The sequence below is a fragment of the Ovis aries genome, chromosome 18 (genome assembly GCF_016772045.2).
Source record: "Ovis aries strain OAR_USU_Benz2616 breed Rambouillet chromosome 18, ARS-UI_Ramb_v3.0, whole genome shotgun sequence".
NCBI lineage: Eukaryota > Metazoa > Chordata > Mammalia > Artiodactyla > Bovidae > Ovis > Ovis aries.
Window position 1 is genome coordinate 8139073 of NC_056071.1, and position 72089 is coordinate 8211161.

The window sequence follows — 72089 nt, forward strand, 5'->3', positions numbered from 1 at the left end:
AAAGGGGAGGACTGTCTCCAGGATTCTGGGTGGGGGCCAGTGGAGACAATGGACTCAAAGGGCTTTGTCACCATCCATGTGAAGGAGTATCATGTGTTTCCTCTGCTCAAATACTTCCAGTTCTCTGCTCTTCGTGACACCATCATCACCCCTTAGTTTCATCTTCCACAGGAGGATCTTTGGAAAGAGTCAGGGCCCAAGATCTGGGAGACACTGGTATATATTTGCTTCTTTTTCTCAGCATATGAACAGTCAATATATCTCAAGTCTATAAAACTAAAGATAAACTCCAGTATTAGCAGTAGAGGGTGGCCAGAGAGGAGGATGTGCCCTGTAACAAATTCTCTTTGGGCCTTAGTACCGTCCCATAGAGACTAAAGTAGCTGTTTCTGCCGTCTATGTGGTCCCTGCTGTGTCGGCGGGGAAGCCTCCTGCCAGGAGCTGAAGGGTTGTTCCGTGCTCTGAGGATACATGTGAAGAGGCTAATATATGTAATAATAATAGAAGGAAAATAAAGGTTACGTCCCCTTCACCCCTTTCCACATTGCAAATACGGAAAGGTAAATATTCCTGAGACAGAAACGCACGATTTGAAAGAAAACAGCAGCGGCCTGATCTGTTTCTCCTCTGTGCTGAAGTGCCCTTCCTCGGGCTGCTTCTCCCAGTTGTGAGCCCATTTTTATTTTTGCCCTCCTGAATTTATGTGCTGTGTGCTTAGTCGCTCAGTTGTGTCCATCTCTTTGCAACCCTATGGACTGTAGCCCACCGGGCTCCTCTGTCCGTGGGATTCTCCAGCGAGAATCCTGGAGTGGGTTGCCATGCCCTCCTCCAGGGGATCTTCCCAACCCAGGTCTCCCACATTGTAGGCAGATTCTTTACCAGCTGAGCCACCAGGGAAGCCTTTAGTTTATACACTCTTTATTTATACACTCATTCAAAAGACATTGGTTGATAAAGTACAATTTTATTGGCTCTCTTATCTGTGCAATCATGGACCCAGGCTTTGTGTTTCCTTGCTGCTAAGTTTTCATTTTCTCGGGTGAAAGAGCCAGTGTTCTGGTTTCTCTGCTTGGCGTCTCACAAGGACTGACTGTGATACTCTCTCAGGCGATACGGCCCTGCCCAGCCTTTGTTCTCCAGGAGGCTGAGGAATAGCTCCTTGGAGGCCATCAGTCCATGTGTCTGGGGTGGTGGGAGCCCTTTGCTATCTGATCTACTCCCCCTGGCTAGTGCCCAGGCAGCAAGTGACCCCTGGACTCTACAAGCTGGCTTGCTGCCCCTTGAGTGTAGCTGGGTGGCAAGAGTGAAGGCTGTGAAGTCAAGGAAACCTGGGTTTTGCATGAAATTCCAAAATGTCTGGTTTTGAGGACTTTGCCAAATTTCCTCCCCAAGCTCTCTGAAACTCAGGCTTCTCATACATGAAAAGACAACAATCATAACTACTTTACAGAATTGCCTTGAAGCTAAAATGAGCTAAGATACAAAAGTTGTTCAAAGAATGGATTGATATTCACTCATGAAATCTCTTCCAGCTCCATGTCCTGAACCCTGTCCTTGCATGGTTAATTTCTGCCCAACTTTCAAAGTCAAATTCTTTTGCCAGTTTTACTGTGAAATATCCAGAAGTACCTTTGCTTTCAGCTGGGCTCTCTTATGGCCCAAATTACATCTTACCATGTATTTTAGGTATTTGTGTTGTTACCATATCCCCAAATAGAAAATAAACATCTTATTTGTCCTTATTCTGCCCCAAAGCTGGCACAGGTGATTGCCCATGAGATATAGTACAAAACATTTGTAAAATGTTTTACAAAAAACATTTGTAAAATGAATTAATGAGGGAACATGCAATGAATTATTACCTGAATAGGTAGGAAGAGAAATTTTTACCTGTAAGAGCCCAGAGGGTTTTGAAAATGATCTTTCAGTAAGATGTTTGAGCCCATATAACTGATAAGTTTAGGATATAAAATACATGAAGAATTCTATGATTCAGTAAGAAAGAAGAACTAATTATAAAAATGGGTAAAGAATAGGAACAGAAAATGTCAGAGAAGATAAAACACCGGATGGGCAGTAGATATATGAAATGTTGTTGGACCTTATGAGTAATTATAAAAATGAAAATTAAAATAATGAGGGGCCATTTCGTAAAGTGGAAACTTTGGGAATACTATTAATGAAGCTGAGGAAACAGCTCAAAAAATGCACATTTTATCTCAATGTTCATAGCAGCACTATTTATAACAGCCAAGACATAGATGCTACCTAAATGTCCATCAACAGATTATGTATATATATATATACATAATATATATATAGATAATGTATATATATGCTAAGTTACCTCAGTCAAGTCTAACTCTTTGCAAGCCCAGGCTCCTCTGTCTGTGGGATTCTCCAGGCAAGAATACTAGAGTGGGTTGCCGTGTCCCCCTCCATGGGATGTTCTCGACTCAGGAATTGAATCCAGGTCTCTTGCATCTCCTGCATTGGCAGGCAGGTTCTTTACCACTAGTGCCACTTGGGAAGCTCACACGCGCGCACACACACACACACACACACACACACACACACACACGTATTAGCCACACACAAAACATGAAATAATGCTATTTGTAGCAACATGCTGCTGCTGCTGCTAAGTCGCTTCAGTTGTGCCCGACTCTGTGTGACCCCAGAGATGGCAGCCCACCAGGCTCCCCCGTCCCTGGGATTCTCCAGGCAAGAACACTGGAGTGGGCTGCCATTTCTTTCTCCAGCAACATGGGATGGACCTAAAGATTATCATAATACGTGAAGTAAGTCAGACAAAGACAAATATCATATGATGTCACTTATATATGGAATCTGAAATGAGTAATATAAATGAACTCATTTACAAAACAAAAATAGACTTTCAGACAGAAAACAAGCTTATGGTTATCAAAGGGGAAAGATTGGAGAGAGGGATAAATTAGGAGCTTGGGATTAAAATGTACACTCTACTATATATAAAATAAATAACCAACAGGGATCTACTATATAACACGGGGAACTATACTCAACAGCTTGCAATAACCTATAATGGAAAAGATCCCTTGAAAGAATGTATATGCACATTGAGTGTAACGGAATCGCTTTGCTGTGTACCGAAAACTAACACAACACTATAAATCAAATCTATTGCAATAATTTTTTTAAAAAAATGCACATTTCAACTTGATCGTGCATATTCCCTACAGTGAAATACAGAAAACAGTGAGCCTGGTCCTCATGTGTCATCAAGCACAGACACTGAAAACAGAACAGACAATGATGGAGAGCGACAAAGGCCACTTGCAGAGGTCTGGAATAGTATGACCGCAGTTATGCATAAGGTACACACACACACACACACACACACACACACACACACACACACACACACACACAGAAATTCCCTGTGTTATTTTTGGAGGGGGAGACTTAGTGAGATTATGAAAATACAGGCAAGATAGTCACACAATACTGGTGGCCTGGTTGACTCTAGGATGGAGGGAGGGAGGAAGTCATCAGGAGACCTACACCAGAATCTTTATAAGCAAAATAAGGGTGGAGAAAAACTGGGCGTTGACTAGGAGCGATTTTATTTTAGTCTTGTTTTCTCAACTAGAAAGTTCTAATAGTTGAAAATATGAAATATATGATATAACTTTGGGGGACACAATGGGTCACTCAGTGAAATTCAGGTTTACCAAGCACTAACCTGTCTCAAGGACTGGCTAACTCCCAAATGTTTATTTCCAGAATGTTCCAGCAATAAGCTCAAAAGAAATGATCAGGGGTTTTATCGTATCTAACATGATTCTGAAAATCCAGATGCATTATTAAAAACATAATTTAGGCTCAGCTCTCCCTTGCGCTGGCCTGCTGTCTCCCACTCTAATAAACTTCAGCCTCTTCTCATTCTTCCTCCTGTCTGGAAATTCTTTTCCAACTCACACACAGACTGCGACATTTTGGTGGCACATACGGGGATTCTCAGGGGTTTTCTCCTCCTTAATTCTCTTGTTTATTTTTCCTCAAACCCCCTGCGAACAGTGAATAGCTGTGGAAGCAACTGAGGAACTCCGGCCAGGGTTACTCTCTAGTGTGTTCCAAAAGGCCACGCAGCCTACTGTGCCCCAGTAGCTGCCACCCAAACAGGTGAGGGCTTTCCTTTCCCCTTTCTTCCTTAGGCTGAGGACCAGGCCATTTACAACCGAGTGACACTTAAAATCCACTAGGACACCTGCCACTTGAAGACCCTTCTGGCAGGATAAGGGGATGATGGAACGGACCAGACAGTTAGGGGTCTGCCCCAACAACAACAAAAATGATATGCAAAAAGCTTCAATTTTTGCTGCAGAAATAGCTTTGCCTATAGGTTGACCGTTGTGTTATTTATTTATTTTTTCTTCTTTCAAACCAGGGCTGATAGCCTGGCAACTACTGATAATTCAGTGCTGCATGCTGAGTTCGATATAGACATTTCAGTTCAGCTCAGTTGCTCAGTCGTGTGTGACTCTTTGTAACTCCATGGACTGCAGCACACCAGGCTTCCCTGTCCATCACCAACTCCCAGAGTTTACTCAAACTCATGTCCATTGAGTCAGTGATGCCATCCAACCATCTCATCTCTGTCATCCCCTTCTTCTCCCACCTTCAATCTTTCCCAGCATCAGGATATTTCCCAATGAATCAGTTCTTCACATCAGGTGGCCAAAGTATTGGAGTTTCAGCTTCAGCATCAGTCCTTCCAATGAATATTCAGGACTGATTTCCTTTAGGATGGACTGGTTGGATCTCCTTGCTGTCCAAGGGACTCTCAAGAGTCTTCTCCAACACCACAGTTCAAAAGCATCAGTTCTTCAGTGCTCAGCTTTGTTTATAGTTCAACTCTCACATCCATACATGACTACTGGAAAACCCATAGGTTTGACTAGATAGACCTTTGTTGGCAAAGTAATGTCTTGCTTTTTAATATGCTGTCTAGGTTGGTCATAGCTTTTCTTCCAAGGAGCAAGCCTCTTTTAATTTCATGGCTGCACTCACCGTCTGCAGTGACTTTGGAGCCCCCCCCCAAAATAGTCTGTCACTGTTTCAACTGTTTCCCCATGTATTTGTCATGAAGAGATGCCATAATCTTAGTTTTCTGAATGTGGAGTTTTAAGCCAACTTTTTCATTCTCCTCTTTCACTTTCATCAAGAGGCTCTTTAGTTCTTTGCTTTCTGCCATAAGGGTGGTGTCATATGCATATCTGAGGTTATTGATATCCTCCCAGCAATCTTGATTCCAGCTTGTGCTTCATCCAGCCCAGCATTTCTCATGGTGTAGTCTGCATATAAGTTAAATAAGCAGGGTGACAATATACAGACTCGATGTACTCCTTTCCCCATTTGGAACCAGTCTGTTGTTCCATGTCCAGTTCTAACTGTTGCTTCTTGACCTGCATACAGATTTCTCAGGAGGCAGGTAAGGTGATCTGGTATTCCCATCTCTTGAAGATTTTTCCACAGTTTGTTGTGATGCACACAGTCAAAGTCTTTGGCGTAGTCAATAAAGCAGAAGCAGGAGAAGGCAACGGCATCCCACTCCAGTGCTCTTGCCTGGAAAATCCTATGGATGGAGGAGCCTGGTGGGCTACAGTCCAATGGGGTCACTAAGAGCTGGATATGACTGAGTGACTTCACTTTCACTTTACACTTTTATGCAGTGGAGAAGGAAATGGCAACCCACTCCAGTGTTCTTGCCTGGAGAACCCCAGGGACAGCAGAGCCTGCTGGGCTGCTGTCTATGGGGTCGCAGAGAGTCAGACATGACTGAAGTGACTTAGCAGCAGCAGCAGCAGCAGATGTTTTTTAGGAACTCTCTTGATTTTTTATGATCTAACATAGGTTGACTATTAGATCTCTGGTTCCTCTGCCTTTTCTAAATCCAGCTTGAACATCTGGAAGTTCACAGTTCACGTACTGTTGAAGCCTGGCTTGAAAAATTTTGAGCATTACTTTGCTAGGGTGTGAGATGAGTGCAATAGTGTGGTAGTTTGAACATTCTTTGGCATTGCTTTTTTTGGGGGATTGGAATGAAAACTGACCTTTCTCAGTCCTGTGGCTTCTGCTGAGTTTTCAAAATTTGCTGGCATATTAGGCACAGCACTTTCACAGCATCATCTTTCAGGACTTGAAATAGCTCCACTGGAATTCCATCACCTCCACTAGCTTATTCTTAGTGATGCTTCCTAAGGCCCACTTGAGTTTGCATTCCAGGATGTCTGGCTCTAGGTGAGTGATCATACCATCATGGTTATCTGGGTCATGAAGATCTTTTTGTACAGTTCTTCTGTGTATTCTTACCACCTCTTCTTAATATCTTCTGCTTCTGTTAGGTCCATACCATTTCTGTCCTTTATTGTACCCATCTTTGCATGAAATGTTCCTTTGGTGTCTCTCATTTTCTGGAAGAGATCTCTAGTCTTTCCCATCCTATTGTTTTCCTCTCTTTCTTTGCATTGATCCCTGAGGAAGGCTGTCTTGTCTCTCCTTTCTATTCTTTGGAAATCTGCATTCAAATAGATATATCTTTCCTTTTCTCCTTTGTCTTTCACATCTTTTTTAAAGATGGGTATTAAAAAAAAATCTTCCCAAGGTCCCATCACCACCTTCTTCTGCCTGAATGGCACAGCCAAGGGGGCTTGGTAGAAGTTGACCACCAGAGTCCTAAGTGGTGGCTACATTGGTCACCCCAGAACTGCTGTAGGAGAGGGGAGGAGGGTTTGTTTTAGAATTACAAGGTAGGGGGTACAGTTCAGGGAGGGGCAGAGGAGGAGCCTAGATGTTCAGCCTCCTTGGAATCAAATTTAACTCATCTCACCATTGAACCTGGATTCAATGCCTGGGTTGGCAAGATCCCCTGGAGGAGGGCATGGCAACCCACTCCAGTATTCTTGCCTGGAGAATCCCATGGACAAGAGGAGCCTGGCGGGCCACAGTCCACGGGGTTGCAGAGAGTCAGACGCGACTGTGTGACAGAGCACATCACTGAAGTGAATGAAAAATGTTAACGTTTTTGGATTCATGGCCCGTTTCTTTAACATCCATTTTGACTTCATATTTGATGGAATCTATGCTCTGCAGATGTTACCCTGTTATTTCTCTAAATGACCACTGAGGTTGTACTACGATTTCCTTGTCTTCAGAGGAGACTGAGGCCCACAGAAACTGAGTGACTTGCCTGAGGGTGCATGCTTATGGAGCCAGAAGTTGAAGCCTGCAGCCTCTCTTAGATAACCCTCTGACTTGACCCGTTACACTCTCTTGTCTGTTTCTCTCTCTGAAAGCATGCCCTCTTATCTCTACCAGGACGAGTTCTTCAGCCACCTGTAAACACACATTTCAAGAATAGCATCTCACGTTTTCCTGCAGTATCCCACTTGATAACCTCCCTGGACACAAACATAGAGAGAATCTCTTTTGTTAACTTCGCAAACCTTTGTAACCTACCCTAAGTCAGAGTTGAGGTTGATGTTACCCTCAGTTCAGTTCAGTTCAGTTCAGTCGCTCAGTCATGTCCGACTCTTTGAGACCCCTTGAATTGCAGCACGCCACGCCTCCCTGTCCATCACCAACTCCCGGAGTTCACTCAGACTCACGTCCATCGAGTTGCTGATGCCATCCAGCCATCTCATCCTCTGTCGTCCCCTTCTCCTCCTGCCCCCAATCCCTCCCAGCATCACAGTCTTTTCCAATGAGTCAGCTCTTCGCATGAGGTGGCCAAAGTACTGGAGTTTCAGCTTTAGCATCATTCCTTCCAAAGAACACCCAGGACTGATCTCCTTTAGAATGGAACCCTCAATGAGTGTTTATTCAAGGGCTACCTAATGCGAAGAGATGACTCATTGGAAAAGACTCTGATGCTGGGAGAGATTAGGGGCAGGAGGAAGAAGGGACGACAGAGGATGAGATGGCTGGATGGCATCACTGACTCGATGGATGTGATTCTGAGTGAACTCCAGGAGATGGTGATGGACAGGCAGGCCTGGCGTGCTGTGATTCATGGAGTTGCAAAGAGTTGGACACGACTGAGCAACTGAAATGAACTGAACTGAGCAGAACAGAAGAGAGCCTTTAGAAGAAAACTTTAAAGGAGAATAACAAGTTTATCTTTCTTTAAAGTGTGTGGCAACTTGTGATGGCTTGCAAAATGGATTGTGATCTTTCCCCGGGGTCTCAGAAAAAATACTTCTTTTCAATGTTTTCTTTCACTATCTGTTCATTTATAGCTGAGTAGCTTCTTCTCCAAGTCTTGTCTCTTGAAGGCATTAGTCATCAGAGTTGAGACAAGCTATGTCCAGTCACAGAGTCCTTCTTTGTCTTCTGGGGTTGGACCCACAGGAGGCAAGTTGAGGGTTTCTCGTTTCTGACATTGTTTAAGAGGTTCATGGGGTTTTGTGGGAGTTTATGGAATTGGGGTTCCAAGTTTTTGGAAACTACCTGAAATTCCTCCAGTAGCCCTCTTTACATGTTTTAGGGATGAGAAGTTCCTGCCCAATCGTGCTTTCAAAGGAGAGAACCAGGGATGACGTGAGGGAGTCATGAGGCCGGATACCTTTGAAGGTATTTCTCGGTGTGGACTTCAGCATCGCGGCTCTAGCTCAGCATCTACCCACCCCCACCAGATCTGATGTCTCATTGCCTCTTGTGCTGTAAAACCCAAATGAGAGGCTTTTAAATTATTTCTGTTGCCTAGAAAAGAGAAATATTATCCCTGGTGACAAAATCATCAAATTTTATTATGTGCAAACCAGTGCTATATATTTCAGAGTTTTGCTTTCAAGGATATCATTTAGAAAAATGGCACGGCTTTTCATGGGCTTGGAAGTTTCTATTGTCAAAACATATTACCAGGGAAGTACAATACATTGTAAAATTACAAAGAATCGCAATTCAGTCCTGTTTTGACTTTATTTATAAAAAACAGATTAATAGCAAATGAATAAAACTTTTAAACCATTCTCCGGGTAATAATACTAAACAAAACAGCTAATAAAACAGCCGCATTCAAACAGCTGTTTAAGAAACCCCGATGATATTTCATCCATTGTCAAACTTGGCATTTGGGCAGAATAAAGACCAAAGTAAATATTTATTGATTCATGGGAGAACACTGAAAATCCCTCCTTTATAAGTAGAATAAGCAAATAAACCATGATTTATAAAAACCCTGGCTAACTAAATCAGCTAATGGGTCTATTCAAAAAATTCTTATCATGTAAACTGTGAACTGACAATTATAATTGAAAATTACCAGTTTCTCTATGAATTTAATATACATATAGTTAACCACCTGCTTAACTGTTATACAGAGCCATTTAAACGTGCAAATGGAAGTACAAATGTTTGAAGGCTTTTGAACCAAACACATTAATTGCCAGTGTGTGTTAATGGAAGCAGGCAGAATGGATGCTTACTTCTCTCTGTAATAAACATGAAATTTCCCTGGGCTTCTGAGCCTGTGCTGGGCACAAATGGAGGCCTTTTATAAGAGACGCTCGTCGGGGAAATTGAGGCCTGCAACCCCAACAAAACAGGTGAAAAGGAGACAGGGTGGAAGCTGTAGCAGCAAGATTCACGACAAGCGCCACACTCCTCTCACAGCTCTGTCCAAGCGGGGAGTCGGGGGGCTCCCTGTGAGCCCAGAGCACTGAGGAATCGGCAGTGAGGACTGGGACGAAGAGTGAAGCAGGCCCGGGGCCCATCTGTGCCTGGCTCACTCCTGCCGACCACCTGTCAGCACGTGGCCCTGGGCTCTTCCTCAGCGGCCCTGTTTCCAGCTGGACCTGCCCTCACTGGGGTAGGGGAAGCATGAGTAATGTACCACATTTGAACATTTTTTCAGAGCCAGCTGGTCAACACCCAGGAGGGCACCCTGCTGACTGCTGTCCCCCACCTCTGCTCTGGCCAGTTTAATCAGTGCCCCCTGAGTCCATCACTCAGCTTTACACTCCAGGCTAGTTTCTGGATGGTCTTTCAGTTCAGTGCAGTCGCTCAGTTGTGTCCAACTCTTTGTGACCCCATGACAGTCTCAAATATAAATTCCAGTCTCAGAAGATAAAGACTTTTCATTAGGGAGATGTTGAGAAGACTGTGCCATAGGCTCTAGGGGGCAAGTTGCAGAGAAGAAGACATCCTGTGGGCACAGCGATGCCACAGCACTTAATGATGGGTCCTCCTACGCAACAGCTTCCCAGCTCACCCCAGTAATTACCCAGCACATTGGCTACTCAGTGAGAAGGGCCAGCTTACCCTGGACCCAGGTCTCTGTTGGGATTGCTGCAAGAGGAAGAAAGGGACCCCAAAGCTCTTGGGAAATCAGGCTCTCCTTTCTTAGAAAAGAGAGACAGAAAAGGAGAAGTCAGCCTGAAGAGCACCACTGGCCTCTGACCATATGCGTCTATGCACAAAGCTCACAGCCTGGGAGGAAGTGGCTTGCAGAGACGTGACCCAAGGTCCAGACCCTGGTTCCGGGGAGCCCAGAGCCGGCTTGGACGGGCTGGGGCCTCTGCAGCAGAGGGAGGAGGAGATGGGGGAGGTGGAGTCTGGACCAGCTGTTGGGCTGGCCTCCAGGGGTGGGGTTCCCAGTCCCAAACCCAAAGGCTTAAGGGTCCTGAGCTGCTTTGCCCTGTCTGTGGAGGACCCTCTGTTGCAGGGAGCTGTTGGGTGACAGTTGGAGGGATTTGGTGCTGGAGGTGCACAGGCAGTGACTCACGAAGGGGTGCTGTGGTGTGTCCAGGAGCGCGGGGTTCGCCCCCCAATAGCCAGGCAAGGCTAGGTGACCCACTCGGCCCTGTGTCTGTGATTGAAGGGGTCCTGGCATGTGGGGAAAGTCCCGGGCCAACAGGACAAGTTGGTTTCCCTGGACAAGGATGAGCAACCATGGGGCAGGGCACTGAGGCTCTCGCAGGCAGGAGGGGCAGCATCTGAGATATAACCTTCTTTCACCAAATTCAGGGACAAATCTCATACCCCAAACCAAAACCACCACCCAAAGGAACAATTTCCTGTCAGCAAACTTATCTGATACAGGGAGCCCTCAGTTCTGCTGATGGCAACCACTTCTGATTTATCCCTGGATTGAAGGAATTTCTTGTACCTTCCTCTCCCTGGTGTTGGGATTGAGGTTCTGGGTCTCAGCTCTGCAGGCCGGGGAAGCCCTGCCTCCCAGCACAAATCCAGTTCTTAATGTGAGCCACACAGTCAGCAAGAGGCGATTGAAGAGCCAGGGGATAAACCAGGCTCAAGGCAAACTTTGGGCTGCGAGAGACATTCCACCCCAGTATCTGCCTCGGAGCCTACCGAGGGACAGTTTATCTTGGAACCAGCCAGGCAAGGCTGAGAGGTCAAAGGCCTGGTATCTATGACTGAGTGAGACTGCAAAAGAAGGTTAACATGTAGATTGCCCAGCTACCACCAGCTCAGTTTTCCCCGTGAGACCTCTGTATTGTAATCCGAAACAAATCTGAGACCATCAGAAATTCCTCTGATCAATGCAGATATCATTTAAAACATCTTCCTGTTGGCAGCAGGGGTCATTTTTATTTCTGGGAGGACAATTCTGAAGGTGGTTGTTTTAAGATGGTTTCAAGTACAACGCAACTCATTTTCTTAAAAATATCACATTTATTGGATGTGATCCTACAACTCTCTTAGAGGAACAGTTGTTGGGTTTGCATCCCTCTGTGTTTGAGATAAGCTATCTTTTGACAGCATTACTGGGGTTTTTTTGTTATGTCAGATAAGATAAAAGTAGGTGTTTGTTGCTAGAGTTTCCCTTAGTACCTAGAATTCTGCATTTATTAAAATCTAAATGTTCCATCTGTTGATTTGAGGATGGAATAACAAACATTGTGATTTGCTTTTAAAGACACAATTGTAGAAGTAGGCTGTCTTAAGGGATTTACAGGGAATCTTGGAGTTCATCCTTTCCTAAAGAAGATAAACTAGATTTTTGCTCAGTATTGTATTCCTGCTGTATTGGCCTTTTGGCTAAGATCAAGTGGTGGCTCAGACGGAAAGCGTCTGTCTACAGTGTGGGAGACCTGGGTTCGATCCCTGGGTTGGGAAGTTCCCTGGAGAAGCAAACGGCAACCCACTCCAGTATTCTTGCCTAGAAAATCCCATGGACGGAGGAGCCTGGTATCCATGGGGTTGCAAAGAGTTGGACACGACTGAGTGACTTCACTTTTCACTTACACATACATGTACTTGTGTTTTAATTTAGGAAAGAGAAACAATTGTAAAAGAACTTAGTTCCTAAGCTGTTTTTTCATGATCTCAGGTCTCTTGAAACTATTTAAACGAATCTGCATAAGGCAGATAGTGAATATTCGGTGTACACTTTCTTACATGTTCTCACGTGAGCTCCTGGATCCTTCTGAATTATGCCAGAGATTATTACAGTTTAGTATTAGGGTTTTGCTTTCAACTTTCCAAACTGTAGTGACACAGGCTGTGTATGAAATATGGAAGTGTTTCGTCGAAAGCTTCCTTCACTCTTATCTGTTTACTGCCCACCAGTGTATCAGCTACCAAAAATAAGGCTAACCCTTTGTCTTCTAGTAGAGGGACACTTGGTGATGGTAATGTGTCCTTTCTTGGCTTCCCAGATACATAAACAATATAATTCTTGAGAGCTATCTTGCCTGCAGAGGAAGTTTCCAGGTTAGAAATTGTGTGCACACGTGCACACACACACCCAATATATTTTGAAGTAAGCTAACTATATACCATAAACCTTTACACTTTATATACATGGGCATCCCTGGTGGCTCAGAAGGTGAAGAATCCGCCTGCAGTGCAGGAGACCTGGGTTCGATCTCTGTGTTGGGAGATCCCCCGGAGGAGGGCATGGCAAGCCACTCCAGTATTCTTGCCTGGAGAAGCCCATGGACAGAGGAGCCGGGCGGGCTACAGCCCATGGGGTCACAGAGTCGGACATGGCTGAGAGACTAAGCACAGCACTATAGACCAAAAACCTTTATACTTTATGTGCATTAACTCGATAAACCAGTCAAGACTGAATATTTGCAGTAAAAGATACTACAAATAAGATATCATATACCAAATGCTTATCATGTGGGCTCAGATGGATTCTGGTATCTAAAAGACCAAATTAAAAAACGGACATTTTTATGTTATGATGAGTGTCTATATGTAAAGTTAGCATTTTTAGAACAGTCTATATCTTTTAGTCACCAAATAGGTATGGGGCTGGGGTCCCAGTGGGGAAATGGCTGAAGTGTCAGGAAGTAAATTTTTAAAGAAGTCTTCCCCTAGATAGTACAAGACTAGTAGAGAGGTATTTGTTGTTGTTCAGCTGCTAAGTTGTGTCTGACCCTGTAGCCTACCAGGATCCTCTGTCCATGGGATTTCCCAGGCCATGGATACTAGAGTGGGTTGCCATTTCCTTCTCCAGGGGATCTTCCCGACCCAGGGATCGAACCTGTGTCTCCTGCATTGGCAGGTGGATTCTTTACCACTAATCCATCAGGGAAGCCCCAAGAGAGGTGCTGTGTGCTCAGATGTGTCTGACTCTTTGCGGACCCATGGGCTGTGTAACCTGCTGAGCTCCTCTGTCCACTGCCTTTTCTGGACAAGAACTTTGGAGTGGGTCGCCGTTTCCTCTTCAGGCATCTTCCCGACCCAGGGATTGAACCTACACCTCTTGAGCCTCCTGCATTGGCAGGCAGGTTTTTTATCATTAGTGCCTCCTGGAAAGCGCCAAGAGCAGTACTGGGGAAATATTGTTAAATGAATAATTCAAGGGCAGTTGATGCCCTTGTGTTTTTGTATTTATGTTCACAGACTTCATGGGTTTTGGCAAGCTGAGTACCAAAGGTTGTAGAAAGCTGCACTTCTGTATTTTCAGCATAAAAGGTAGTTTTCAAATGTTAAACCACAATATTTACAAAGGTAGCCTGTGCACATATGTGTTACATATTTTCTTTGAAAATTGCAAGATGACGTTTTAAGTAATAGCCAGTTTCTTTCGAAATTTTGTAGGTAGCTGAAACACAAAGGAAAAAACTTAACTTGTATGGGATCTTCAGGGTGTTAGGCTGAGTGGAAAAGGCAGTTGCAAAAGGTACGTATCTAAGCTCAGCATTCTCAAAATGGTAAGATTACAGAGATGAACAGTCAGGGAATAGGGTGTGAGTGCCTTAGGGCAGCCCAAGGGAGTTTCCTTGCGGTGATGTAGTTATCTTGATTTGTAATGGTAATATAAACCCCGACATAGAATTATATACAAAACCAAGAATATATATGCACATATACATGCATGAGAACAATGAGTACATTCAAAAACTGGTAAAATCTGAAAAAGGCCTGAACACTAATTGATCAATTACTGTCAATGTCAATTTCCTGATAGAGTCATAGCTATGATTGGGAGAGCCTGGGTGATGGGCACACAGGATCTCTCTATAGTGGTAATGCAACCTTTTGTTAAACTCAAATGCCTCTGCTGAAGAAAGGATTCCAGCTACCAATCAAAAGTACTTCAGAAGCAATTCAGTCAAAGACTGGTATCCTTTCAGGACAAAGGTTTTTAGATATAAATGCTGTGACTCCTCTTTTAGTATATGCTTAGTAGTACCCAGGTCTGTAAGTCTTAAACTGTGTAATTTAAAGCAATTGCTGTTTACATAACTTCTATTAAATTGATAGAATCAGGAACTTTTAGAGTGAGCAGCAATCTTACAGAGAATGTAGGCCAAATTTTCAGGTTACACCTCTGGGTTTTGGTATCCCCATTTTTAATCTGAAGGTTATGTCCTAGACTGCTATGCCCTGCCTAGTTCTAAATTTTATAACCCACAACTTTACAAAATAAACGACAGAAACTTTAATGGTGATCTTATAATTTTTTCCTTGCTATTTAGTGCATGAGACAAACTTAATTTATGGCTGACTGCAAATGTGGATGCAGAAGAGACTCATTTAACATCATCTCACACACCATACGGCTTCCCTGGTGGCTCAGACGGTAAAGCGTCTTCCTGCAATGCAGGAGACCAGGGTGCGATCCCTGGGTTGGGAAGATCCCCTGGGGAAGGAAATGGCAACCCACTCCAGTATTCTTGCCTGGAGAATCCCATGGGCGGAGGAGCCTTGTGGGCTACAGTTCACGGTGTCGCAAAGAGTCGGACACAACTGAGCAACTTCGTTTTCACACATTATAAACACTTGGAGAGTAAATTATCTGGGTTTATGTTTACCACGTAGCTAAGGTTTATAATTTTCCAGGACAGAGGGTCAAGGCAGTTTTCTGAGATGACATATTGTTACATATTTCCTGTACAAAATGTATGACTTCTGTCCATTTAGCCTCTCTCCTGGAGAGAGGCTAGTTAGACCTACCTAGGTCTGCCACCAGACCTACTAAATTAATCCTGGAAAGATTCTGGCCAAACAAACATGACAACTCAGGAAACTTTAAGAAGTAGTCACTATCATTTCAGAATAAATGGAGATAATGCTCTCTCAATGACCAATAGAGCTTTATCTTTCACATCAATTACTCTTTTTCCTGGAATGCTAATAACTGATTACCTTTTGGGGAAACTGAGGCCATCACAGAAACAGGCTCAGAATGCACCAGGGTTGTGTCTGGCCTGATGACAGCACACATCTACAGAAAGATCTTAGTAGTAACGTTCTGTATCATGGTGTTGATTTCCCTTAAATCTGTAACAATCTGAGTTATAGTCTTAACAAAAACAAAACACAACTAGTAACTCACAGCATCAGTGGAATCATTTTATTAACAAAAGGAACCCATGGGGTTCAGACAAGAGTACAAAATACAATTTTTTTTTTCCTTGTGGGTTAAATTGTTACATTTTTATAATAAAAATAAAAAGCTTTGATAGTTAACTTATCAAAAACATAACCCCTGCCTATTGAGTTTCTTATTGTGCAAAACAAAAACATCAAAGTTCTGCCCATGGAAGAACTGTGTGAGCCAAAAGATGCACATTCTCAATTTCAAAAAATTCTGCATCAAAAAGAAAATTCTAAGGCCACGGTTTCTTTGCAAACGAAACAAGAGGAGAATGGACAAGCAAATAGCAGCTAAATTTTTCTCGTCATTCCCAAGTATTCTCTATTCCAATGTAGAATCTTCTACATTCATCAAATAACTTCTTGATTATAAAAAGGTATACAGTTTCAACCTACTGCTTAAGGTCAGATATACCAATATCAATTCAATAAGGCAGATCATACCTTGTAGCTATTCTTGGTAAGTGCTAGAAAATCAGCTCTGTTTTACTTTGATGGGTGCACTTTATGATTTCTTTTAAAAAGGTGGCGAGACAATCCAAGTGAAGACCCTAGTAAGCAGCTGCCTGTCTACCTGCAGTCAGATAATTAAACTTGCTCTTCCTCCGTACAATTTTGTTGCTTCTTTCACTGTGTTTTGGTATCATGGAGATGGACAATGTCTTGACAAAACATGTAAACTGTAATTCAGAGGTCAAGAAATAGCTGGAGATGATCTTTTTTTAAAGTACAAATAAAACTGTTCAGACAACACATAGCTACTTAAACACAAAAACAAAGCTAAATAAAAGATCACCAAAAAGCCAAAGGCAGGAGTAACGATCCAGGACAATTTCAGTACCACACCTACTGGGAGAACAGTTTGCACTGCGATTTTCAACAGGGGCGTACAATGGAAGAACGGCTTAAGATGCTCACGTGATTACAGAGAGGAGAGGTATGCCCAGAAGGACTAAGCGTACATTTACCTAATGGTTGTATAAAAATCCCTGATCAAATGTCCATCTAATTTTTACATACAAAATTTAACCTTAGGACTTTTCTAACCGAGTATACTGATCGAAAGAAAAGCTAATCATTCAGTTGAGTGAAGTACAGTATTTGGCATGGGAAGCACCAGGGTTTCTAGAGCAAACCCTTAGGACGTGGAGAAAACCAAAGTACTGGGCTGGTCTAAAATCTCTATCGCGGGGATCCTGACCTCCCTTCCACTCAGCATCCAGAAATACTCTCAGCTCATGAAACTGACAGACTAAAGTAAAAACAAGCGGACGTTTGGCTCTGACTAGGAGGTGACAGAGGGACATAAAGACACTGCTCAGACTTTTAGCAGCAACACAATCTTGTTGGTCTGAATATCCTGAGGTTAAAGGATAGTAATATATTGCACCAAAATGATAAAAAAAAATCACAGTTTAAATAGAATTACTAAAGACGTGGAATAACAACGGACAACACAGTGACTGCCATCGTATTAGCACACTCATGTCTCTTGAGAGGAGCTAACTTTATGACTTTTAAAAAAATGGTATTTCTGCCTTCTTGATTTTACATTAACTTGAAATACCCTTTGGTATACACATACTAACCTTCATCTAATGCTAACCTTACCAGTTTTGCCTTTAGTCCAGTTTCAGCTTTGGGCATAGGAGAGATAAGACTGCTATAGACAAATGAGCAGAAAACTCCAGAGAAGACTTCTCAGGCCTGGAGCTTTAAACCAAATCTGATTCTGATAACACTGTTAGAGGTAGGTAAGAAAAGGCCTTTCCCCCCCACTGTGCAGTTATCAACGCATCCTAAGGATGCAAGCTTTTTTGTTTTTTTTAACCCTTTTAAAAATATGCTCCTAGGTAATTAAGACATGAGGAAAATCAAACATGTACCGTGCTAAAGTACTTAAAAAGGGGGTTAAGAAGTGGCAACTTCAACAAAATGTGTTCTCAAGTTGAATTCACCTTTCCCCTTTCAACTGACAAGCCTTTTAAGGAACTCATTCTTGGTTTCATAATACTGTAGAGCCAATTTATAAACTACTTCTTAGACTATCACTAAAAGAGTGAAAACTGTACTTCATCAGTACCTCCTAAGACTGTGAGCTCAGAAAAGGATTCTTTTAAGGACCTTCAGTCCCACGGAGTATGGGAAGAAATCATGCCGACCCGACACTGGCGGGTCTCACTCCGTATTTAGAGTGGGCCCCTTTCCCGCGCACGCACATTCTTGCGCTGCTACATTCTCTAAAATCAAGTCTCCTCCCAACACGTCCACACTGCCTCTGAGCTTAAGATACAGCGGCTCCACTTTGAGAAACCTTCTAAAGACACGCCCACAGTGTTTCCCCTCTTCACAGGCACCTTTCTTTCCCCTGGGTTGGCACAGGCACCCCTTCAACTTACTCTATCACTGTCTGGACTTTCAGCACATTCTGAGACTTCTCACGTCACATCTCCATCCCACTGTTCAAAGGGAACACGAGACCACATCACAAACTTGCGCAACACTCCTGCTGGCCCACTGGAGAGTTCTCGTTGCATTTTTTTAATTTCTTCCACCTTCGGTCTTGACGTTACGTTCTTAAGCTAATCTTCCCTCCCTATTCCCCAAAAAGGCAGGGGGAGAGAACCAACATTCTAACTTGATGACGAACACAGTGATTTCTGAAACATGTTCAAAGAATGAAGGAAACAGGCTGGGTCTCTTCTACATCACTAGGATGTGGGTCGACCTGAAAAAGCAAGCAGACCAAGATTACTACTGCAATGCTCTCTAACACGACTGTAGAACCTGCTTCTAAATACATGACGGCAGTTAAGCCAAGCTGCTCAAAGCTACTATTAAGAAGTCCCAAAGACTTCTAAGTTCTAAGAACGCTATTAAGTTCTCTGTATTCCGGGTCCTTAGAGGCAATTCACGGTACTCTACAGGCATGCTAGAAAGCACCAAGAAAGTACTGCAAAATGAGGTGAACGGACCAGTGATCATTTATCATCCTCATTATCACAGAAAATTGTTGTATGTATCTTTTAATAACTGGGAATCAACATTATTGATAATCAACACAAGATTATTTACAAACAGAACAGCACAAGCCTAGTTTCCTTTTAATGTGTTTACCTCTGAATACAGCGGTGGAGGCTGAAATCGGAATTCCTGGATGCAGGCAAACATAGGACAGCACGACTCTCCCTCACAATTAGGGGGCTGAGGGTAAGGAGGAACGTGTCTAGAGAATTCTTCCTCTGACACCACGTCTGCATAATTTGGTGGTGCTGAAAAAAACCAAAAATCAAAAAAAAAAAAACAGTTGGATCTAAGAAATCCAGGGAGAGACTAATTACATTAATGTCTTCTGAACTCTGATAAAAATAAGAAATTTAGCTTAATTTGAAAATAAAACAAATGGTATTCTTCCCTCTAATCAGGAAGCTTTTATGCCCATTACAACAAAAAAATATTCAATAGATTCTGCTTTTATTAAGTACTACACAAAGAGTTGGACACAACTGAGCTACTGAACTGAACACTGATTCTATTCTAGTCTCTTGAGTTGCATACATTACAGTCTAGGTAAAAAAAATCATGAAATGTGGCTACAAAAAATACATAACCACACTCTGATTATTTTTCATTATTTACCTATTATCAACAGTAGTCGGGAGATGTCGATGGATGGTATTTCTGGACATGCCATTGGGAATTCTGTGTCTTGGCTAGGCCAGACTCTCAAGTCCCTGCCTAGAATAATGTTTGCTGATTTCGAGTAATAAGCAGAGTGAGGACAGCCACAGTGGCAGTAGTGATTATCATCTGAGCACTTCCTATCTCATAGGCGCTGCTCTTGCATACCCTGTACGCGTGACTTCATCACGAAAGAACCTCAAAGCATCTTACCTTCGGGCTGTTCCGGCAGAGTCAGTGTCAACCAGCTCATATCCATAATGAACTGGCTGGCAACGCTGGAGTTTCTGCTGCCAAAACCATTGTATGGAACTGTGCCAATCACTAAGGGCAGCTCAAGCATCAACTTTTTAGCACCAGGAATGTGAATGTACACCTAATACGCCAAAAACCGAAACCACAACGAGACAGAGAGAGAGACACAAACGTGAGTTAAACCTCACAGTGAGTAACCCAATTATTTTTTCATTAAAAAAGCTTCTTTTGTCTGCTACTATTCCCAACACAATCGCAAACTGTCCTGACAGAATAAAATGAGCAAGCCGAATGAAGAGCCCACAAAATACAGAGAACACTCTGTGCTGGAGAACTGTGGCCTGAACATGCTTCACTGTCAGTGAGCATGGCTCACACAAAACCACAGGAAGTTAAGGACGCATCTTCACTGTAGCGAGCAGCCCTGCCGGCACTTTCCTTAATTAAACCCCTCAGGGGGCTAGTTTTTGATGAAAAAACAGAGGCCGACCCTCTATTTCACAACCTGTTGTGACACTGACATAAAAGGACACCCTTCAGCGGCGGCACAGCACCGGGCCTGGCTCCAGCCCCACGTCTCACGCCCCAAGCTCCGCACTCACGGCTAAGGAGCAGTGCATGCCCCACGCCTTACACCCTGGCTCCACACTCACAGCTAAGGAGTAGTGCACGCCCCTCGTCTCACGCCCCAGGCTCCGCACTCACGGCTAAGGAGTAGTGCACGCCCCGCACCTTACACCCCCGCTCCGCACTCACGGCTAAGGAGTAGTGCACGCCCCGTGTCTCACGCCCCAGGCTCCGCACTCACGGCTAAGGAGTAGTGCACGCGGATAATGCAGCAGTCCAGGATGGACGGCGTCACGGGCGGGATCTTGAGGGTCTTCCCATTCCAGGTGTCGGTGCTCCCGGAGGCGATGTGGTTCCCGCGCACGTTGGCCACCATGAGCCGCACGGTCTTCGTCTTCCCACTGGCCAGGTACGTCTGAGTCTGGAAAATGGCAGCTTTGGGAACAATCAGACGAGAGGAACAATTCTCTATTTCTGCATAGATCGGAATAGCTTCTCCTAAAAAGAAAACAGAAACACCTTCAGAGACTGTTCAGGAAGTTCTCACCACAGTGGAACAGAGCTGTCGCTGACAGAAGCTGAAATGTAGCAACGTGACTAAGAAGTTGAGAAGCCTCATGGAAAAATTTACCCTGCAAATCTGGGTCAGAGAAAAGAAAATTCACTGCAGCTTGTGCAGATCATGTTCCTAATTATTCCATGATTCACTTTTCTCATGTAGCAATATTAGGCTACCAGTTCTAAAGATCTATGAATGACCATGATCTATAAAAATTGAGAGCAGATATACAAATAAATGATTTAGTACTATCTTAAGTACCAAACTCATCAATGTTTAACAAAATCTGCCCAAAAAAAGAACAAAGTTTGCACTTCAGATGTTAAGCAATGGATGGTGTAAACAAATTTCACATCCACATTACACACCCACTGTCGTACTATCCCATACCACCCCTGTCTCCAAACGGTCAGAACCCTGGAGCAGGGCCAAGTCCACTGGATGGAAATGGGCCTTTCACAGATGGTTGTTCTGGTATTAGTCTGACTGTTAAAGAGTGTCAACATTCTACATTTTAGCCCTGTGTGTACAATTCCCAGCATGGAGTCAGAATGTCTAACAGTATTTTCATACAGCAACAGCTCTCTTCCAAGCAACACTGCTTGGAACAGTCTTCTGCAACATTAAAATAAATTCTGGCATCTTCTCATTTTGGTGTTAGTTATGAATGTACCAGGACTGAAGTCAGAAACATTAGGATTGTTGGGATCTACTCATCTATTTACAAATATTTAAATATCAATGACTTATACTAGAATCATATTACTCATGTTTTAAAATAGTATATACTTCATTAATCACAAAACATATTATTGAAAATTACTTTCAATTAGCTAATTAATGAATCTTGCATTTGGAATTTTAGACAGTTTGCTTACCATTGCAGTATCCCTTTCTTTCAATTTTGGCACTCAGCGAGACTGGACCAGAAGTGAAAAACCAACAGCCAACCATTTTCTCTTGAGTTTTCAATACAGGGGTCTTTAAAAGTTCAAATAATAGAATTACTTAAATTGATCTAGAAAATTCATACAACTTATATCATTTTTAAAAATAAAATAGTTGTAAAGAAATGTCTTCCAAAAAACAAATCAACCTTTTTTTATCTTCCTGTGACATTTTATGCAACATACTGAAAGAAAGCATTAAAAATCATTCCCTTTTCAGGAAAACTAAGTGAATTTTCAGATTCAAATTAGGGTGACAGCATGCTATTTTATTCTATACTTTCATTGTGTTTCTGGGAAATGATACATCATTCTTTAAAAAAGCAATCAGAATCTAACTGTAGCAGTCCCTATTAACACGACAGAACTACCTTTTCTAAAAAAGGACTTTAGGTGTAGATCAGGAGAAGGAGAAACGGCATTCAAATCAATAATCAGAATGTTCTATTTGTCTTGGCGTTTAAAATGTTGAATAAGCAAACAGCCTTTTGTCCTTACTTCACATGCATTATTAGGCTGAAATTTCAAGGGTACTTAGAATAATTTGGGGCTTTTGTGTTATGGCAGTGCAACAACACACCAATGTAACGGATCTAAAGGATTATTGAACTCAGCACCCCACTTTCTATTCTATATCAGCAAAACAAAAAACAAAAAACAAAAGACACAAGGTTTAAAATACTCAGTTTACAAGAGGCACAAGCCAAAATTCACTGTAAAATCCAAAGTTGCAATATATAGCTTTTTAATTGTTGAAAGATAGTAAAGGATAATTAGCATCTTTTTGAAAAAAAAATAAATAAATAAATAAATTATTTGCCACCATGGCCCCATAAATAAATTAGAATTAGTTAACCACCCAATTCTAAGTAGTTTTCAAAACCACAAGGCAGTCATTAGCATCATCAATTTTCAAAATAGGTGCTGAACAGGTGATAAGTCACAGCTCTAAGCTGGGTCAGGCTATTGCATGATTTTGGCCACAAAGGATCATGCAGCTAGGGCTTATCTGTTACATTTTCATAATAATTTCGTAACAGAGTAGATTCTATTTTATTTTTGTGTGAAAATAGAGTTAAACAACTTTTAACTCCTGTTTTTTATTCCCCTGATGTTTAAAAACACTGGCTAGAAAGAAGAAACCTCCAGTACTAAAAATACATCTTTGCAACATCAGTATCATGACGGAAAGTTTACATTATTAAGTAAAAAAAAATCATTCATTCATATTTAAATGACGAACCATTAGGTCCTTACTAGCTATCATGAAAGTATAAGGTATAATTTTATATTATTTTGATAATATGGGTTTAGATAAAAGAATCTACCTCATTAGCTCCCATCTTGCCTATTCTGTTGTTACTTACAGCCTGATCTTTCTTATCAGCCTACAGTATTTCTGGTGATTATTAGAAGTTCAATGCTTTAATGCAGCCAAATCTGTCATAAGGAAATGAGAAGTGAAAGGAAGTCCAGAGCAGCTGCACAGACTCACTTAGCATTAGAAAATGACATGCAAAATGCACGGAGACACAGCATAATGGCCTGAGCGTCAATAACAGGCTGAGCGTGATTAGTACTCTTCTGTAATTACTGTTCCTCACCCTGCTATTAGGGAAGAGTTTAGAATACCACAGCCCTGTGACTGTGGCTGCTCTGGAAAAGTAACTGCTCTGTGTGTTCGCATTATTATTATTAAGCCTTATTAATGCATTTCGAGCCGATGTAACTTCTTGGCAAAAGAAGCCCTGAATAATAGGGATACAATCAAGAGTATTACGGCACACACTTTGTAATTTGCCCGACTTAGAATCATATATTTACAGTGAATGCATATGGGTTATAAGATTACATCAAAAAGTGACAGGACAGGCGGCCACTAGACTTGCTAAATGCAGGGATGATGGCTGAAAGCAGAGGACGAGGGGCAGGGGAAGGGAGGGTGCAAGAACGTACTAGCAATGCTGGTGTGTTGACATCGATGTGACTGACCACCTGGAGTTCCCGCTTAACGCTCTGATCAGGTGCCTGGGGTCGTTCCAAAACTGCTCTCACACAGTACTGAATGCTTCCATATTTCCCAGTGAAGGAGGTTACCAGAGGTCTGCAAGAAACCGAAGACGTGATTTTTAGTTTCTTTTTCAGTTCAAAACAGGGAAAAACTCTTAAAAAGTGTTGTGGTGGTTTAGTCGCTCAGTTGTTGACTCTTTGTGATCCCATGGACTGTAACCTGCCAGGCTCCTCCGTCCATGGGATTTTCTGGAGTGGGTTGCCATTTCCTTCCCCAGAAGATCTTTCCCACCCAGGGATCAAACCTGCATTTTCTGCTTGGCAGGCAGATTCTCTAACACTGATCCATGTGGCTGCTGCTGCTAAGTCACTTCAGTCGTCTCCGACTTTGTGAGACCCATAGATGGCAGCGCACCAGGCTCCCCCGTCCCTGGGATTCTCCAGGCAAGAACACTGCAGTGGGTTGCCATTTCCTTCTCCAATGCATGAAAGTGAAAAGTGAAGTCACTCAGTCGCTCAGTCGTGTCCGACCCTTAGCGGCCATGGACTGCAGCCTACCAGGCTCCTCTGTCCATGGGATTTTCCAGGCAAGAGTACTGGAGTGAGTTGCCATTGCCTTCTCCAATCCATGGGGGAAACCCCTTAAGCGTCAGTTTAAAAAAAGAAAGGTGACAGGGGTGGGATCTATCAGGGGTTAGTTAGGATAAATATCTACACGTGAATGTTGGAAGGTGCTCAGTGACCATACAATGTACAGACACATTCAGGGAAACAAAACCCCCAAAGCTTCACAGTTTTACTTACTCAGATGGAAGTTGAAAACTAAATGGAAATTCATGTTTTCCAGGCTGTAGTAAGAGGATGCCTTCCCCTAAAAAAGACAATATATTTTTATTTAAATTTCATATTAGATCAAGAATTTTCAGTGTAAATCACAATTTTTTTTAAAGGGAGGTTCTCCTGGCTGTACCACTGAATATACTTCAAAAAGTACATTAACCCGAGATTTAGAAAATTGATAAATTTTGAATCAACTTTTACCAAGCTCAATTTCAAATTACATATATATGTATATAAACATATATGCTATCTGCAAATAGACCAATTACATAATTGCCATCAAGTACCAGAGCTCCCACATACATATGTATGTATATACAACCATACATACCTATATACACATAACCTATATACTAGCATGAGTATAATATGTTAGTATACAATTATACTAACCTGAGATACAAATATTACATAGGACCCAAAACTAATTTAGGAAAAAAACCAGATCTATTTATTTTAGGCATATCACAAAAATCAGACTATATACTCTTTGGGCAGAGCTGGAAAAGGAGGTGAAAAATTTCCTTGGTGTGCTATGCATATTGGGTATAATACTTAACAGCCAATTCAACAGGACGAGTTATTAGGCAGGAATCACTACTGATCAATAAAGAATGTTGTTTCGCTTGGCAAAGAGAGGTGTGGATGGCCAGGCATGGCCACAGCTCCTTCCTCCTGCTCTGGGGTCAGCTGGCCCCATTTCGTTTCAAACAGCTTACCCCTGACCATGAGAAAGCTGGGAGGCAGACTGTGGATGGACTGAGCAAGGTCAGAGGCACCGCTGGAGTGCCGACTGAGTGCCCAGACTCTTGGTCGGCTTCAAAGCCAACGCCAGGGACGTCAGTGTTGGTTGGGTGGCTCCCCAGAGAGACCTATAAACGTTCCCTTCATTCTGTGTGCACAGATCCAGGTACAGAACTAAATCCCCCAAGGGTGGGGTGACTTGAGATGAAAAAAGTGCAGCACAGATTGAGCACTTTCTCTATTGTGGCCATTCATTAAAAAAAAATTTAAAGGTGAGAAATCACTAGTGAAATGGTTAAATAGTTAATAGGTCTTACAACACAACAGTCTAAGCCCTTCATCAATTCAGTTAGTATTTCAACCCTATACTTTTGAAAGTTGTGTGTTAGTCACTCAGTCATATCTGACTCTTTGCCACCCTACAGACTGCAGCCTGCCAGGCTCTTCTGTTCATGGGATTCTCAGGTAGGAATTCTGGAGTGGATAGCCGTCCCCTTCTCCAGAGGAGCTTTCGGACCCAGGGATCAAGCCTGGGACTCCTGCAACGAAGGCAGATTCTTTACCGTCTGAGCCACCAGGGAGACCCTTCTCACCTTCAACCTTGTACTTTTAGGAAAAGGGAATGCATCATTGGCTCATTAACTCTCCTAAATCTATCTCCGATTTTCAATGTGTGATATATTAGGTGAAAAAAATCGTAACAGCATTTGCCACTTACAGTCATTCAGATAGAAATATTCAACAGGTGGTTAACTTGGAGGCAAAATGATAAGTCATAGGGACATGTTAAATGTTAATAACATGTTAAATAATAGTGACAGAGTGAGTCCCAGGGCTCAAGTGTGTCCAGGGCCACTAAACAAGCTCCAGCACCAGAAGGCGGGAAAGCCTCTCTACTCTGTAACTATCAAGTACGAGGCTCAAGGAATCCTGATACTCCTGAGACCTGGGCTAAAGTTCCAAATTGTAATCATCAGATAGCTCAACACAATAAAGTACTTAAAATGTTTAAAGACGTGGATTTCATTACGTCCAAATTCTATAGTGATTGTCAGGTACAAAGCTGATACAAAGCTAAGTAACTACAATCTCCAAATAGACCTTGGGAGGAAAGATGGCTGCAGACACTTGTATGCAAGTAATGACCCTAGGCTGGACTGCAAGGAGATCCAACCAGTCTATTCTAAAGGAGATCAGTTCTGGGTGTTCATTGGAAGGACTGATGTTGAAGCTGAAACTCCGATACTTTGGCCACTTCATGTGAAGAGTTGACTCATTGGAAAAGACCCTGATGCTGGGAAGGATTGGGGGGCAGGAGGAGAAGGGGACGGCAGAGGATGAGATGGCTGGATGGCATCACTGACTCGATGGACATGAGTTTGAATAAACTCCAGGAGTTGGTAATGGACAGGTAATGGACAGTTGGTAATGGAGGCTTTCCCTCCAACACAAGTTGGAGGCCTTGTGTGCTGCGATTCATGGGGTCACAAAGAGTTGGACACAACAGAGCGACTGAACTGAACTGAATGACCTTAGGATGCCCAGTCTATTGTGGGGGGCTGGATTGGGGTGGGGGGGTGAACCATCTCCGCAGTTGATGTAAGGGGTTGGCATGGAGACAAGGGTTAGGTGAAGGGAAGGGCATGGCAGGCAAGCATGAAGAACAGAGTTGTGCAGGACACTGGAAGAGAATAAGAGAGATGAAGTTCTCTCCTCAGAAAAAAACAAATAGGAACCAGAATATTTAAAATGACTTTGATGTACACCCGTGGCGGATTCATGTCAATGTATGGCAAAACCAATACAATATTGTAAAATAATTAGCCTCCAGTTAAAATAAATAAATTTATATTAAAAAAATAAAATGACTTTGAACTACCTCAAACATAAAGAGGGGAAAAAAAAAAAAACTGTTCAGAAAGTTGGGTAGCTCAGCTGGTAAAGAATCCGCCTGCAATGCAGGAGACCCTGGTTCGATACCTGGGTCAGGAAGTTCCACTGGAGAAGGGATAGGCTACCCACTCCAGTATTCTGGGGCTTCCCTGGTGCCTTAGATGGTAAACAATCCGCCTGCAATGCAGGAGACCTGGGTTCAATCCCTGGGTTGGGAAGATTCCCCTGGAGGAGGGCATGGCAACCCATTTCAGTACTCTTTCCTGGAGACTCTCCAGAGGACAGAGGAGCCAGGCAGGACACACCCCATGTCTCCATGGGGTCACAAAGAGTTGGACATGACTGCATGACTAAGCACACAGTGCAGCACTGGGATCAAATCTTGGCTTGCTTTCTTCCTCTTTATTAACTTTTGATTAAGAAGGTCCATAAACTGAATCATGTGTCCATTTCTGCTCTCAGGGTTTATTACCTTTGCCTTATGCAATGAGACCTACAATGTCCCAAGATGCTTCATTCACTTATGGTTCCTCAGCCCAAGCGCAGAATTCAGGGCACTGCTGAGTCCTAAGCTACCAGACCAACACAGCGGCAGAGCCTGGAGCTCCAAGGTTGAGGAATGCACACAAGGTCATCCTCCTGGTGCGCCGCCAACATGTGAAACCAACTCTCTGATGCATCTTGTTTTTCTACCATTACTGATAAAAATATGAAGAAAACCAACCACCAAAACAGCAAGTAGTTAGATTAACAAGGCTAACAAACTATCCAGTAGATTTTTTGAAAACACATCCCATCACCTAGATTTCAAAAAACCTCTTCAGGTGACTGGAATTCAGCTAGATCTTGAAATTAAACAAACCTAAGATCTACAGTTATATAATGTTGCTAACTTTTCCCAGACTATAGATATTAGGAGGGTCCCCCCCCCCCTTTATTAAGTCAACTAAAATAGACTTATGATTTTACTTTTCGCCAGTGTTTGTTACTGTATGTTCTAAAACAAGCTAAGATTTTTCAGGCTGTCTAGAATGACCCATTCTATTTCATCTGAATAACAAAAAATCTGACTTGTGAATCAGAACACTATTTGACAGTCTGTATTTCACCAAAGCGTTTTTCCCACTGCAAATCCCAGGTCTAACTTCTATTAATCTTATATCTATTTACTCAGTAGTTACGGGCACAGACATACAGGCAGTTCAAAGCCGTGGACAAAAACTCAGTAGATATGGACACAGAGAGTCTGAAGTCCTGGACAAATCTCAGTTACTTCCCTCTTCCATTGCCCTTGACTCCAGTCAGCCATCTTGAAAATCTGTGTTGTCTGTTACCTTTGGGGAAGGCCTGTGTGGGCTGATTCTGGAAACCATACTGATGAAAGGGCATAAAGTAAGAAAGAACTGTCACCTTTATACTGCATTTATTAATCCCAGAGAGGGCTTTGGTTCATATGTGCTTTCCTCACTGAAGTTTTTGGAATTAGTTGATGCTCACATACCTTAAAGATTTAACTGTGAACTACTGTTCCATAGCAGGACAAGACAAAACTGCGTTTACTATTGATTTTTGTATAATACACAGCAAAGGGTAAACACTGATACACTGCATTTTACTCTTCAAAGGCGGAGAGTCTACATCACTGTTTCATTTTACAGATAAATGCTGAAGCTGATGAGGCAAAAAGGTAAAACAGTTTAAAGGAGCTCCTCAACTAAAAGGAGACTAAGACTCACTGTCCCTCGTATTTTAAGGGAATCTATTTTTGCACCAACAGTAACGGAATCCATGCTGTGAATTTTCACAGGGGTACTTCTGGAAAATCCTACACTATTAACGACTTCAGAAGCAGGGTCATCATTCCTCCACAAACTCTTTCAGTGGCCAGATCCCATTGTAACTCAAGGTTTAGGAGGGGTGTAAGGAAGGAAGGAAGAAGATGCAAAGGCAACAAAAAGAAGCGAAGGATAAAGACAAAGGTAGAACTCTTAAACCCGCTCCCCCAAAGCGGGGAATCCCAGGATGAAGGATCAAGTCAAAAAGCACTTCCTTTGAACTCCTAATGCTCAGGGAACTGAGCTTTTTGCTAACTCATCATGAAGCAAGAAAGATGCGAGTTGGGGGTTGATGGCGGGGCAGGGAGGAATGCTGGTGAAGGGAAGACCCGTAAAACACCGGGCACATCAGGACAGACTGGTTCTGCCCTCCATTCCTTAGGCCTCAAGGAGCAGGACCTAGAGCCCCAGATCCTGGTTCCCATGGCAACGGCTCACTCCCACAGCCTGCCTGGACGGTCCTGGGACCCCGGCGCAGCTCCCAGCGAGGCAGGGGCGGGGCGCCAGGTGGAGAGGAGAACCTTTTCCCCGGGGTTGGGAGGTGGGGGTGCGCAGGCATTGTTGCTCACCCGTCACAGCCCCCAAAGGGATGCTGGGCCACCCCGCGAGCGGACCCCATCCCCGGAAACCTTCTCCCCGGCCCCCTGGCCGGTGGGCGTCCCCCGGAGCGCTCCTTCCCCGTCCCCCCCCCGGCCCCTCTCCCAGGCCGGGGTCGGCGCTCACCGGCCGGGGGCTCGCGCAGGCTGAGGCGCACGTTGAGGTACTCCACCTCCGAGGTGGCCGCCGGGGCAGCGGCACCGGTGCTCGAGCCCCAGGAGGCGGTGGCGCGGCCCTGGGCCTCCAGGCGCAGCGCGCGCAGGGCCACCGGCTCGGCCGCCTCCAGCAGCACGTGTCCAGCCACGGTCTCGCCGCTCGAGTAGCAGCCCTTGCGCTCGTCCTCGAACACCAGACCCAGGCTCTTCACGCGGCCCTCCGAGCCCGCCGCCGCTGCCGCGGACCCCGCCTCGCCGCCCATCCTACCGGGCGACGCGGCCGCGCCGAGGCGGTCGGCAGCGGCCCGGAGCCGAGGTCGCGAGCCGAGCGGCGCCGCTGTCACGGGCGCCAGGCGCACGCCGAGGGCTCCCGCGCCCGCCGTGCGCTGCCCGGTGGAGCCCCGGCGCGCCGTAGGGCCTGTCGCTTTAACAAACCCAGCTGGCGAAGGCGAGGGGCCGGGACAGCCCACCCCCGGCGCACGCCCATAGGCCGGCTGGGAGCCCCGCGACGTGCCGATTGGTTGTGAAGGACTACTGAGTCATTTCATTGGCGCCCCCGCGCACGGTCTGGAGCAGGACGGCAGTGCGTGATCAACGAGTGGTGACCAATCAGAGTACGCGAGGGTGCACGTGCACAGGCCGATTATTGGCTGGGGCAAGGCACGGTCCTGGGGCCCTGACCAATAGAGAGGCGTTGCGCCCATGTGGACAGCTAGTGGGAAACAATATTTGTTAGGGAGGGGGCGGAAACAGGAATCTCCGGCTTGCGGCGTGTCAGCCGTTCCCATGGTTACACGTGGAGGCGGGGTTTCTAGTAGCCTGGGCTTAAGGGGATTCGTACTGGAACGTGAGGTGGTGCCTGTAAAGGCTTTGTGGTTCTGATTAGGATGTAAGTGTCCTGGAGAAACGAACTTAACAGTATATTCTTGTGAGATTTGGGGGCCGGCCGCCTCGGAATTTAGGTTCCCGAGCCCCAGCCACTCCCGCGTTTCAGAATTGCCCGCCTAAGATAGAGCTGCAGACAGGGAGACTGAAGGCTGTGGTTCTCAACCTGAAAGGACCCTAAGGAGTTCAGCTGCCCATCTCTTTCAGCCTCTTTAGACTGAGTGGTAGGAATGGTCGTTCTTCCAGCTCTGAATAAGGTCATCAACCAGGCTGTTTCTAAACAACGTCTGCCACCCAAGTTTCTGCCCCACCCTAAAGGAGTTCCTGACCTCCGTGTCATAATTCACGAAAATTTCCAGTTGCCTTGATGGCTTATTCTCCTTGTCCACAGCTTCTGTCACCTCTCCTTAGTTTCGTTTTCTTCTTTAATCCTTCATTCCTTCTCGATTCTGATTGTATTATTATTGTTATCTAACGTCTCTGCCACTATCAGGCCGTCATTTTCTAACCCTTATAAATTCTTCCCTTATAAAAAAAATAGCAGCGTTGTGAGGATCACGGGATGACCAATCATATACTGAGATTTAAAAATCTTCCCTGATATCGATGTTTCTTTTGTTTTTTTAAAATAATCCCAAACTAAAGGTTGATTTTCTGCTCTAAATTTAACGTGTTAACATGGAACTTTAATAAGGTTTTACAAGGTTTACAACTTTTATCTCTTCCTAAAGAACATGGAAAAGGCCCCAAATCCATCTCTGCATAAATTCCTGAACTAGCTGCTCTTCTCTTTTTTTCAGGTTTATCTAGATTTGCCCCCAGCACGATCTTACTCTACCACTTTTTTTTTTTTTTTTTTTTTTATGGTAACCTAACCTTGTATACGGAGGCTTCCCTGGCACCTCAGCTGGTAAAGAATCCGCCTGTCATGAAGAAGACCCCAGTTCCATCCCAGTGTGTTAGGCTAACACAATCATTAGTACGGTTGATTTTAGGGTTTTAGGTGTATTATTTTATTATTTTCTTAATTTGTGCCTGTGGTGGGTGTTTCTCTAATACACCTTTCTTGTCTTTTCAAATATTCCTATATCTTTTAGTAATCTGTTTAAATGTATCCACTGATTTTGAACTATAACTCTTTGTAGTGTTTTCGCTTTTGCTTTCTTTAGGGGTCAGTAACCTTTTGATGCCATAGTTGGCGTGTATATTACATCCACATGTATTGACAACTCCATCAGACAGTGTTTACGTTTTTGCTTCAGGTAATAACATGTATTTTAAAGAATCTAAGAAAAAAATCGTCTATTATCATTTCTGTTACTCTCTCTTTCTTCGGAAGTTCCAAGTTCCCGCAGGGAATAGTTCAGGTTGAAGGATTCCGCCTAGTATTTTAGTGAAGGCCTGCGGCAATGAGTTCCCTTCGTTTGTCTGAGAAAGTTTTATTTTGACTTCATTACTGAAAGATATGTGTGCGAAATATGGACTTCTGGGCTGGCAATTCTTTTCTTTCTTTCTTTCTTTCTTTTTTTTTTACATTGCCACGTACCTTATTTTTAAAATTGAAATATAGTTGGTTTACAACATTATGTTGGTTTCCGGTGGAAAGTGTAACGTTCTTTCTTTCAGCGCTTTACAGAGCATTGCCTTCTCAGAACCTTGGTTTCTAATGAAAAACCAAACAGTCCTTCCAGTTGTTCTTCCCATGGACGTACATAAAGGGAATTGTTTTTTCTGTCTACTTTCAAGATTTTTTTCTTTATCTTAGTTGTCAGCAGTTTAATTATAATGTGGATAGGTTTGGTTTCCTTTGAGGTTATTTTGTCTTACAGCTGTATATTTATGTTTTTCACCAAATTTATGTTTTCTTTGATAATGTCTACCTTTTTTTCTGCATTTATCTTTCCCATTTCCTGTGGGACTTAAATATCATGAATATTAGACCTTTTGATATTGTCCCACAGTACCTTGAGGATGATTTTTTTTCATTTTCAATCTTTTTTTCCCTTCTGTTATAGAAATTGGATAAATCTGTTGATCTGTTTGCCAGTTCACTGACTTTTTCTTCTGTCATCTTCATTGTGTTATTGAGATCATCCCGCGAATTTCTTTGTTTAAAATATTGTATTTTTTAGTTCTAAAATACTCACTTAAAAAAATAATTTTTATTTCCCTGCTAAGAACATCAATCTTTTTGTTTATTTCAAGAGTATCTACCTTTGTCTCATTGAACATGATGATTATAGTTGTTTGAAAGTTCTTTGAAAAAGTTTCTATATCGGGATAATCTTGAGCTTGACATCTGATTGTCTTTTCCTTTGAGAATTGGTCACATTTCCGTGTATTTTGTATGTTGAGTAATTTTAGATTATACCATAAACATTTTTAATCTCACATGATTCTGAGTCCTGTTAAAATCCTCTGGAGAATGCCAGCTATTTTCTGTTGACAGGTAGTGAACCTGTGTGTGTTCAGACGGTCCTGAGCTCTTCTGTGGGCAGAAGTTCCTACGTCAGTTCACTTCTTAAAGGCTTTGTTCCCCTGCTGTGGGTCTTGACCCTATGCAAGCAGCTCAGAGTGAGCTGAGGACTCTGATCAGTTCACACACAGAATTAGGGGCTGCCTTTCCCTATTTCTTTACTCTTTGTTATTTTCCCCATTTCCTGTGACTCCCAGGGGCCCCTTCATCCAGCCCTCTGGGTAGAAATCCGGTGTTCTTCTAGGAGTTTTAGCTACGTGTACTGTTGTGATTGGAGTTACTGTCAAGGCAAAACAGTGAGGGAAAGGAGAAAAGAAAATGGGATCTTCGCACTCCAGGCCGCAGGGTCCTCCATCCAGATGGACAGGTTTTCTCCTTGAGTTTAGGTTCCTGTGCCACCATGGCCTCCTCAGGGCAGAGCCAGGAGGGAAAAAAAAGAGAAAAAATCCCAAATCTATGTGACTCAATACTGATCGCAACGGTTATGTGAACTAAAACATGGAGGAGAAGAGACAGATCTTCCTTACAGAAGAATTCTCAGCCTTTGACGTAGATTCTCTTCTCTCCCCTTGAGCGTGCGCTAGACTGAGTCACTTGTCTCCAACCGGCAAACACGTTAGCCAGGTTAACACCACTGGTGACTAGTTATATTGACAGAAGGTACCCTTGATGTGAGAGCATGAAAAGGACACTTCGCTTCTTTAATGTTCTTTGCTAAAGCCCATAACTCCAGTCTAAACATGAGCAAAACATCCAGCAAACCCAATCTGAAGGACATTCTACAAAGCACCTGATGAGTGTGCCTCGACACTCAAGGCCAACAAAGCAAGAGAAGACCCAGAAACCCCCAGAGAACCATGGAGACGTGATGACAATGAAATGTGGTGTCCTAGAGTGGCGCCCACAGCAGTAAAGGACAGTAAGTCTGGAGTTTAACCATAGTCTAAACATACCGGCACTGTTTTCTTGGTTTTAAAAAATGGAACATGTTAACATGAGATGTTAACCATGGGCGAAATAGAGTGAGCAGGGCTCAGGGACTCGATACCATACAGTTTTTCTGAAAACCTAAAGTTATTCTAAAGTAAAAGTTTACTGGAAACAACAACGACAGCAACAGGGATTTCCCCCATACTCTCCAGCTTGTGGCAACGCTTTTTGTTAGTTATCTGACTAAAAGCGAAGCGTTCTGCGTTTTTGCTGCCTGTGTCTTCTTTGTACTTCCACACAGGGGCCACCCTTGGTTTCAAGTCAGGAGATAAAAGAAAACCCTCCACAAAGCTCACGTTTAATATGGTTTGCTTTTTAAGTTTTGACTTCCCTCCCTAAGCTGCTAACTGTTATTGGTGCTCAGATACTTGCTGTTATTATTACTGTTATATTGTTATTGTTATTTTAACCATTATCAGAGTTTTAGTTGTTACCACTGCGAGCAAGCTTTTTGTATGCTGACTCCAAGTTGCCCAGTATCTTTCCTGATCCAGGTCTTATGGTGGCAGTGGTTTAGTTTGTAAGTCATGTCCTACTCTTGTGATCCCGTGGACTGTAGCCCACCAGGTTCCTCTGTCTGTGGGATTTTCCAGGCAAGAATATTGGAGTGGGTTGCCACAGGGGATCTTCCCGACCCAGGGATCTAGCCCACATCTCCTGCAATGCAGGTGGTCTCCTGCATTGCAGGTGGACTCCTTACCCCTGAGCCACAGGTCTTATAAGGGTAATTAAACCACTACATAGGTACCAGCTCCCATTCATTCTTGTGCCGTGTACACATCCATCTTTTTTTGCCTATTGTAGTCAGTTTATGCTCACCCATCCCTGGATCTTAATTTGGGGGTGGCACTGACAAGGTTGCTGACATTTGAAATGTGTTTGCTGTCTGAATTCCTGTTTCACAGCTGGAAATTGAGTTCACAAAGCAAAGATGTCTGGGAAGTAGGAGAAGGACCTAAGCTTTATTGCACACCATTGAATGCCAGTCAGAATGTTCAGTGTATGCAGTCCCATTCAGCCTCACAGTAACCTGGTGAAGGGGCGCCTTGGAATGAGGTCTAAGATTACAGGGTTGGAGCCTGAGGTTCAGAAAGATGGAGCGGCCTGCTTCATTCCACAGCCAGTAAGTGCAGGGCCAAGGTCAGAACCAAGGCCCTCCATCTTCATTAAACTGTCTTCAGTGTAAGTTAAGGGAAGAAGATAAAAGAAGGATGGAAGAGAAAGGAGAAAGGAAAGAAGATGAACTTACTTTAATAAGGAATGAGATCAGATGTTGACCACTACCAGCATGGATTCCCTACTATCACAGCGTGTGTACACTTGACTATGCCATGCTCCTCTCTGAGTTAGTGATGCCCTTTTGGACATGGCCAGCACTGTTCTGGAGTACCCTGTCCATACCTGCATACTCAGGCGCTTCAGTTGTGTCCAACTCTGTGGGATCCTATGGCCTGTAGCCCGCCAGGCTCCTCTGTCCATGGGATTCTCTAAGACAAGAATACTGGAGTGGGTTGCCATGCCCTCCTCCAGGGGATCTTCCCGACCTAGGGATCAAGCCTGCAGTGTCCCCTGCGTCTTCTGCACCGCAGGCAGGTCTCTCGGCAGCCACCCAAGAAGCCCACCCTGTCCATCCATGGACCCAGATTGACCCTCTGCTTTCTTCCAAAAATGATTTTGTGGCAACTGCAGAGGAAATAACTGAAATGAACTTTTTTTTTTTTGCTTCAAGGAAAGTTGGAAGGGAGAAGGCATATGAGGGAAGAAGGCAACTAAGGACAGGGATACAAGAGAAAATAAAACACAATTCTATAAAGAAGTACTGCAGACAAGTTTTATTTGATTCTCCATTTTGGTGGAGAGACTGGAGTTCACATAAGGGCAGAAGGACTGTTTTGCTAAAGATATCTTATTCTAAACAGCATAAGGATCCTGCCTTCTTCTTGCATGGTTTCAGTTCAATTCAGTTCAGTCGCTCAGTCGTGTCCGACTCTTTGCGACCCCATGAATCACAGCACGCCACGCCTCCCTGTCCATCACCAACTCCCGGAGTTCACTCAGATTCACGTCCAGCGAGTCAGTGATGCCATCCAGCCATCTCATCCTCTGTCGTCCCCTTCTCCTCCTGCCCCCAATCCCTCCCAGCATCAGGGTCTTTTCCAATGAGTCAACTCTTCGCATGAGGTGGCCAAAGGACTGGAGTTTCAGCTTTAGCATCATTCCTTCCAAAGAACTCCCAGAGCTGATCTCCTTGAGAATAGACTGGTTGGGTCTCCTTGCAGTCTGCATGGTTTGCTGCTGCTGCTAAGTCGCTTCAGTCGTGTCCGACTCTGTGTGACCCCATAGATGGCAGCACACCAGGCTCTGCCGTCCCTGGGATTCTCCAGGCAAGAACACTGGAGTGGGTTGCTATTTCCTTCTCCAATGCATGAAAGTGAAAAGTGAAGGTGAAGTCGCTCAGTTGTGTCCGACCCTCAGCGACCCCATGGACTGCAGCCTTCCAGGCTCCTCCGCCCGTGGGATTTTCCAGGCAAGAGTACTGGAGTGGAGTGCCATTGCCTTCTCCGCCACATGGTTTACACACAGGTAATATAGTGTGTTGTGAGGACAACTGGATAGAGCAAGGAAAGTTGTCTCCTGCGGATGAACTTAATAGCAGATTACAATTCCATTATGAAAACTGAACAGGCAGATCAGAAAGCAAGGCATGTGAGATAAGTAACCATTAACGATCTTAGGTAAATATAACTAGATTTGTATTGAATGCAGGCTCGATGGGAAAAGCTCACTGTGACCTAGCATCATTCATTCTACATGACTGCCTCCTACTCTGCCTTGGAGACGGTCATGTGGTAACAGACTCTTGTTGATTTCACAAAACACCTCCTTGCAAATATCTGATGCTCAGGAAGAACTCTAATTAAGTTAAGTAATAAAATTATCATGAAAGCAATGTAAATTGTAATAACATTTAAAAATCACTTTATGAACTGAGTCCAGAGAATCAAGACTGTTTTCCAGTGGACTCGTGCTGCGAACATGTGAATGGGCGCCAGTCCCAGACCCCTGTTCTGGTCCCATTCAGACCCTTCCGCCACTGGAGCCCTTCTCCCTGGTCTGAAGCAATACCCACTGTTGTCAGCTCAGCATGTACATTTGTAAGCTTCCCTGGTAGCTCAGGTGGTAAAATATACATCTGCAATGCAGGAGACTGGCTTCAATCCCTGGGTCGGGAAGGTCCCTGGAGAAGGGAATGGCTACGCACTCCAGTATTCTTGCCTGGAGAACCCCATGGCCAGAGGAGCCTGGCTGGCTGCGGTCCATGCGGTTGCAAAGAGTCAGACACCGACTGAGTGGCTTAGCATGCACGCATGGTGTGTCTATTTAGTTTCTATGTGTTTGTCTTGCACACAGTCACACATAAATTATCTTATACTTATGGGTCTACACCTGGTTTCTCTTCACGGCGAAGTATCCTGGAGCTTTTTTTAATCAGTACCTAAAGGCCTGCCTTTATGTAATGCACAATTCCATTTTGTAAAAGCACCATTGTTTGTATAATCGCAGTACCCCTAATAGGCATTCAGGTAGCTTTAGATTTGGGGTCATTAATAATAACAGTGCTGAACATCTCGTGTCTCTTGTATATGTGTGTTAAGTATTTCCCCTAGGATAGAAACCTTACAGTGTAGTTGCTGGGTCAAAGGATGTGTCATTTTAAACGTAAATAGATGCTGCTAGAATGTTCCCCCCAAAATCATATCCTCTTAATGAGTGGACGGCATCAATTTTTTATCTTGTCAACACTAGATATAACCAGTCTGAAATATTTTCCACTCAGATGGGTGAAAAATGGTATTTCATTAGGGGTTAAATTTACCTTTTTTATGACTGTGAGTGAAACTGCATATTTTCACATGGCGTGTTGTTCTGGGAGATGCCAATTCATCTTGTTCTTTTTCTCACTGAGTTGTTATTTTTTATGTATTTTGAATATTGAAACTTGGTGTTATACATTGTAAACATTTTCTCTCCTCTTGTGCATTTTAGTCTTTTATAAATATTACAGATGCTTTAAATTTAAATATAAATTCATTTGCTGTGGTCACATGTATCAGTCATTACATTATGTTATCAATTGTTTTAATCATAAAAAGACCTTCCCTTTCTTGCAACTATAAAGCCTTTCTCTATATTTTTTTTTCTAAAATTTTTAATTATTTTTTATCTTAAGCTCTTAAATAATCTGAGTCTCTTGTCAGGAAAAATACTTATATTCCCCCCAAGAGATAGCTAGTTCCTCCTACATAATTTATTGTGATTGGTTTATCCCCATTCTTCAGTTTGAGAATATGTCTTTCTATCACACAGTGAATTGACAGAGTCCATCAGTATGTTTAACAAGAAAAATTCTCTCTTGTACTGCTCCGTTGGCTGTGCCTACACCAAAGCAACATCTTTGTTTATTTCAGGTTTTTCTACTGTATGCTTTGGTAACAAGTAGAGCAAGTATCACTTCCTTTCTATTCTTTAAGCATTTTATTTTGGCTATTTTTATACATGCTTTCTTCCAAAAAATATTTTAGGACCAACCTGTCTGGTTTTCATTAAAAAAAACAACAACTGTATATATTCAATAGGGATAGCATTGGAGAATAGTGAATTTATGTTAAATTGTTGGGAATGAGCAGTTTTAAACACCTTCCAGGACTTATGTGTTCTTCAGAAAAATGGTATCTTTTCCTTCACATGGGTCTTGCACATTTTTGGTGAGGTTTATAATTTATATTTTCTCTGCTGTTTTGATGTGATAAGATTGTTTTCCTCCTATATATTTTCAGATTGCTTATTGCTTATGGGCTTCCCTTGTGGCTCAGCTGGTAAAGAATCCTCCTGCAATGCAGAAGACCTGGGTTCAATCCCTGGGTTGGGAAGATGCCCTGGAGAAGGGAAAGGCTATCTACTCCAGTAGTCTGGCCTGGAGAATTCCATGGACTCTATAGTCCATGGGGTCACAAAGAGTCGGACACGACTGATCAATTTTCACTTTCTTTCAAGAATAATAAGAATGCAGATGACACCACCTGTATGGCAGAAAGCGAAGAACTAAAGAGCCTCATGATGAAAGTGAAAGTGGAGAGTGAAAATGTTGGCTTAAAGCTCAACATTCAGAAAACTAAGATCATGGTATCCGGTCCCATCACTTCACGGCAAGTAGATGGGGAAACAGTGGAAACAGTCAAAGAGTAGGATTCAAACCTTATTTCTAGCATTTGCTGCGTAAAGTTGAGGAAGGGACTAAGCTCTCTGAGCTTCTGATCCTAACAGCTTCCTCGCTGTGGGTCACATTATTGAATGAAAAGTGCCTGAAAGTGAAAGCCACTCACTCGTGTCCGACATGGAATTTCAATATGCTATCTAAAAGTTGGTCATAACTTTTCTTCCAAGGATTAAGCGTCTTTTAATTTCACGGCTGCAGTCACAATCTGCAGTGATTTGGGAGCCCCCAAAAATAAAGTCTGACACTGTTTCCACTGTTTCCCCATCTATTTGCCAGGAAGTGATGGGACCAGATGCCATGATCTTCATTTTCTGAATGTTGAACTTTAAGCCAACTTTTTCACTCTCCTCTTTCACTTTCATCAAGAGGCTTTTAGCTCCTTTTCACTTTCTGCCATAAGGGTGGTGTCATCTGCATATCTGAGGTTATTGATATTTCTCCCGGCAATCTTGATTCCAGCTTATGCTTCTTCCAGTCCAGCGTTTCTCATGATATACTCTGCGTATAAGTTAAACAAGCAGGGTGACAATATACAGCCTTGACGTACTCCTTTCCTTATTAGGAAGTCCCTGCTATGAGATACTGACTATGTAGTGCTGTGTGCTATATCGTTGTTCCGATTGTATACACAGTGGTTTGCATCTGTTAGTTCCACATTCCTAATTTATTCCTCCTCCTCTCCCCTCTGCCTTTGGTTACCACATTTGTTTCCTATGTCTGAGTCTGTTTCTGTTCACATTCAGTGATATAAAATCCAAGTTTAACAAGTACCTGTCAATAAGTCATGAATCTTAGCCTTCACCACCTGCCCCCATACGATGTACAAAGGTTTTTCACAAGCAGAGTGGGGACGTGCCTCTGACTTCTCTCAGAATCACCACTAACAGCTGTGAAACTTCAGGTGGGTCATCTGGCGTTTTGTAAACAAGTGTCAGTATCCCAAAGATACCTGCTTATAACTCCACCTCTGGTCTGTATATGCAAATCATTTCCATGTGCATTTTATGAGAACATGGATTTTTCCAGTCAACGCTTAAAGTGTGTTACTTCTCTGAAAATCATTGAACAATAAATGTAAAGCTCAAGGGTATTGGCAAAGGATGTGAGGAATTAATTGGCAGTCTTAAAAGTTCTACTTGGAAAAGTTCATTACTTCTAACCGCTTTTTTACAAAATAATTTGTTTCAAGGTTAGAATAGATGGTTGTCACGTTGATGGATGTGGTTCATTGGGCTTCACCTCTAGGATGTTCAAATCAGCCACTGCCTGATTGCAGAATCTGCCTGGATATGGTATTATGAAAAAGAAAAAGTCTCATCAATAAGGTTTCCTTCAATCAAATGTTCTTACACTGCAACCCACTGTGTCCAATTTCAAAGAATTTCTGACACTGTTTCCACTGTTTCCCCATCTATTTCCCATGAAGTGATGGGACCAGATGGGACTCAGACATGTCTGAGCGACTGATCTCTTTTTTAATCTTGTAATGATCTGTGAAAGTGAAAGTGAAGTCACTCAGTCGTGTCCGACTCTTTGTGACCCATGGACTGTAGCCTACCAGGCTCCTCTGTCCATGGGATTTTCCAGGCAATAGTACTGGAGTGGATTGCCATTTCCTTCTCCAGGGGATCTTCCCAACCCAGGGATTGAACCCAGGTCTCCCGCATTGTAGACAGACGCTTTACCGCCTGAGCCACCAGGGAAAGGACTGAATCACTATGCTCTGCACCTGAAACTAGCACAATATTGTAAGTCAACTATGCTTCAATAAAAACTTATTTATATTAGAATTTTTTCAGGATTCATGTTTAGGACGTAAACAGGATTGTGCATGAGGGCAAAGATTACGGATAGATTTTCTTCGCCTCGCTTGACCCGAGGTTGTGCACATGTGCTACCAGCGCAGAGCGGGTGCTGAGAGCCACAGGGGAAGGTACAGGAGGTCGGTAAAGGGGTGACTGCTGATTACCCCAGATCCATTGTAGGCAGTCAGTCTAGAGCAGTGGTTCTAAGCTGACAATACACTGCAGAATTTTCTGGGCGCTTTAAAAATACGGGCGCTTTAAAAATACAGACGCTTGGTGTATCGCTGACCCTGCCCAGAGTGGCAATTGTGTTGCTGTTCATACTGTCTGCTGAACCCAGGGCAGGCAAGGTGCGAGCTAAGAGGCTGGAAGAAGACTTGCGGAGCCACAGGGACTGCAGACACGTTTCTTCTCTCCTGGCTGGCCTGGCAACCTTAACACAGCCTCTCTCCTGGCTGACGCAGCAGCCACAGCATAACCATAACATAGCCATAACGGAGCCATGACAGTCATGGGGTCACTCCAATGCAGCCCCAGTGCAGCAGCAGGCTGGGCTTTCATAGTGACATCCATACAGGGGTACTGCACAGACACTAGCCCACAACCAAGGAGAACCTCGTGCTGTGCATGTGCGGTGCTAGAAATGATCCCAGCTGTTACATAGTCATTATTTACAAAATGTGGAGCAGGAGAGCCTGAACAGACCATCTTGGCTCATTGGCTCTCTCCCTACACTTGGGTTCCACCCAAACAAATTGCATCAAAGACTCTGGCCTTGTCACTGATGTTTATTTCTGAGCCTTCCCAGAAATCCCAGCTTAAATCGCATATCTGGTGCAAGGACCATGGCTCTGAGTATTTGTTGTCTGAAAGGTGAGTTCGTTCTCATTGGAAATGGAAGACAACCTGGTAATCCTTATTTGTTTAGAAACAATGGTAGTATCCGGGCTTAAAGTTAGGGATTCAAAGAAGAAATAAAAATGTATGGGAACTGCCAGGCTTGAGTTCTTAACCTGAGATCCCTGAAATCACAGGGCTTCTGTAAAGCCCTGAAATTATGTGCCAAGTTTGGCGTATATGTGGGTCTCTGTGTTTAGGGGACAGGATGTTAGTCACTCAATCGTGTCTGACTCTTTGCAAACCCATGGACTGTAGCCTGGCAGGCTCCTCTGTCCGTGGGATGTTCTGGGCAAGAATACTGGAGTGGGATGCCATTCCCTTCTTCAGGGGGTCTTCCGCATCCAGGGATTGAACCTGTATCTCATGTCTCCTGCATTGTCAGGCAGGTTCTTCTCCACTAGTGCCACCAGTGATGGAGAGAGAGGGGTAAAGATTCATCCCTTAGAGAGGATTCTCAAAAGAAGCCACAGAGGGAAAAGGCATTCTCATGAAATTCATACCCACACAAAGATGCACAGTGTTAAAGAAAATGTGGGAGGGCCCTGAGTACTTCCCCAAATCGTCACTTTTCTTCTGTTTCCTTCACATGCTCTGATTCTTTCAGTCACCAGTTCCTTGTTCTCAGGGGACTGCTGTGGCTCCCATCTGCCGTCCTGCCCCAGAGAAAGTCATCTTTCCTTGGAGCACCTTAGCACAGCTGAGCGGGTTCCATCTCAAAACTACAAATGTTGAAGTGGAACAGACAAGATGAGCCAACAGCAAAGACAGTTGATAAGATACTTCATAACACACCAGGGTCACATGAAGCGTCTTCTAATTTTTGCCATGTTCCTGCTCTGGATGTCTGTTCCACTTTCCAGAGATCTTAATATTTGACTTCCTCCTGACCTTCCATCTCCTCTTGGCTGGGACAGTCTTAGCTTTGGCTACCGGCAGCCTTCTCATGAGCCAGAAGTCTCTGGCAGACTGCTTAGAGATCCCCGTCTTGTTTCTGAAATAAGGGACGTCTTCATGCCTTCAGCAACCTACGATTTCTGTCTGTTTTCTTAGGGAGGATGGCAAATAAGTTTGAACTCACATGCTAAACCCCACCAACTGGTAAAATCATCCTCACAGAACTTCTTAAACTGAACATATGGGTATTCTGTGAGCATCTTGCTAAAATGCTGATTCTGATTCCCTCTGAGACCTGCTGTGAGTAGCAGGCTGTGGGAGAGTTCTGTTGCTAGTGACTCATCAGCTGGGATCCTTTGGCCATGTCTGTCCAAGGATCAAGGAGAGGGTGGCCGAGCCCTGAGGTGCCCTGAATTTGCCAGATGAGATAACAGCTCTTGCTCAGGTGCACAGCCCTGGATGCTTTGTGGCTGCCACAGACGTCCTGCTCCGTGAGCTCCAGTTTTGTTTTTCCTTGTTGACTTGTTATTCCTTCCCTTAGCACAGAGAGGAGGATCTTTATTGTTCCTACAGCCCAGGAGCAGCTCACATTACAGCCTTGCCATCAGTGTGCTTGAGATCTGGCCTTGGCAGCCCTGTAAGAACTGGCTCCCTTCTGTCGATTGGATGGGTCTGGAGAGTTTCTGCTGCCCCAGCTGGCGCCGTGTGGCCAGAACCCCGGGTGTTCCTGAGCTTCAGGCGGACCCTTGCAGCTGTCTTGTTCCTTGCCCAGGTTGAGGCATCCACTCGGCTTCTCTGCTGAGTCTGGAGCCCAGCCTTTCTGAGGCTTGGCTCTGCTTCAGATATGGCTAATCCAACCCAGATGAAGTGTGAGGGTGAGATGCTGACAGCAACTAGCGATGGAACTTAGACTCTGAGCCGCAGCATTTCGCCCTGCCCCACTGGATGCTGCCCTTAGGGGCTGGTGCCAATCCTGCCTGGGCCAGCAGTATCTCTGCTACTGCAGCTTGGTGAGTCAGATGTTGTTGCGACTTGCTGTTCCAGTCCTGGAAGCTGCTGGCATGCTAAATGATTATTATTAACAGTAGTGGTATTAGTACTAATAATAATGATATAAGCACGAACAATTAGCATTTATTGATTGCTTCCTATGTTGCAACCTATAGACTAAGTGTATTGCACATATTTTTTCATATAATTCTCTGAAGAACCCCATGAGATAGTTTCTCTTTTAGGCACAATCTTTGTAATAGAGAAACTGAGGCCCAGGGGGTCAAGGAACTTGCCCCAAATCACTCAGATAATGAGAGGTGGAGCGAAGACTGGAACTCACAGTTTTCACTCAGTTTTAAAGCCTGTGCTCCTAATCACTAGGACACACTGTCTCCACTGCCAAGTGCCCAAGCCCATCGCTGACTGACAGCTGCTATAACTTCAGCAGTGAAAAACCACTAATGAGTTTCCTTTAGAAGCTGCTGAATGTCAGAGGGAGAAATGTTTGGGGGAGGCATCTGATTCCGCAACATTTGTGCTCTGGAACTCTGCATAAGCAAAGTTCTTAAAAGTTCGTGAGCACACTCTTTGCATATGAATGACTACTCACAGTTTGAATATCCGGGAAGGGAGTTGATACCTTCTGTCATTCTCGATTGTTTAACAAATTAATAAGGAAGCATGACCAGCTGAAAGTGGAAATCATTTCAGGCTGGGAGTGACAATAAAGCTGTGCTGCAGTAGATGGGTGGAGACAGCAGCCGAAGCAGCCACATGTCAACAGGAAGCAGGAGGTCGATGCCATCGCCTTCACAGCCTGAATATGAGTATTGGGTCCAAGTGCCAGAAACTTTGACCTCTCTTGCTCTATGATTTCCCTGGCAGACAGTCACACTGCCGCATGGAAATGCTGCCAGACAGTGCAGTCAGCCCTTGCCAGATACACAAGTTCTTTACTGATACATAATCCATCGCTTTTTTTTTTTTTGGCTGTGCCATGCAGCATGTGGGAATCTCAGTTCCTCGACCAAGGATCGAACCCACACCTCCTGCACTGGACTGCCAGGGAAGTCCCCAGAAAACACCATCTTAGGGTAGTTTCTATACCATTAATTATGATTGCTTTGCATTTTTATAACAATTCTCCTTAAGGATGTTTAAAGAGTTTTCAAAGATATTTTTTAAATGCCAGTGAATCACCTGAAGGATCTCCCGGCACTTTATTTGTGGCATCTTCTGGCCCCTAACTTTGGAAGAAATACCGGAGCTCGTATAGTCCTGAGCTGAGCGCTGCCAAGGTCACTGGGTTCCTTGGCTGGGTTTCTTGGTGGTAAAAAGAAACTGACTCCAAACTAACTTGGGGAGGAAAGAATAGGCATTTGTAAGAAAGCATCTTCTAGTTTACAGAAGTCATGGCTGAGAACCAGACGGGACAGGAAGTAGGAGAGCTCCAGAAATCTAGGGGTCAAGAACTAGTACTCTGCCTTTACAAACTGCTCACTGTCAAGAGGAAACCATTCCTCTTTCCTCTTGAGTCATACAGTCCTGGGGTGGAGAGCGCTTTAAACGTGCTGCAGTCAAGAGCTCACTTCCGGGACCAAGGCGGGGAAACACCTTGGCTGACAGACAATGCTGTTTGGGTAGCTTGACTGGCAGTACAGCCCCAATTACTATCCTCCCTTTATCCATGGCCCTTGAAATGACTTCACAGCTTTTTCCCTCAAGGCGGAGGTATTGTTTCTTCACCCTTGAACCTTGGCGGGCCTGCTTTAGCTGATAGTCGGTGATATTTTGGGCTTCCCTGGTGGCTCAGCAGGAAAGAATCTGCCTGCCGCTGCAGGAGAGGCAGGTTTGATCCCTGGGATCAGAAGATCTCCTGGAGGAGGGCGTGGCGACCCACTCCAGTATTCTCGCCTGGAGAATCCCATGGATAGAGAAGACTGGCGGGCTACAGTCCACAGGGTCGAAAAGAGCCGGATACAACTGAGCGACTAACGCAGCAGCCATAGGTGGCATCTCTGGGGTGGGTCACACAGGCTCGTAAGCTTCTGCTCTCTCTCTTTTGGAAGCTGCAAGTCCTGAGAACAAGGGCAGGCCAACATGGTGGGGCATGAGAGGCTGTGTGCCGTGCAGAGGGGCCATCCCAGCTGAGTCATCCTAGCCAGTGAGTCCATTAATTCCCTGTGCCTCAGACGGCTCCCCAACCTCAGCAGTTCAAGGTGGTGGTCCATGTTTATTACCTCACACGGCCTCTGAAGGTCAGGAGTCCACGTGCCACATAGATGGGGAGCTTCAGGCTGGGAGTCTCTCGCGAGGTTTGGACAAGATTTTGGCTGGCCCTGTAGTCATCTGAGGCCAGAACTTTCTCTTCTGTAAGTTGCTCTTACAGGCCAAGTGGCTCCCTCACTTGGCTGGTCAGTCAGCATTACTTGTTTACTAGACGACTTCCTTACCTCTCGTGGGGGCCTCTCTCCCCCTCTAGGCTGCTTGTGTGTCCTAAGAACAAGCCCACGCCCCTCCCCAGAGCAGACCATCCAGGAGAACAAGCTGGAAGCAGCAATGCCTTCTGTGACCTCAGAAATCCCACACCATAACTCTGCCGCATTCAATTAGAAATGAGTCTCTATGTCTGGCCATTATCCAAGGGGAGGAGAATTACGTGCCACCTTTCAGAAGAAAGAGTGTGAAAGACTTCAGACACATCTTGAAACCAGCACAAAAAGCCAGCCTCTAGTCACCTGTCCAGCTCACTGAAGAGGCATGGGCCCCTGGGATCAGCCAGACCAGCCCACATCAGCAGAAGGTCCCAGAAGACCACATCAACTTAAAAAAAAAAATTGTGTTATAAGCCACAAACATTTACAGTGTACAGTTTGTCGTGTGTGTGTGCGTGTTAGTCTCTCAGTTGTCTCCGACTATGCGACCCCATGGAACAGAGAGCTGGTCTGGCTCTTCTGTCCATGGAATTCTCCAGGCAAGAATACTGAAGTGGGCTGGCATTCCCTTCAGGGGATCTTCCTGACCCAGGCATTGAACCCGGGTCTCCAGCATTGCAGGCAAATACTTTACTCTTTGAGCTGCCAGGGGAGCCTCACAGTTTGTTATGTAGCAGTCATGGTTAATACACTTATTCATACCGCATGCAGTGAATGGCTTCTCCAATGGCTCAGCAGGTAAAGAAGTCACCTGCAGTGCAGGAGACACACAGAGAAGGAAGTGGCAACCCATTCCAGTGTTCTTGCCTGAAAAATTGCAGAGACAGAGGAGCCTGGAGGGCTGCAGTCCATGGGGTCACACAGAGTCAGGCATGACTGAGTGACTGAGCACACGCAGTGAGAGGGCTAGCTCTCCAAAGGAATGCCGGTCTTAGACCTGCTGACATACCTGTCTTCAGGGAATGTGCAGTTCTCTGAAGGAATGGCACAGGTAGGTTTCATGAAGTGACAGGACCACAGTAGCAGCATTGCAAGGCCCAGAGTTCTGTCAGACTGTAAACTCCTACTGCAGATGCTAAGTGATTCTGGTTTTAAACTTAGTTTATGAAGGTAGAGTTGATTTACAATGTTATGTTAATTTCTGCTGTGCTGTGGCTCAGAGGTTAAAGCGTCTGCCTCCAATGCGGGAGACCTGGTTCCATCCCTGTGTCGGGAAGATCCCCTGGAGAAGGAAATGGTAACCCACTTCAGCATCCTTGCCTGGAGAATCCCGTGGACGGAGAAGCCTGGTATATGCACCCATGTACGTATCTCACTCTCTCTCACTCAGGCAATCATCTCCAGCTCTTTGCAACCCCATGGGCTACAGTCCATCAGGCTTCTCTTTCCATGGGATTATCCAGGCAAGCATACTGGAATGGGTTGCCATTTCCTGCTCCAGGGGATCTTCCAGATTCAGGGATTAAACCTGAATCTCCTATGTCTTCTGTTTTGGCAGGTGGATTCTTTACCACTGCACCACCTGGGAAGCCATATTCTTTTCAAAGATGGCTTATCACAGGATATTGTGTATATTTCCCTGTGCTATACAGTAAGACCTGGTTTATCCATTCCGTATATAATAGTTTGCATCTGCTAATCCCAAACTCCTAATCCAGCCCTCCCCTCCTCCCCCTTGGCAACCACAAATCTGTTCCCTGTACCTGTGAGCCTGTTCCTATTTCATAGATAAGTTAATTTGTGTCATAGTTTGGATTCCACATATAAGTGGTATCATATGGTGTTTGCCTGTCTCTTTCTGACTTACTACACTTAGTATGGTCATCTCTAAGTCCATCCATGTGGTTGCAAATGACATTATTTCATTTTTAATGATTGAAAACTATACAGAAAAGATCTTCATGACCCAGATAATCATGGTGGTGTGATCACTCACTTAAAGCCAGACATCCTGGTATATGAAGTCAAGTGGGCCTTAGGAAGCATCACTACAGACAAAGCTAGTGGAGGTTATGGAATTCCAGTTGAGCTATTTCAAATCCTGAAAGATGATGCTATAAAACTGCTGCACTCAATATGCCAGCACATTTGGAAAACTCAGCAGTGGCCACAGGACTAGAAAAGGTCAGTTTTCATTGCAATCCCAAAGAAAGGCAATGCCAAAGAATGTTCAAACTACCTCACAATTACACTCACCTCACATGCTAGTAAAGTAATGCTCAAAATTCTCCAAGCTGGGCTTCAACAGTACATGAACTGAGAACTTCCAGATGTTCAAGCTGGATTTTGACAAGGCAAAGAAACCAGAGATCAAATTGCCAACATCCACTGGATCATAGAAAAAGCAAGAAAATTCCAGAAAAGCATGTACTTCTTTTTTTTATTGATTACACCAAAGCCTTTGACTGTGTGGATCACAACAAACTGTTGAAAATTCTTCAAGGGATGGGAATACCAGACCACCTTATCTGTCTCATGAGAAATCTGAATGCAAGTCAAGATGCAACAGTTAGAACTAGACATGGAAAAACTTACTGGTTCCAAATTGGGAAAGGAATATGTCAAGGCTGTATACTGTCACCCTGCTTATTTGACTTATATGCAGAGTACATCATACAAAATACCGAGACGGATGAAACACAAGCTGGAATCAAGATTGCCGGGAGAAATATCAATAACCTCAGATATGCAGATGACACCATCCTTATGACAGAAAGTGAAGAGGAACTGAAGACCCTCTCGACAAAAGTGAAAGAGGAGAGTGAAAAGGCTGGGTTAAAACTCAACATTCAGAAAACTAAGATCATGGCATCTGATCCCAACATTTCATGGCAAATAGATGGGGAAACAATGGAAACAGTGAGAGACTTCATTTTCTTGGGCTCCCAGATCACTGCAGATGGTGACTGCAGCCATGAAATTAAAAGACACTTGCTCCTTGGAAGAAAAGCTATGACCAACCTAGACAGCATATTAAAAAGCAGAGACATTACTTTGCCAACAAAGGTCCATATTGCCAAAGCTATGGTTTTTCCAGTGGTCATGTATGGATGTGAGTTGGACTATAAAGAAATCTGTGCACCAAAGAATTGATGCTTTTGGACTGTGATGTTGGAGAAGACTCTTGAGAGTCCCTTGGACTGCAAAGAGATCACACCAGTCAATCCTAAAGGAAATCAGACCTGAATATTCACTGGAAGGACTGATGCTGAAGCTGAAAGTCCAGTACTTTGGCCACCTGATGCAAAGAACTGACTCATTGGAAAAGACCCTGATGCTGGGAAAGATTAAAGGCAGAAGAAGGGGCCAACAGAGGATGAGATGGTTCGATGGCATCACCGGCTCAATGGACATGAGTTTAAGCAAACTCCGGGTGTTGGTGATGCGTAGGGAGTCCTGGCATGCTGCAATCGGTGGGGTCACAAAGAGTGGATAACACCTTCATCCAGTCATCTATTGATGGACATTTAGGTTGTTTCTGTGTTTTGGCTTAACTGTGAATAGTGCTACTATGAACATTGGTGTTCATGTATCTTTTTGCATTTTAGTTTCGTCTTGATATATGCTCAGGAGTGGGGTTGTTGGATTATACAGTAACTCTATATTTAGTTTTTTGAGACTCTTCTATACTATTCTCCTGAATATTCATTGGAAGACTGATGCTGAGGCTGAAATTCCAAAACTTTGGCCACCTGATAAGTAGAACAAACTCATTGGAAAATACCTTCATGCTGGGAAAGATTGAAGGCAAACGGAGAAGGGAGCACGGAGGATGACATGGTTATACAGCATCACCGATTCAATGGACATGGATTTGAACAAATTCCAGGAGATAGTGAAGCACAGGGGAGTCTGGCGTGCTGCACTCCAGGGGGTCACAAAAAACTGGACAGGATTTAGGGATGGAACAACAACAGAATTATCCACAGTGACTGGACCAATTTACATTCCCACCAACAGTGCAGGAGTATCCCTAGTCTCACATCCTCTCCCACGTTCTTTATAGATTTTTAAAATGATGATCATTTTGATTTCTGTGAGGGGGTGCCTCACTGAGGTTTGATTTGCATTTCTCTAATAAGCAGTCATGTTGAGCATCTTTTCACGTGCCTGTTGCTCATCTGTATGTCTTGTGATTGACTCTTCATTAAGCGACTGGTCAACCCTGGAGGGACATTAACCTCAGCCTTTCCTAAGAGATGCCATCTAAGCAGGGTTAAAAGCTTCATAGGAATTGCTGAAGTACTGAATATTAAATACTGAACTATTTAGAGGGCCTGAATATGCAAAGCCTTACTGGTGTGACGCAAGATGGCATGGTTTAGAAACCAGAAGTAGTTCAGAATTCCTAGAACCTGAGGTATAAGGAAACACTGGTGGAAATGCAATGTAAACAGGTGGAAAAGGGGCTGACCACCAAAACCTTCATATGGAGACGAGATCATCCATCTTACTGTTCCCAGAACAGTCCTGGAGGACAGTCCTACTGATTCTGTTCGTATGGCGCCCTTTCAGCATCAAGTAAATCTTTGTTTGGATGATAAATTATATGGGCAACACACCCCTATGTTGGGATAAGAAGAACCAGTTTTCACAGTTTAATCAGTGATGGCGCTTTTCACTCTGTGATGAAATAATGGGGGAATAATGTAACTTTCTGTGAGTTGAAAATACATTGGAGAGAAAACTAAGAATCAAGAAAGTTATTTTTGATGAGTGATTAGAAAGGCAAGACTTTCCAAAGAGTCTTCTTAATCCTATTTTTCAAAAGATGATATTTATTCCTACAGCTTCCTGTTAGAAGTGCAAACTTACTATTTAATGTGAACTGAAAGTTTGCTTTTCCTAGATTTCTACCATGTTTTCTTGTTGGCTGTCTCTACTTTTTAAGAAAACTGCTGATAATTTTAGTGTAATTTAAGGTAAATATGCTATGTTGTTAATGTTCCCCATTAATTACTAAAGTCACATTATTCTGAAAATAGAATTTTTAATAGTTATCTTTTTCTTTTTATGTCTTATCACTAGTGCTTCATCACATACAACACAGATAGTCATATGTGCTAAAACCAAAATACTTTTACGCTGACTGAAAAAAAAACTTGCAAACCTCTCTCTCCAGGGAAAGATTTTTTACTCAGAAAATAGCAATTTTGTGATGAGCTACCAGATAATTTACAATATCTGTCAATGGTGGTATTGCTTATGCACTTCCTTTCAGATCCACAGTTACTAAAAATAGAATTCAATTAGTGGCTGGTTCTTAGGAAGTTCTGGCATTTATGATTCAACTCAAAAAGATAGCATTACATGGACAGCAAGTGATTATATAGCAATACTTTTTAGTATATCAGAGGAATTTCAACAGTTACTGAAAAGAAAATAAATTTTCTCATTTCTGCACGTTATACATTTAGATGTTTTCTGTCTTTAAATAAAAGATTTTAATGTCTCTTCAATGTCTCCAAGATTTTAATTCTTTACCTTGGTCAGACGCTTTTATGGCTGTTAACTCATTTGTAACTTTCTTATATAATTTTTGCAGTCATAGTTATTTAATATTTATCCTAAAAATTTAGATTGATACATCCTCCCCTTAGTTTCAGTGTAAAATTAAAGCAGAAAATAAAGGGATAAATATAAATTAATGTAATCCAGTATAATTTTATTTTTAATCCGCTTTGCTGGCTTAATGATTTTATAGAGTTTTACCAGCTGAGCTACCAGGGAAGCCCAGTGATTTTATAGCATATATCTTTACTTACCACAGTCTACTTCAAAGTGCTGTTTCACCAAGTCATAAACAACCTCACGTTAGTACACTTTCATTTCTCTCCCTGTTGCCTTTGTCCTGTTATCATGATGCATTTTGCTTTTTTATCTATTATAAACAGTAAGCTACATTGCCGGGAGAAATATCAATAACCTCAGACATGCAGATGACACCACCCTTATGGCAGAAAGTGAAGAGGAACTAAAAAGCCTCTTGATGAAAGTGAAAGAGGAGAGTGAAAAAGTTGGCTTAAAGCTCAACATTCAGAAAACGAAGATCATGGCATCTGGTCCCATCACTTCATGGGGAATAGATGGGGAAACAGTGGAAACAGTGTCAGACTTTATTTTTGGTGGCTCCAGAATCACTGTAGATGGTGACTGCAGCCATGAAATTAAAAGACGTTTACTCCTTGGAAGAAAAGTTATGACCAACGTAGATAGCATATTGAAAAGCAGAGACATTACTTTGTCGACTAAGGTCCATCTAGTCAAGGCTATGGTTTTTCCTGTGGTCATGTATGGATGTGAGAGTTGGACTGTGAAGAAGGCTGAGCACCGAAGAATTGATGCTTTTGAACTGTGGTGTTGGAGAAGACTCTTGAGAGTCCCTTGGACTGCAAGGAGATCCAACCAGTCCATTCTGAAGGAGATCAGCCCTGGGATTTCTTTGGAAGGAATGATGCTGAAGCTGAAACTCCAGTACTTTGGCCACCTCATGTGAAGAGTTGACTCATTGGAAAAGACTCTGATGCTGAGAGGGATCGGGGGCAGGAGGAGAAGGGGATGACAGAAGATGAGATGGCTGGATGGCATCACTGACTCGATGGACGTGAGTCTGAGTGAACTCCAGGAGTTGATGATGGACAGGGAGGCGTGGCGTGCTGCCATTCATGGGGTCGCAAAGAGTCAGACACGACTGAGCAACTGAACTGAACTGACACTGTTATCAGTTTTGTTTTAAATAATCAGCTGCCTATTAACAGTGGAAATCACCCGTCTATTAATCCAGGCAGTCAGTTTCTAGTGCTCTTCATGCCTTTGTGTAGACCCTCTTTCTATCAGGTATCACTTTCTCTCTGCTTTGAAGAAACCTCATTTGGTCACTGGTCATAAATTGTTTTAGCCTTTGTAAGCCAGAAAAAGTTTCTATTTCAACTTCAGTTATTTAAACATCTGATTGGAGTAGAGTTGATTTTCAGTGTTGTGGTAGCTTCAAGTATATGGCAAAGCGATTCAGCTGTGTGAGTATACATAGTCAATCTTGTTCAGATTCTTTTCTCATGCGGCTTGCCACAGAGTACTGAGTTGTTTTCTATGCTACACAGTAAGTCGTTTCTGTCTACCACTGCTTATATGTAGTAGTGTGTGTGTGTTCCTCTGAAACTCCTGATTTATCCCCCCGTCCCCCACAACATTTCCCCTCTGCTTATCTTCAGCTTGTGAAAGCCATTTTTCATAGGCTATAGAACTCTAGGTTGGCAGTTTCTCCTTTCACTACTTTAAGGATATTTCTCCACTGCCTGCTTTTCACATTGTTTCCTTGGAGAAATATGCAGACACTTCCTTCTGCTTGCTTTACAAATTTTCTCTCTGTCACTGTTTTTGAGGAGTTGATTATGATGTGAGATGTATTGAGTTCTTAGATAGGTGAATTTAGAGTATAGATCAAATTTGGGAAATTTTTAGCCATTGTTCTTTTACAATATTTTTCTGTTTATCCCCGTATTCCTCAGGCACTGCAATTGCTTGTATACTAGTCTGATTGAAGTTGCCCTGCAGCTCCCTGAAGCTCTGTTTGTTTCTGAGTCTTCCTGTGTCTCATTTTAGTTTCTTTTGTTATGTCTCTAAGTTCACTAAATTTTCTTCAATGTCTAACCTGCCATTAATCCCATCTAGCGTTTTACTTTTTAATTTTTAGCTCACACATTGCAGTTTTTATCTCTCAACCTTTCATTTGGGTCTTTTCTTTATATCTTCTGTCTCAGTAATTTTCTGAACCTATGGAGTACAGCTATAATAAATGTTTTAATGTATTTTTTTCTGACTGTAACATTCATGTTAGTGCTGGGCTGGTTTCTGTTGAATTTTTCTTTATTGTCATCCTGCTTATTTAACTTCTGTACAGAGTATATCAGGCAAAATGTAGGGCTGGATGAAGCACAAGCTGGGATCAAGATTGCTAGGAGAAATATCAACAACCTCCGATATGCAGATGATACAATATGCAGATAATGGCAGAAAGCAAAGAGGAACTAAAGAGCCTCTTGATGAGGGTGAATGGGGAGAGTGGAAAGCTGGTTTAAAACTCAACATTCAAGCAACTAGGATCTTGACATCTGGTCCTAACAGTTCATGGAAAATAGAAGGGGAAAAGTGGAAGCAGTGACAGATTTTATTTTCTTGGGCTCTAAAGTCACTCTGGACAGTGACTGCAGCCATGAAATTAAAAAACTTTTGCTCTTTGGAAGAAAAGTTATGACAAAACTTGACAGTATATTTGAAAGCAGAGACATCACTTTGCTGACAAAGGTCCATATAGTCAAATTTATATGTATAGAAAAGGATCTCTTAAATAAAACCAAAGAAATAAGGGAATTAAAGAGAGTAATTAAAGTGTATTAAATTTTGAAAAAGTCTATTCATTACACTGCTGCTACTGCTGCTAAGTCACTTCAGTCGTGTCTGACTCTGTGCGACCCCATAGACAACAGCCCACCAGGCTCCCCTGTCCCTGGGATTCTCCAGGCAAGAACACTGGAGTGGGTTGCCATTTCCTTCTCCAATGCATGAAAGTGACAAGTGAAAGTGAAGTCGCTCAGTCGTGTCCAGCTCTTAGCGACCCCATGAACTGCAGCCCACCAGGCTCCTCCGTCCATGGGATATTCCAGGCAAGAGTACTGGAGTGGGGTGCCATTGCCTTCTCCAATTCATTACACTATAAGATGTATATACTAGAAGAAGCTAATTTCAAACAACATAAATTTCAAAGGGTCAATATCAAAAAAACGTTTTAGAAAAGCCTTCTAAAATCATTGAGACAAAGTTTATCGGTACAAATAAGGGCAAAGTCAGTGATTCTGATAAAATGTTGCTTTAAAAAACAAAATCAAATAACCATAATATACCTTACTGGTCAGAATGTGAATTCATGCAAGCATTTTGTAAAATAATTTGTCATTTTTTAGAAAATTGAAAATGCATATATTAGTCTACAACCCATTCCTAGGGATATACCCAATGCACTGAGATGTGTTCAGGAGTGTTCATAGCAGCAATATTTGTAATAGCAAAGTTTTAACAACAAGAAAAGTCCATTGATAGGAAGATGACTGGATTGTGGTATATTCACATAATAGAATCCTATGCAGTAATGAAACTGAGTTGAGTACAGCTCTATGTATCTCAATAGGGTTAAGTCTCATGTTGGTGTTAAATGAAAAAAGCAAGTTACAATAAAAACCAAATAGCATAATACTTCTTATATGAAGTTCAAAGGCATATGAAGTATAAATAATATATTATTAAGGGATTCATGCATTATGACAGTAAACAAGAAATAATGTATATAAATTTTAGAAGATTAGTTACTCCTAGGAGGTGATGAAAAAGAGAGAGGGGAGTTGGTACAGAGAGGAAAGTTCAAAAGTATTACTAATACTCTATTAACCTTTGTGGAATATTTGAGTATTTTGCAATTATTTTTATACCTTATACCTTTATATTATTTATTTTTAGGATACATGAAATATTTTATAATAATAAAAATTAGTGAAATAATTTTTTATTCATACTAGCTATGTAGGGAGCAGAATTTTAATTGTTTAACTTAATCTTATTTAGCCTCTCAAAAGAGCTGTCCTTAAAACTATAATTTATTCAAATACATTATAAACTAATTGAATTTTAAGATAGTATTTGGAGGTCTCACGTTCTTGAAAATAATTGTGCCTGAAAGATAATTTATGAGCAACCAATTAAAACATTTAATTGAAAATATTAACCTTACATTGACATAAAGTGTAAACACAATCAACTTATTTTAAAATTCCCATTTGAAATAATTAACATCTTTTGAAAATGAAAGTTATAATTTTTATTCATTTAAAAATGAATTCCTAACAATAATATTAAAATACAATTACATTTCAAACTGTTTTAATCATTACTTTTGTTTTTAATTGTAACATTACATTAAAAAATTATAACCTCTTTATTGTTAGAACTGACAAAAATAGCAAAAAAGGTGCTCATATAATAATAAGACACAAAATGAAACAAATTTGTTGTGAGTGTGTGTTCAGTGTGTATTTTACAAGTAAGATTCTCCACAAGTTAATAACTTAAGGGAAAAAGCTATCATTGTGAGTCCAAGAAATCATGGTTTAGATTTGAGAGGAAGAATTCAATCTTCTCTCACATCAGGCATGCTGACCACAGGACCTTTTTAGATGCTGCCTTTGCCTGGAATATTCTCTTTCCTTAGGTATCCTCACAGATACCATCTTCACTATATTCAGATCTCCACTCACCTTTTCAGAGAGATTTTTCCTTGTCATTTTATCTAAAATACTAACTTCAGTTCAGTTCAGTTGCTCAATTGTGTCTGATTCTTTGCGACCCCATGGTCTACAGCACACCAGGCCTCCCTGTCCATCACCAACTCCCGGAGTCCACCCAAACTCACGTCCATTGAGTTAGTGATGCCATCCAACCATCTCATCCTCTGTTGTCCCCTTCTCCTCCTGCCTTCAATCTTTCCCAGCATCAAGGTCTTTTCAAATGAGTCAGCTCTTCGCATCAGGTGGCCAAAGTATTGGAGTTTCACCTTGAGCATCAGTCCTTCCAATGAACACCCAGGACTGATCTCCTTTAGGATGGACTGATTGGATCTCCTTGCTGGCCAAGATACCCTCAAGCATCTTCTCCAACACTACAGTTCAAAAGCGTCAATTTTTTGGCACTCAGCTTTCTTTATAGTCCAACTCTCACATCCATACTTGACTTCTGGAAAAACCATAGCCTTGACTAGACGAACCTTTGTTGGCAAAGTAACGTCTCTGCTTTTTAATATGCTCTCGAGGTTGCTTATCCCATCCTTAATTGTTCATACCTCCTTATTTCTCTTCATTTTCCCTCCATTGCATTTACTGTATTCTTTTTTAAAAAACTTTTAATTGTATATTGGAGTACAGTTGATTAACAATGTTGTTAGTCTCCAGCGCATAGTGAAGTGATTCAGTTCTACATATATTTATTTTTTTCAAATTCTTTTCCTGTTTGGTTGTCATGTAATATGGAGCCGAGTTCCCTGTGCTGTACAGTAGGTCCTTGTCAGTTGTTGTTTTCTAACATGCTATTTATTTTACTGATTTTTTTCCTATCTGTCTCCAAAACAGAATTTAATTTAACTTCTCAAGGATAGGGATTTTTAAATTTTCTTTCCTATCTGTTTATCTATCCAACCATCCATCACTATATCACCAATATATTAATAAATATATTAAATATTTGTCAAATGAACACAAGATGAATGAATGTCATTATAAAATAAGAACTATCCATCTTTAGAAGATCAACACTTTAGGTTGCTGCTGCTGCTGCTGCTAAGTCGCTTCAGTCGTGTCCAACTCTGAGTGGCTCCCCCATCCCTGGGATTCTCCAGGCAAGAACACTGGAGTGGGTTGCCATTTCCTTCTCCAACGCATGAAAGTGAAAAGTGAAAGCGAAGTTGCTCAGTCATGTCTGACTCTTAGTGACCACATGGACTGCAGCCTACCAGGCTCCTCCATCCATGGGATTTTCCAGGCAATAGTACTGGAGTGGGGTGCCATTGCCTTCTCCGACAGTTTAGGTTAAAATAAACTTAAGTAACTGGGTTAAAGTATACAGTGGACCTGTATCTTTTACAAGTTCATTAGAATCCAAATTATTACAAACAATGCAAAGTGAACTAATTTCATCATCAAGTATTAAGAGATATATGTAAAAATTGTCACAAAAGAGTTCAGTGGCAAGTCTTACATATCACAGTTCTACACTGATAAGTTTTAGAGATACTTTATTGTTGGAGAAATAAATAAATGTTTATATTTGTTTTAATTAATATTTTATTTAAAGGTATATTACATAGCTTAGCAATTTAGAATAGTTTAGGTAGAGAATTAAAAATTCAATTAAGCACATATTACAAAAGTGTTAACAGTAAATTTAAATACTAGTTTAAGCTCTATATTTGCTATCTCTGTCACCATATGGGAAAACATCACCTGTACTCACAATAAATGATGTGATTTACACCCTTAACCCTAGGTTTGGGCTCTAGTGCTCTTCTCATTATACCTTATCTGGGCTGCTTAGAGAAAATTGAATCCATGTTTTGGAGTAGGGAGTTTTCAAGGTGGGCTGGGGTATTTGTTGTTCAAAAAAAGCAAAGAATGCTTTTAAAGGTTTCAGTTCAGTTCAGTTCAGTCACTCAGTCGTGTCCGACTCTTTGCGACCCCATGAATCACAGCACCCCAGGCCTCCCTGTCCATCACCATCTCCCGGAGTTCACTCAGACTCACGTCCATCGAGTTCGTGATGCCATCCAGCCATCTCATCCTCGGTCGTCCCCTTCTCCTCCTGCCCACAATCCCTCCCAGCATCAGAGTCTTTTCCAATGAGTCAACTGTTCGCATGTGGTGGCCAAAGTACTGGAGTTTCAGCTTTAGCATCATTCCTTCCAAAGAAATCCCAGGGCTGATCTCCTTCAGAATGCACTGGTTGGATCTCCTTGCAGTCCAAGGGACTCTCAAGAGTCTTCTCCAGCACCACAGTTCAAAAGCATCAATTCTTCGGTGCTCAGCCTTCTTCACAGTCCAACTCTCACATCCAGACATGACCACAGGAAAAACCATAGCCTTGACTAGACGGACCTTAGTCAGCAAAGTAATGTCTCTGCTTTTGAATATACTATCTGGGTTGGTCATAACTTTTCTTCTAAGGATTAAGCGTCTTTTAATTTCATGGCTGCAGTCACCATCTGCAGTGATTTTGGAGCCCAAAAAAATGAAGTCTGACACTGTTTCCAATGTTTCCCCATCTATTTGCCAGGAAGTGATGGGACCAGATGCCATGATCTTCGTTTTCTGAATGTTGAGCTTTAAGCCAACTTTTTCGTTCTCCTCTTTCACTTTCATCAAGAGGCTTTTTAGTTCCTCTTCACTTTCTGCCATAGGGTGGTGTCATCTGCATATCTGAGGTTATTGATATTTCTCCCGGCAATCTTGATTCCAGCTTGTTTCTTCCAGTCCAGCCTTTCTCATGATGTACTCTGCATAGAAGTTAAATAAGCAGGGTGACAATATATAGCCTTGACGTACTCCTTTTCCTATTTGGAACCAGTCTGTTGTTCCATGTCCAGTTGTAACTGTTGCTTCCTGACCTGCATACGGATTTCTCAAGAGGCAGGTCAGGTGGTCTGGTATTCCCATCTCTCTTAGAATCTTCCACAGTTTATTGTGATCCACACAGTCAAAGGCTTTGGCATAGTCAATAAAGCAGAAATAGATGTTTTCTGGAACTCTCTTGCTTTTTCCATGATCCAGTGGATGTTGGCAATTTGATCTCTGGTTCCTCTTCCTTTTCTAAAACCAGCTTGAACATCAGGGAGTTCACGGTTCAAGTATTGCTGAAGCCTGGCTTGGAGAATTTTGAGCATTACTTTACTAGTGTGTGAGATGAGTGCAATTGTGCGGTAGTTTGAGCATTCTTTGGCATTGCTTTTCTTTGGGATTGGAATGAAAACTGACCTTTTCCAGTCCTGCGGCCACTGATGAGTTTTCCAAATTTGCTGGCATATTGAGTGCAGCATTTCATAGCATCATCTTTCAGGATTTGAAATAGCTCAACTGGAATTCCATCACCTCCAGTAGCTTTGTTCGTAGTGATGCTTTCTAAGGCTCCCTTGACTTCACATTCCAGGATGTCTGGCTCTAGGCAAGTGATCACACCATTGTGATTATCCGGGTTGTGAAGATTTTTTGTACAGTTCTTCTGTGTATTCTGGCCACCTCTTAATATCTTCAGCTTCTGTTAGGTCCATACCATTTCTGTCCTTTATCGAGCCTATCTTTGCATGAAGTGTTTCCCTTGGTATCTCTAATTTTCTTGAAGAGATCTCTTGTCTTTCCCATTCTGTTGTTTTCATCTATTTCTTTGCATTGATCGCTGAAGAAGGCTTTCTTATCTCTTCTTGCTATTCTCTGGAACTCTGCATTCAGATGCTTATATCTTTCCTTTTCTCCTTTGCTTTTCGCTTCTCTTCTTTTCACAGCTATTTGTAAGGCCTCCTCAGACAACCATTTTGCTTTTTTGCATTTCTTTTCCATGGGGATGGTCTTGATCCCTGTCTCCTGTACCATGTCATGAACCTCATTCCATAGTTCATCAGGCACTCTATCTATAAGATCTAGGCCCTTAAATCTATTTCTCACTTTCACTGTATAATCATAAGGTATTTGATTTTGGTCATACCTGAATGGTCTAGCTTTTTTCCCTACTTTCTTCAATTTAAGTCTGAATTTGGTAATAAGGAGTTCATGATCTGAGCCACAGTCAGCTCCTGGTCTTGGTTTTGTTGACTGACTGTATAGAGCTTCTCCATTTTTGGCTGCAAAGAATATAATCAATCTGATTTCGGTGTTGACCATCCGGTGATGTCCATGTGTAGAGTCTTCTTTTGTGTTGTTGGAAGACGGTGTTTTCTGTGACCAGTGCATTTTCTTGGCAAAACTCTTTTAGTCTTTGCCATGCTTCATTCCACATTCCAAGGCCAAATTTGCCTGTTACTCCTGGTGTTTCTTGACTTCCTACGTTTGCATTCGAGTCCCCTGTAATGAAAAGGACATCTTTTGGGGTGTTAGTTCTACAAGGTCTTGTAGGTCTTCATAGGGAGGAGGCAATGGCACTCCACTCCAGTGTTCTTGCCTGGAGAATCCTATGAATAAAGAAGCCTGGTGGGCTGCCGTCCATGGGGTCGCTAAGAATCGGATATGACTGAGCTACTTCCCTTTCAATTTTTACTCTTCACTTTCATGCATTGGAGAAGGAAATGGCAACCCACTCCAGTGTTCTTGCCTGGAGAATCCCAGGGCTGGGGGAGCCTGGTGGGCTGCCGTGTAGGGGATCGCACAGAGTCGGACACAACTGAAGCGACTTAGCAATAGCAGTAGCAGGTCTTCATAGAACCGTTCAACTTCAGCTTCTTCAGCATTACTGGTTGGGGCGTAGACTTGGATTACTGTGATATTGAATGGTTTGCCTTGGAAACGAACAGAGATCATTCTGTCGTTTTTGAGATTGCATCAAAGTACTGCATTTCGGACTCTTTAGTTGACCATGATGGCTACTCCATTTCTTCTAAAGGATTCCTGCCCGCAGTAGTAGATATAATGATCATCTGAGTTAAATCCACCCAACCAGTCCATTTTAGTTCGCTGATTCCTAGAATGTCGACATTCACTCTTGCCATCTCCTGTTTGACCACTTCCAATTTACCTTGATTCATGGACCTGACATTCCAGGTTCCTATGCAATATTGCTCTTTACAGCATTGGACCTTGCTTCTATCAGCAGTCACATCCACATCTGGGTATTGTTTTTGCTTTGGCTCCATCCCTTCATTCTTTCTAGAGTTATTTCTCCACTGATCTCCAGCAGCATATTGGGCACCTACTGACCTGGAGAGTTCCTCTTTCAGTATCCTATCATTTTGCCTTTTCATACTGTTCATGGGGTTCTCAAAGCAAGAATACTGACATGGTTTGCCATTCCCTTCTCCAGTGGACCGCATTCTGTCAGACCTCTTCACCATGACCCGCCTGTCTTGGGTTTCCCCACGGACGTGGCTTAGTTTCATTGAGTTAGATAAGGCTGTGGTCCTAGTGTGATTAGATTGACTAGTTTTCTGTGAGTATGGTTTCAGTGTGTCTGCCCTCTGATGCCCTCTTGCAACACCTACCATCTTACTTGGGTTTCTCTTACCTTGGGCATGGGGTATCTCTTCACGGCTGCTCCAGCAAAGTGCAGCCGCTGCTCCTTACCTTGGATGAGGGGTATCTCCTCACCACCGCCCTTCCTGACCTTCAATGTGGGATGGCTGTATGAAAGGTGGCTTTCACTGGAAAGATTGTAATGAAACGTGAACAAAAGTGGAAGTGTGAGTCTCTCAGTCGCATCCAACTCTTTGCAACCCTATGGACTGTAACACTCCAGGCTCCTCCGTCCATGGAATTCTCCAGGGAAGAATACTGGGGTATGTATCCAGGGGATCTTAGGGATCCAGGGGATCTTCCCAACCCAGGGATTAAACCCGGGTCTACTGCATTGCAGGCGGATTCTATACCATCTGTGCCACCAGGGAAGCCCAGAAAGATTGTGCTAATTTGGCTAATTCGAATGAGAGTAAATTGTAGATAAGACAGCTTACATCTGTGAAAAGCAGGGGTCAGTAATGATATTGGAAATAAATTTCTTTACAGATAACTAGTACTATAGTTCATGTGATTATATTCAAATAGAAAACTCTTCTTCGGTTTAATCATATGTTACTACCTGCCTATGCTCCTGCTCTCTGACCCTGGGATATGCCCAGGATTCTACAGAACACATTCTTTTTCTGTCAGCTGCCTTCACGTCAGGTTTTTATCATTCAGGGTCCTGAAGAGAGCCTGCAGGCCTGATGGAGGGAGACTTAGCAGACTCCTTCACCTTTGCTCCTGTGGGTTCTGCATCCGGTTCCTTCTCCTGCCCCTGTAGAAGCAGTTGATGAAGTTTGTGTTTTTTCTCAGATATGAAGAACAGATGCCACGGCACCCCTCAGATTCATCAGCTGGCTAGCATCTAGTCCCGAGATATGGGTCCCAGTCCACAAGACCCCTCTTCTGAGCAGCTCCCTGCGATTGCTCCCCTGGGATACCTGAGTTCTCTTTCTGCCTTTTCAATTAACAACCTTATACCTAGTAACATTTCTTTCATATTGCATTCTTTAAAATAACTTATGATTCTGTCTTCTAACCGGTCCCTGACTGATATCTCTCATCCATTCCTACTCTCGCCTACAAGGTAATATCCATCAAAAGTTGCTATGAATGCTTCTGTATGTTTCACCCTGTTTTTAGAATTACACGTGCATGCAAACACACACACACACACACACACACACACACACACAGATACCCACAATGTGTAATCTGCAGAGCCTTGAATATTTTATTCAAATATGCTTAGGGAAGAATATTTGAATATTCCCATATGCTTAGGGAAGCCCAAACTTCTCCCGGATTCTTTTAAACTTCTTGGACCATCTCTTTCGTGTATCTTTCTCCTCTGTGTCCCATGGCTTTACTGGTTGACTCTGGACCATGTTAACTCAATGCAAAGTCCAAAATCTCCCTGAGTTCCCCTGAGAGAGAGTGCAGTCACACAGAAGCACTAGTGGGCACCAGACTTCGCTCATAATTCCATATGTGTATGAAAGAAAGGTTTACAGTAGTTTATACCAAAGATTTCTACTTCCGAAAGTTTCCTCTAATTTGTTTTAGAAATGAAGGTTTTCACTTTATGTGTAAAAGCTGTACTGTTCAGGGCATAGAGATTCATGATTATTATATGATGTTGGTGGGTTGTACCTTTTATCTACTTTAAAACATTCCTTTCAACATTCTTTGTTCATCCTAGACGTTTTTGTCTGCATTCCCATTCCTTGCCCACCTCTGCTCTTTAGTAAGGTAGCTGCTGTATGAATCTGTGTTTCCCAGGTTCCTAGGTTTTCAGATGGGTTTGTCAGTGGGAGAGGGGTAAGAGCCTGCAGGAAAAGAAGAGTTAAGGTACTTATCCCCCTTCCTCCTGTCTCCTGTCTAGGCTGCTTCTCCCAGGGACTCCAGCTTCCACCAGCCAACCCATAGTGGTTTTAGCGACAGGCCACTGCAAACACTGCCTCCTTCCTTTGCCCCTCAGCCTGGCGTCACCACGCTGTCTTCTCTTTTGACATCTCAGCAACTCCACACCGATGAATAGTTCTCTCCATTAAATTCTCTATGCTGAAAATATTTGCATGGTTTCCATTTTCCTAGTTAGACATGACCAAAACACCATTTCAAGGCTTCCAGCTTGTCTGACTCGGACATTGCTGTTTCTTGCTGTCGTTTTTAGTGTTTGCATGGCTTATCTTCATCAGTTCCTCTGTTATGTCTATCTTCCTTCAGTGCTTTTCTTTTAAAAGCACAGAACTGGGTTTTACTTTTCAGCTTATTCTAAAAGGACTTTACCGTTAAAAGGTAAAGTTAACTATTCTGCATTTATTGTGATCACTTTTTTTTGATATCCTATTTTATAGGATTTTATCTTCTTAGTACTCTTTCTGCTGTTCTTTCAGTCCCTTTCACGATTTTTGACTGATTAATCAAAATATTTTTTTTTGTTCCCTTTAACAGTTTGAATTTTCTAATCTTGTATTTAGGCATTGAGGTTTTTTTCCCCAGACTTTAGTTTTTAGAGCAGTTCTACGTTCACAGAAAAATTGAGAGGAAGGTACAGGTTTCTCATATTCTCATGTCCCTATATATGCATATATTTCCCCCATTTACAGCATCCACCCAATAGTACATTTGTTATAAAAGATGAACCAACATTGATGCATCATAGGTGTCCAAAGTCCGCAGTTCACATTAAGGGTCACTCTTGGTGTTACAATTCTATGGGTTTGGAGAAATGCATAAGGACATGTTTAAGGATACTTACCATTATAGCATCGTATAGGATATTTTCACTACCCTAAAATTTTTCATCCCTTTTTCTTCTACTGCTGGTCTTCTTACTGTCTTCATAGTTTTGCCTTTTTCAGAATATCATATGTTTGAAATCAGTAGCTCATATCTTTTCAGTGCTGAATAATATTTCATTGTTTGAACTTACCACAGTTTATTTATTCATCTACTGAAGAATATCTTGGTTGCTTGCAAGTTTGGGCAACTATGAGTAAAGTTAAAAATATTTAAGTGCAGGTTTTTTAACAAAGTTTTCAAATGCTTTGGGTAAACACCAGTGGACACATTGCTGAATGGTATATTGTTTAGTTTTGTAAGAAGCCACCAAACCATCTTCCAAAGTGGCTGTGCCATTTTGCATCACACCAGAAGTGAATGAAAGTTCCCGTCACTCCCACATCCTTGATAGCATTTGGTGGCGTCTGGTCGTTAGCCGTTCTGCTAGGTATGTAGAGGTGTTTTAAAAAATTATTTGCTTATATAACCTTGGCTGTGCTGGGTCTTCATTGCTGCACACAGGCCTTCTCTAGTTGCAGTGTGTGAGCTTCTCCCTGTAGGGGCTACTCTGTGGCAGAGCATGGGCCTTAGGGCATGCGCCCTTCAGAAGCTGCAGCCCACGGGCTTAGCAGCCCCATCACATGTGGAATCTTCCCAGAGCAGGGATCCAGCCAGTGTCCCTGCCCTGGGGGGCAGACTCTTAACCGCTGAGCCACCAGGGAAGTCCTCTGTTGTTTTGATTTACATTTTCCTGATGATGTATGAGATAGAGTATCTTTTCACATACTTATCTGACATCTCTATATCCTCTTTGGTATAGTAGCTGTTAAGATGTTTGTTTGGCCCATCTTTTTCACCAGGTGGTTTCTTTTCTTACTGTTGAGTTTAAGATTTTTGGTCTATTTTGGAAAGCCCTCTTTACCAGATATGTCCTTTACAGATATCTTTTCCATCACGTGACTGGTCTTGTCATTCACTTGGCACCACCTTTGACAGAATAGAAATTTTAAATTTTAGTGGACTCTAACTTATTCTTTCATGGATTGTGCCTTTGGCGCTGTAACTAAAAAGTCATCACCATGTCCAAGGCTATTTAGGGTTTCTCCTATGTGGTCATGTAGAGGTTTTATTGTTTTGTGTTTTATATTTAGGTCTGTGATCTATTTTGAGTTAATTTTTGTGACAATATCGAGTCTTCCTTACCATTAATATAGAATATCTCTTCATTAATGTGCCTTTGATTTTCATCATAGGTTTGGAATTTTATTTATATAGATCTTGTACATATTTTGCTAGATTTATGCCTAAGTATTTCACTTTTTAGATACTAATAAAATGTTATTATATTTTTAATTTCAAATTCCACTTGCTGGTATACAAACAATTGATTTTTATATATTAACCGTGTATCTATCCTTCAAGTTTTATTTAAAGTGTAGCAATTATATAAAATTATAGTACTATAATAATTATATGTTATTAATTATGATAGTATATATAATCACTCAAATCAAAAGTGTAATAATATAATTACAATAATATGATTATTGTTAATTATAATGTATATATAATTGCTCAAATCAAGAGTGTAGAGCATGATGACTTTTTTAAATGTGAGCACACTGTAATCAGCACTCCAGAAATGTCCTTGTTCTTTTTCAGTCGCTTTTTCCCCCAAAAGTTACCCCTATTTTTTGGCAACCTTTTTTCAATTTATGTTTTTCTGTTACATCAGTGTCTATAATCTCTGAAGCAAATAAAACATTTAGCATTTCTATAAGCTTGTTTCCTGCTCCAAGACTCAGTTTTTTTTATATTATCTGTAATTTTTAAAAATGACTATTTTAGCTCCAGAGTTTTAAAACGGTTTAAAATTTTTTGTTATACCTCTTGTTTTTGTAAGTATCTGTTCTGAACACTAAGCTTTAGAAGTACATTATCACTCTTGTTCTGATGTTACTCTAGGATTTACTGATTGCTTTTCTCTCCAGTGTGTTTTATATCCAAGGTTTTTCTCTTTTTTGGATATATACATGTAATTCTTTATTTTGCTTGAATATATAATTGGGTAATTTTCCTTTTCAGAAAAAACCAAATTTGCTGGTATATTTTTGAGTCCAAGAAGTGTTTAGCTTGTCTTCATATGCTAATGATAAAATGCACTGTTAAAGGATTCAAGGATCACAGTATTTTCTTCAAAGCAATATAGACATTTCTTCACGGTGTTTTAGTACTTAGCATTTTATGATACATTCAGTATATGTTTATTTCTCTTTCCTTTGTAATAAAATTGTTTTCTCATAGCATTTTTTTTTTTTTTTTTTTTACTGCTCTGAACCTCTGAATTCAGAAACAATAGCAGGATATATTTGGGAATGTGTGTCTTCTTTCAATATTTCTTTTTAGTGTTTAGATGACACTTTAGTTATGAAAACTCAAGTCTTTCCCATATAGTCTATACATATCACTTGTCTTTTGCTTTACATTCTTAAACTGGACTTTTAAATAAACTACTTTGGATTTCAGTGTATGTGCATTTTGTTATTCTGTCTTCCACTGTGTTTCATTTTACGCTAATCATATTTTTATCTGTTTTTTTTTTTTTTTTTTTTTAGCTTTCTAATTGTACTTCTTTACCAGCCTGCTTTTAATATGTGGATGCAACATTGCTTTCACTATCCCAAGGAATATTTCAATTTTTGGCAACATTTCCTTCTCTTCTCTACATTAATGCTGTTTTCTTGGGAAAACATTTGCTTTGCTTTTACAGGGTAATACCTCACTTTCATGCCATTATTTTTCTTTAAGTTCCTGTTGACTCTTGCCTGTCTAGAATAGTCCACGTTAGTAGCTGATGTAGAGCTCTACCTTAACATATATTAAATTTACCTGAAAATACTAAATACTAAAGCATAATGAAGAAATTCCTATATAGCAACCTTAGGTCCTTCTTCCTCCAGTCATAAATAGGGATGTTATCTATAGTTTTATGGGGTCAGGGGACGTGGGCCAGCTTCTTTTAGGCTGTCTAGGCTCACACTGTGGTGGCCTGAAGTTACCTAAAACTGCTGCATTTCTCTTTTTGGCTCTAATACCCACTCCAGCTAAAGGGCCTCTTGATGAAAGTGAGAGAGGAGAGTGAAAAAGCTGGCTTAAAACTCAACATTCAAAAAACGAAGATCATAGCATCCGGTCCCATCATTTCATGATAAATAGATGGCAAAACAATGGAAACAGCGAGAGACTTTATTTTCTTGGGCTCCAAAATCACTGCAGATGGTGACTGCAGCCATGAAATTAAAAGACTTGCTCCTTGGAAGAAAAGCTATGAACCAACCTAGACAGCATATTTAAAAGCAGAGACATTACTTTGCCAACAAAGGTCTGTCTAGTCAAGTCTATGGTTTTTCCAGTAGTCGTGGATGGATGTGAGAGTTGGATCATAAAGAAAGCTGAGCACCAAAGAATTGATACTTTTGAACTGTGGTGTTGGAGAAGATTCTTGAGAGTCCCTTGTACTGCAAGGAGATCCAACCAGTCCATCATAAAGGAGATCAGTCCTGAATATTGGAAGGACTGATGCTGGAGCTGAAACTCCAATACTTTGGTCACCTCATGCAAAGAACTGACTCGTTGGAAAAGACCGTGATTCTGGGAAAGATTGAAGGCAGGAGGAGAGAAGCAGATGGCTGGCTGGCATCACCGACTTGATGGACATAAGTTTGAGTAAGCTCCGGGAGTTGGTGATGGACAGGGAAGCCTGGCATGCTGCAGTCCATGGGGTTGCAAAGAGTCAGACACAACTGAGCAACTCTGAGAACACTCCAGCAAGCCCACAGCTTACTCCTGCTCCCTCATCCTGCTGACTCTGTATTTGAAGATTTTGGGGGCCTTCTTGAAAAAATTATTATTCACTCCTTCAGTCACATCTTTGTTTGTCTTGATTAGGTTACAACTCAACTTTGATCTCAACCTCAGTTCTGTCCCAATATTTTGTGTCCTATAGATAATTTCCAATGTTTCTTCTCTTACAGTGGAAAAGTTCTTGGCTCTTTATTCTTTTATCAAATAATCACTGTTTTTCAATTTTGTGTTTGTCATGCAGTGGGAGTTTTTGGAGGATAGATTGGTAATTTTTAAAGTGTGTTGTTCAGGGTACTGAATAAGATGCTCTTTGGTCAGTTTCAATGAATTTCTACTACCTGAGATGACTTTAATCCAGTGTGGTTAGTCTGATGAAGCATCAGCACCTGACTGATAAAAACATCCTTTGAGAATTTGGAAATACAGCAAAAGTGACCCATTCCCAATGCTTATAAAGTGACAACAGGATCTTTACCAGTATTTTAGTATCATTCAATTCTGGATATTGAGGGTATTCAACCTGTAGTCTCTGAGTCTAGAGAACCAAGTTTGGCTTAGATGAGGGATTGAACTAGACCAACCATTAGACATACCCCAAAATTATGTCATGCCAGCTTTTTGAGAGGTTCTCTGAAATCCAGGTTCCTTACTCATCTCAGTGATAACACACATTTAGCTAGGTTCATGCACGGTTCATCCTGGCCTATGACACAGGCTTTGACATTCAGCCTGTTTGAACAGGACCCTAAACCCAAGATTGACCCTTGATAGGTATCTTTCTCTAGAGACGTCAAAGCTATCCCAGTACTTATAGCTGCTGCCTGGGATCATGTCCAGATCCAGAGAGCTGCTTGAGCAGAAAGTTCCATCTATTTGTCATTAACCCAGAAACTTCAGAGATGATCACCTAGCTGTTCAGGCTGGCTTACTGGGCATCGAATACAAGCTTCATACACAATACTTTAGATTACTAACTACTTTCTTTGGAGGGCAAACTCTGTTTCTACATCACAAAATTAGTCTTTGTCCAACAAAATCCCATATACTTTGACAGCCTATAGCTGAGGTCCAAGTAAATCTCTTGACTAAGGTAATTTTATGGCAATTCTCAGGGGATTGCTTTAATTTTAAAAATGTACTTGATGGTTAAAAATTGTTATCTATGGCTATTAATATTGTGAAAGATTCTCTTTCTTTCCTTCAGTTCATTTCATTCGCTCAGTCATGTCTGACTCTTTGTGACCCCATGAATTGCAGCACGCCAGGCCTCCCTGTCCATCACCAACTCCCGGAGTTTACCCAAACTCATGTCCATCGAGTTGGTGATGCCATCCAGCCATCTCATCCTTTGTTGTCCTCTTCTCCCCCTGCCCTTAATCCCTCCAAGCATCAGGGTCATTTCCAATGAGTTAACTCTTCTCATCAGGTGGCCAAAGTATTGGAGTTTCAGCTTCAGCATCAGTCCTTCCAATGCACACCCAGGACTGATCTCCTTTAGGATGGACTGGTTAGATCTCCTTGCAGTCCAAGGGACTCTCAAGAGTCTTCTCCAACACCACAGTTCAAAAGCATCAATTCTTCGGTGCTCAGCTCTCTTCACAGTCCAACTCTCACATCCATACATGACCACTGGAAAAACCATAGCCTTGACTAGATGGACCTTTGTTGGCAAAGTAATGTCTCTGCTTTTAATACGTTATCTAGGTTGGTCATAACTTTCCTTCCAAGGACTAAGCACCTTTTAATTTCATGGCTGCAGTCACCATCTGCAGTGATTTGGGAGCCCCCCAAAATTAATTCTGACACTGTTTCCACTATTTCCCATGAAGTGATGGGACCAGATGCCATGATCTTCGTTTTCTGAATGTTGAGCTTTAAGACAACTTTTTCACTCTCCTCTTTCACTTTTATTAAGAGGCTTTTTAGTTCCTCTTCACTTTCTGCCATAAGGGTGGTGTCATCTGCATATCTGAGGTTACTGATATTTCTTTCCTTAAATCTACAGTAAGTATATATTACATTTTAAAGAAATTAAGCCCCAAACTTATTAAATGGAATGCAGGGATACTAAAAGATGATATAACTTTTGAAGGAAGCAGCTTTGCAGACTGTGACTCAGTAACTTGGGGTACTTTCCCACCTTCCGCTGCTCCTCTCCTGATACTCCCAGCCTATTTTTCTACAGAAAATTATTAGAATCAAATTATTTGAAGTATATTTCATTAGTGAGGTTGTAGAGACTTAATGTGTTACAAACCATTTTACTGACTGTGCTGTTTGCTACCTATGTTTCAGTTGTAGAAATGTTTAAATATTTAGATTCTTGACTTTGATAAATTGATTAATAATGTATAGTCTGTTGACATTTATGAAGCTCTGTTCTACCCCAAATCACAGTGTCTGCTGAATAATTAATATCCAAGGCTTTATATTCTTCTTGTTCCTCCACTGGTATCATTTGAGTTTTGGACCATAGTTGGTATAGTAGCAATAACATGCACCTTAACAACATTCTCATTTGAATTTCAGTATTACCAGTTTCCAGGCTGGTGAATTTGGTCAAGTCACTTAATAGCTCCAAGCTTCTTTTTCATGAGATGAGTAATATGACATACAACTATGAAGGAAGTAATACCTACTTCATAGTGAAGATTAACAGAACAGAGTCTGGAATTAAATTGCTTGAGTTTGAATCCTCACTGAACGCCTGCCTATCTAACGTGTCAAAGCCATTACTCTCTCCAAGGCTGTTTCCTCATACATAAATTGAAAATACTATGATATCTTCCTCATAGGATTGAGGTGAAACATGCAGGCATATTTTATTTCAGAGTTAAACATAATATAAATATGTAAAACATTTAAATATTTTATGATTATCACAATACATTAAAAATATGGTTATTGGCTTTCCTTTCTCTCTCACGCCTCTTGTTGTTGCACCTCTTATTTTACTGTGGTATGGAATACAATCACATTCCGCTTATCTATTGTTTATCTACATCATACACTGTAGGGAAATCTAGAAATAGTCAAAACAGTTGTGAAACAGGTGCACGATGGAA

At 42.3% G+C, this 72089-nt stretch overlaps 1 protein-coding gene across 1 annotated transcript; it reads right to left on the minus strand.

Annotated features, from left to right (window-relative positions):
* Positions 1–15806: 15806 nt before the first annotated feature.
* ARRDC4 (arrestin domain containing 4) lies at positions 15807–30329 on the minus strand. The gene is made up of 8 exons (XM_015101774.4): positions 29898–30329; positions 24667–24733; positions 23809–23956; positions 21784–21886; positions 20588–20844; positions 19738–19900; positions 18961–19115; positions 15807–18571 (listed from the first exon to the last, which is right to left on the minus strand). The coding sequence occupies exons 1-8, from the start codon at positions 30187–30189 to the stop codon at positions 18515–18517; spliced, it is 1242 nt and encodes a 413-aa protein (XP_014957260.2). The 5' UTR covers positions 30190–30329; the 3' UTR covers positions 15807–18514.
* Between the last annotated feature and the right edge of the window lie 41760 nt (positions 30330–72089).

What these genes read in the sequence shown, in the direction of transcription:
- ARRDC4 (XM_015101774.4), bottom strand. Translation starts at nt 30,189, where the DNA reads ATGGGCGGCGAGGCGGGGTCCGCGGCAGCGGCGGCGGGCTCGGAGGGC. An exon ending in CCTGCGCGAGCCCCCGGCCG is followed by an intron (nt 24,734 to 29,897) that starts GTGAGCGCCGAC and finishes TGTCTTTTTTAG; the next exon opens with GGGAAGGCATCCTCTTACTA. An exon ending in CTCCACCGCTGTATTCAGAG is followed by an intron (nt 18,572 to 18,960) that starts GTAAACACATTA and finishes TTGCTTTTTCAG; the next exon opens with GTCGACCCACATCCTAGTGA.